General features: G+C 46.3%; 1 protein-coding gene across 2 annotated transcripts; it reads right to left on the bottom strand.

Moving 5' to 3' along the window:
• Positions 1 to 17,175: 17,175 nt before the first annotated feature.
• Positions 17,176 to 53,730, bottom strand: AQP1 (aquaporin 1 (Colton blood group)). Of its 2 annotated transcripts, XM_081163923.1 has the most exons (5): positions 53,676 to 53,694; positions 53,126 to 53,578; positions 21,327 to 21,491; positions 19,473 to 19,553; positions 17,176 to 18,624 (listed from the first exon to the last, which is right to left on the bottom strand). In XM_081163923.1, the coding sequence occupies exons 2-5, from the start codon at positions 53,516 to 53,518 to the stop codon at positions 18,451 to 18,453; spliced, it is 813 nt and encodes a 270-aa protein (XP_081020049.1). In that variant the 5' UTR covers positions 53,519 to 53,578; positions 53,676 to 53,694; the 3' UTR covers positions 17,176 to 18,450. The 2 variants fall into 2 exon arrangements, with proteins under 2 accessions (XP_081020049.1, XP_081020048.1); XM_081163922.1 differs by having other exon boundaries at positions 53,126 to 53,730.
• Between the last annotated feature and the right edge of the window lie 18,019 nt (positions 53,731 to 71,749).

Raw genomic sequence — 71,749 nt, 5'->3', positions numbered from 1 at the left:
CCTTTGTTCTTTTCCTCTTTGCTGTCTGATGCTAGAGAGAGAGGGAGCCATGTTGCAGTGCTCTGTGCGTGTTTATATGTAAATAAAGTAGATTAGCCAAAATGCTGAGTTGCTGAGGTGTGTTACACAAGTTGCGCAAACTCTGTGGATCCCCAAGTGTGCCGGTGTCTGTTGGCATCAGTCGCTGTGATGTTCGGGCTGAAGAAAGCTTTAGAAGCCCCCAAACGATTGACCAGGAGGTAGGGAACATCCCAGTCGGACATTTGTCTCTACCAGGTCCTACTCGAGTGTAGGCTGAGCTCCTGACAGTATTGCCTACTAATCGTACAGTTAAAGAATTGCTCAATAAATTACAAGTGTAAATAATGTTGTCAGAGAGGCGTGCCACAGACCTGTACTGCTGAGAGAAGCCTGCTTTTGCATTCGGATATGAACTCTGTGTGGGATGCAGGTGGCGCTGTGGGTTAAACCACAGAGCCTAGGACTTGCTGATCAGAAGGTCGGTGGTTCGAATCCCCACGACGGGGTGAGCTCCCGTTGCTTGGTCCCTGCTCCTGCCAACCTAGCAGTTCGAAAGCACGTCAAAGTGCAAGTGGATAAATAGGTACAGCTGCAGCAGGAAGGTAAACGGTGTTTTCGTGTGCTGCTCTGGTTCACCAGCAGCGGCTTAGTCATGCTGGCCACATGACCTGGAAGCTGTCTGCAGACAAATGCCAGCTTCCTTGGCCAGTAAAGCGAGATGAGCGCCGCAACCCCAGAGTCGGTCACGACTGGACCTAATGGTCAGGGGTCCCTTTACCTTTACCTTTATGAACTCTGCAAGACAAGCTTTTGAAAGCTTCTGGAACACTGACTCCATTCATATCCTCCTTGTTGGTTCGTGCTATGAAAGTACAGCTTGGTGTTCCGGCTAATTTGTCCCTAACTGGAGAAGCATGAATATTGCTCTTCCTAGAAAATAGAAGCCTGTGGCCAGGCAATTTATTTTATTAAGCCTTAATTAACCAGACTCAAACTACGTTGGAAACTCGGTGCATGAAATCTCCAGCTGACCATCGAGTTCCATTTCTGTTTTTCAAAAGAAAAGAAAAATGGGGGAGAGAGGAAGGAGAAAAACAAAAGGCTAACGCTACCTCCAGGAAATCCTAATATGGCTTGAATCATTTCGTTATTCCTAATGATACTTGGGAGTGATGACTTGGCGCTTAGCGGAAATGTACAGATCTTGTTTTCAGCTTGGGAGATGAACAACAATATCAAAGGTCCAGGCATTTCTGGTTGGGGACTGAAAAGCCCTAAGTCAAGAGACACTGCCTACTTTCCCCCTCAAATCTGGAGCAAGTACGCAAGACAAGGTTGTGGAGTAAATAAAAGCCAGTTTTATTTATTATAATACTTAGAGGGCTGGTGCCAGCCCTGGATTCCCCTCTATTCATACCCTCCAGGTCTCCCCGTTTTCCAGGGACAGTCCTGGAATTATAGAAGCTGTCCTGATTTCTCATTTGATCCTGGAATGTCCCGGTTTTCCTTTTTCCTCCCTTCCACGTCTCGGAGCACAATTCAAAGTGGTGAGTGGGTGTAGGTGCAAAAACGGAGTCCTGTTTCTCCTGAAAAATAACATTCCTGCACCAAATGAAAGAAACGGTGAAACTGGAATATGAATCCCTTCCTATAATTTTGAAGGAAATTGTCACTAATCCACTTTGTATTCTTTAACTGCAATGCTTCAACAGCCAGTCGTTTTTAGGAAACACGTGGAGTGTCTATTCCTTTCTTGTAAATGGAGCCTTACACTGACTACTGAGAAGTTCAATGGAGCTTACTCCCAGGTAACTGGGTAAAGAATGAGCAGCCTTACACCACAATCCTAAACATCTTTACTCGGAACTGAGTCCCACTGAGTTCAATAGGATTTACTCTCTGGTACAGCCACCCCCAAACTTGGCCCTCCAGATGTTTTGAGACTACAATTCCCATCATCCCTGACCACTGGTCCTGTTAGCTAGGGATGATGGGAGTTGTAGTCCCAAAACAGCTGGAGGGCTGAGTTTGGGGATGCCTGCTCTGGTATGTTCCTGATCTCACAGTTTCTGTTGTTGTTGTTGTATCCCACCTTTTCCCCTGACAGGGACTCAAGGCATCTTACTGCTCAATTCACTCCCCCTTCCATTTATCTGTTGAAGGTATTGCACATGATCCCCTCCGTCACACATTTTTTCTTTACAACAACCCTGTGAGGTAGGTACGGTGGAGAGGTTGCAGTTGGCTCAAGGGGACCGATGTCAATGTGTATATGACGTCCATGTGAGATCAAACACGTGAGAAGCTTCCCAATGGAAGAACAGGATGTCCCTATTTTCATTGGAGAAATGTTAGAGTGTAATCTGCACTGTTTGCAAGCCATCCACCAGTTTAATTACAGTCGTACCTTGGTTGCCGAATGCCTTGGAATCTGTACGCTTCGGCTCCTAAACAATTGAAAACCGGAAGTGAGTGTTCCGGTTTTCAAACTATTTCCTGAAGCCGAATGTCCGGTGCGGCTTCTAATTGGCTGAAGGAGCTTCCTGCAGCCAATCAGAAGCCGCGCTTTGGTTTCTGAAGGTTTTGGAAGTCGAACGGACTTCCAGAACAGATTCCATTCAACTTGTAAGGTATGGCTGTACCTGCAATTCCTCCAACATAACACTGCTGTGAGTGAGTAGTCAACACCTCAAAAGATTCCATCAACGGTGTCTCTGGGAATTTTTACACATCACTTGGGAAGACAGGGGAACTAATACCAGTGTACTGGAAGAAGCAAAGATTGGCAGTGTTGAAACAATGGTTCTTCAACATCAACTTCGTTGGACTGGTCATGTTGTGCAGATGCCTGATGATCATTTTCCAAAGCAACTACTCTATTCCAAACTTAAAAATGGAAAGCGTAATGCTGGTGGTCAACAAAAGAGGTTTAAAGACTTTCTCAAGGCAAATCTAAAAAAATGTAGTATAAACACCAACAATTGGGAAACACTGGCCTGCCTGCAAGCGCTCCAATTGGAGAAGAGCCTTTACCAAAGGTTTCATGGGCTTTGAAGACACTTGAACTCAGGGCGCAAGGGAGAAAGGTGCTAAGAGGAAGCAAATCCACACCATGATCAACTCCCACCCGGAAACCAATGTCCCCACTGTGGAAGGACGTGTGGATCCAGAATTGGCCTCCTCAGTCACTTACGGACTCACTGTTAAAACCATGTTTATGGAAGACAATCTTACTCGGCTATGAGGGATCGCCAAAGAAGAAGAAAGAGGAGCTGTGGGTGAGAAATTATAATGACCTGGTCTCGTGTCCCCTGCCACTGCCACCAACGCTGCCATTAGCACTTTGGAGGGGGCACTTTGACAAGGAGGATCCCCTTGCAGGAGAGCTGTAGCTCAGAGGTAGAGCCTCTGCCTTGCATGGAGAAGTTTCCAGGTTCAATCCCCAGGAAGGACTGGTGATTTTCCCTGCCTGAGATCGTAGGAGCACCTCTGCCAGTTAGTGCTGGCAGTGCCTCTATTCCAACCATGGAAGGCTTAAAAATGGTATTCCATTTTCAAATGCTGCCTTCACCCGCCGCTGCCACATAGAAATCATCTGCAAGAAGAAATCTAGTTCCTCAGGAACAAAGATTCGATTGTGGCTCTCAAGGAATTGCCGCACTCCTTCCTTGTGCTACACCAGAGGCAGGAGGCATCGTTCTTGTTTTCTAGCGTAGCAGGGCTTTCAGAACTGCATTTCCACACCTTTCTAAGAAGCCCTACCATTTGGGTGTATGGGTTGTCCCTCACCAAGCTGCATGCAAAGGTAAAGGGACCCCTGACCATTAGGTCCAGTTGTGACCGACTCTGGGGTTGCAGCGCTCATCTTGCTTTATTGGCTGAGGGAGCCGGCATGCAGCTTCCGGGTCATGTGGCCAGCATGACTAAGCCGCTTCTGGCGAACCAGAGCAGCGCACGGAAACACCGTTTACCTTCCCACTGGAGTGGTACCTATTTATCTACTTGCACTTTGACGTGCTTTCGAACTGCTAGGTTGGCAGGAGCAGAGACCAAGCAACCGGAGCTCACCCCGTCGCGGGGATTTGAACCGCCAACCTTCTGATTGGCAAGTCCTAGGCTCTGTGGTTTAACCCACAGCACCACCCGCATCCCTCTAGCTGCATGCAAAGGACTGGCCTATTTCTTCTCTCTGTGGCCCAGCTCTATTGCATGGAGTGGTTCCTTGCCAGGTGTTGTTTCCCCAGAAAAACTGGGGTTCTTACCCAAGCACCTTGCAGGCTGCGCTGCTGAATCCGGCAGACACCATTTCTGCAGGCCTAGCCATGGCCCCGGTAATCTCTCAAGCAGCATTGTTTGGCTTAGACAAAACAACTGGTTCGTTTTCGCCTCTCTCTACTTTCACTGCAGCTGGAGCTGATCTGATTATTCCGTAACAGATGCCCGTCTAGCCTTGCATATTTTTGCTCTGGGACTGATTCATTTCCTTTCCTGGCAGGCTGGATCCATTGCTTAATGTGCTCAGTTCTTGCAGAATTATGATGGGCCTCTCTCTCTCTCTCAGACGTCTGCTCTGATTTCTCCCTGCTGCCTTGTAAAGCCGTTGCTCAGACTTCTCTTATCGACACCAGCGATTCATTGATTCCGTCCCTTCCTGGGTGCTCTTATATTAACTACTGGCGTCAGCACCGTGCCAGAAAAAAACATCTCCTGCCCTTTTCTTCTACTCATTACTTTTACAGAGAGCTGCCTTATACTGAATCAGACCCACTGGTCCTTCCAACTCAGTTTGGTCTACAAGGACTGGCAGTGTCTTTCTGGGTCACATGGAGCTCAAATGGAGGCGCTGTGGAAAGAGGAGCAACCAATTTTCAGGCCTAAAAGTGATGGATAAGGGGGATCATTGGTGCAGCTCAAATTAAGGAGGTGCATTTGAAGATGGGAAGCTCCTGAGGAACAACCTAGAAGCTCCTGAGCCGACTGCCTGGCTATTGTTGACTCCACCCCCTATTTATGCAACTGGCTTCACCTCCCAGCAGTGTAAATTGACTGAGGCTGGCCGTGAACCTTCAAAGAATAACACTGAGAGGCAGATCAGCCCATACAACCGGTAAGTTCCCTGGGATCTGGAGTGCCACACGTGACCCCGCAAAGGGCACCCACAGTGCAAAGTGTGAGTGCTCATTACTGGACTGCCTAGGTTATTGAATGGACCTCAGAGCAAGGTCTCCTACCTTTGTACAGAATAATAATAATAATAATAATAATAATAATTTTATTTATACCCCGCCCTTCCCAGTTCAGAAAACTGGGCTCAGGGTGGCTAACAACAGATTTAAAACACTTAATTGATGCAACAATAAACAGCATAAAATACAGTATAAAACGTGAATAATGAATTCAGAATTCAAAAATCTATTTAGGGGGGCTAGCTGGCTAAATTAGTCCTATTTGGGCTATTTGGGCTAGCGGGGAAACCAGGGAGAATTAGCTGTGGGATCCAGAGCAGGTAATCTTCATAAAAAGGGGGGGGGGGAGGAAGGGGGATAAAAGATCAGGCTTAGTTCAAATTGAAAGCCAGGCAGAATAGCTCTGTCTTACAGGCTGTATGGAAGGAAGTTAAATCCTGCAGGGCCCTGGTCTCATGGGAGAGAGCATTCCACCAGGTCAGAGCCACCACTGAGAAGGCCCTGGACCTGCTGGGGGATAATCTGACTTCCTTAGGGCCCGGGACCTCTAAACTATGATTATTCATGGACCTTAAGGTCCTCTGTAGGGCATACCAGGAGAAGTGGTCCTGTAAAGAAGGCAAGCTTCTGCCCACAATCACATAGCCATCTCTCTATCCTGATAAGCAAGGGACGTTATCAGAGTTCAAGGGCACCTTGCCAGTGAGGGGAGGGTTCTGAGGGCCAGATACAGAGATGTGGAGGGCCACAATGAGATCCTGGGCCAGAGGTTTCCCATTCATGGTCCAAAGGTAGGGTAGAATTGCTGCAATTGTTACAAGGCACAAGGAGGAGGTGTTTCACAGCTCCGGGAAGAGTCTGAAAAGCAATTTGCAGATAAGTTCTCTCCCGCCTGCTTGTTCACATGCTGAAGAATGCAGAGGATAGACTTGGACGGCTGAGAGAAACACGGTTAGCTCCATTTCTGGTAACAGAAGCATCCCAGCTCTGAGGAGGTGTTTTCCCATGTGAGTCATGGCCTGATGGATGAAGGCAAAATATTATTTATCTGCGTTAGCCTCTACCTTACAATGGCATCTTCCTCCTTCAATGAACCAAATACTGCAAAGTTTTCCAGTGCAGGGGCAGGAATCATCAAAGTGCAATACATTTTTCACAACAAGAGGATCCTTACAAACAAATTTCAGGCTCTCATTTGGCTAATCTTAAATAGCGCAAAGATTTTGCACGGTTGGTCTTTCTATTTAAATGCTTTGAAAGCTATGGACGGCATCCAACTAGGTTTTGCTCAGAGTAGAACCATTGGGCTAGGATCTCCATTACAAGGTGTCTACTTTGAATGAAACTTAGTTGAGGCACCACCCAACGTTTCTGAGTGAGCAACGTAGATATCAAAGAGCAGGGAAGAATCTCAGAACAACAACAATAACCCCCCTCTCTTTGGATATTGGCATCTAGAAAGGTGTATGGGCATAATATGGGCACACTTGAACTTCTGTTCCGTTGAGTCTTTGAAATGTCAAGTGACCGAGTCAAATTCTTCATCCGTTTGGCTTTCCCTTCTTGTGTCTGAGGTGATTTTTTCCCCCCTACGAAGAAGGAAAATAAGTTTTCTGTACAGATTAGGAACCAACCCCACAGACCGCCTCTCGAAACAGACGCCAAAGAAAGATTTCAGAAATGGCAGGGATTGGCAACAATTTCTGCCTGGAAGAGAAAAGGGAGCCAAAGGGATTGTTTTTGTCTTGTTTTGTTTCGAAGGTACCAAGATCTCCCTAGGAAGCGTTGAGCTTTTTCTACTCCAGAGGAAAGTCAAGGCTGCTTGGTTATTCACACTCTTAGGCCTCAAAAGGGACCTTTTGTGTGGTTTTGGGGGGTTTTTTGTTTGCTTTTTTAGAGACGTTTCTTTCCCAAAGAATTTCCCTTCCACAAAGTAACTGTACTGATTTCAGTTTGGGTAAGTCCCAGAGAAATCAGGCCACAGTCTGGCAGCCGGCCCATGGATTGGCACACACACTCTGCCATCCACTCTCCAGCGTTCAGTAAGAGAGGCAAATATTTGGTTGCTGGGGCTTCCTATTACCTTGTACCTGGTTAAAGTTTGTGTGCATTAACTTCAGAATAAGTTAATAAGAATAAGTTAATAAGTAAATAAATAAATAAATAAATAAATAAATAAATAAATAAATAAATAAATAAATAAATAAATAAATAAGCAAGCCAGTGTGGTGTAGTGGTTAAGAGCGGTGGACTTGTAATCTGGTGAACTGGGTTCGCGTCTCCGCTCCTCCACATGCAGCTGCTGGGTGACCTTGGGCTAGTCGCACTTCTCTGAAGTCTCTCAGCCTCACTCACCTCACAGAGTGTTTGTTGTGGAGGAGGAAGGGAAAGGAGATTGTTAGCCACTTTTAGACTCCTTCGGGTGGTGATAAAACGGGATATCAAATCCAAACTCTTCTTCAATAACACGCTGGCATGTCGGTCAGATTGCTACAGTTCATAATACAACAGGTACTGCTCTGTGAAAGGAACAACAAAAAAACAGGACAGGAGCACTAGCATTATAATTTGTTTGTTGATTATGAAAATATTGATATACCCCTGTATCATATATATATATATATATATATATATATATATATATATATATCACAGTGGTTTACAACAATATAAAAACGTAAAGCCAAGCAATGATATCATACAAAGTTAAAAACAAGTTAAAAGCAAAAATATATTTTTTTAATTACTTTTTTATTCAAAATTAAAACAAAACATATTATCCAGAAACATATCGTCCTTATTTCCCCCCATTTTTTTCCTCCCTCCCTCCCCCCCACAGAACCCACCCACCCCCCGACTTCCCTCAGTTCCAGTCTTTGATTTCTCTAAAAATGCTGTTTTCTGCATGTTACACAGTTGTATGGATCCTCAAACTATTTAGCTGATAATTATCAATAAAAAAGCTTGTGAATGTTTATTCAAAACCAGCCAAGGAGTCCAGTTCGCTTTGTTGCGTTTTCAAAGACTTTGTAAAGGGTTCCCATTCATCTTTAAAGTCACAGTTATCCTTGTCCCGTAGCTTGTATGTCAGTTTTGCCAGTTCTGGAAAAAGATATTTTAAAGTAAACATCAATAAGCCATGTTGGATGATGCACTCATAGGGCTGGCAGAATGGAAAAGTTTTCAGCAGGCATTTAACATTTGGCACAGAAGGCACCCGCTGAATCTCTAGTGGCAGAGAGTTCCACAGGACTGGGCCAATGACGCTAAAGGCGCCATTTCTCATTGTTGTCTAGCAAGCCTACCCAACCTGGGGAATGACCAAAGACACTCCTGCAGATGATCTCAGAGACTTGAGCTGAGGTGTAAGGGTTCAGGTGGTCCCTGAGGCACCCTGGACCTAAGTTGTTTGGTTTGTTAATTAATGCAATTAATACCTTGAGCCTGGCTCAATAGTAAACGGGCAGCCGGTTCAGCTGTTTTAACAAAGGGGTCCCACGTTCTCAACCCGAAGCAGTCTGGCTGCAGAATTCTGTGCCCGTTGGACTCAAGGGCAGTCCTACAAACTAGACTCAAGGGCAGCCCTACAAATAGTGCATTACAGTAATCTAGCATCAAGGTTCGATCAGGAAAACTAATGCAGTATTCCTCACATCTGAATGTACCTGAAAACATCATTAGTCAGCCTGGGAGGGATGCTTTAAGAGAAACAAACCCTGAGCTTCCTCCCGATACTCCATTTGAGCCAAATTTTCACTACCGCCTCAGTCCTTCATTCTACACCCTTCCCAACTGTAGGTGGCTAAAAGATGCATTTTCGGCAGACAGCAGTCAGTGTTCTGCAGCAGTCAGTTCTAAGCAGAGAGTTGCAAACACTTCCCAGAAATAGCCTTGAAAAACTCCACATCTCTGCCAAGCATGTTTTCCTCCATTTTCCCTGTGCCATGAGGGAGCTTTTTGTCTTCCAAATGGCAAAGAGAATGAATAAATCCTTCCTTGTTCCATCTGCATGCATTATAGAAGCTGGTCAGCAAGTATTAAAAAGCCTATGTGTGTGTGTGTGTGTGTATCAAGTTAGCAACAAACAGGAATGGAGCAAGAATTCTCTTTGGTCCACGTGTTAATGTGAACTTGCCTAATTCATGCTGCATGAAACATATACAGTGGTACCTCGGGTTAAGTACTTAATTCGTTCCGGAGGTCCGTATTTAACCTGAAACTCTTCTTAACCTGAAGCACCACTTCAGCTAATGGGGCCTCCTGCTGCGCCACCGGAACACGATTTCTGTTCTCATCCTGAAGCAAAGTTCTTAACCTGAAGCACTATTTCTGGGTTAGCGGAGTCTGCAACCTGAAGCGTATGTAACCCAAGGTACCACTGTATGTGAATTCAAAAATATTGAGGGTTTGGCTTGTGCCTGACCTCTAGTGGGTGTTATACGAACCCACCCCCCATCTCTGCTTAATGTGAAACATGGGGCAGGATGCAAAATATTATGATTTGAAGGGTTTTGGGAGGAGAGCCAGAGTTTTGTTGATTATAGTTAATAATTGCCAAAAGGTTAGAAAAATAAAAAGGGGAAAGAAAGGAAATGGGAGAGAATGAATCGATGACAAGGACATGCGGGGAACAGAAGAGAACAAAAATAGGCAGATCCATCTATTCCCTGCTGAGAACTTGTTTTTTTTAAGGTTTTTAAGATCCTGTCTTTAAAATGGCTTCATTTTAAAGTACAGTGGTACCTCAGTTTTCGAGAGCCTCTCTAGTTGAACATTTCGGAACTCGAACGCCAAAAACCGGGAAGTAAATGCCTTGGTTTTCGAACACGCCCTGGAAATTGAAAAGGAAACGCAGCTTCTGTTTTGAGTTTTCCATATTGAGGCTTCAATTTTGAGGCTTCCGCTTTCAGTTTTTGGTTTTCAAACATTTTGGAAATCGAACGGACTTCCGGAATGGATTACATTTGAAAACCAAGGTACCACTGTAGCCCTAATTAAACAAAGTCCTGCCTGCATAATCTCCTTCTCTCTATTCGTTGCTGTGCTGGTCCTGGGAGTAACCCATGAAACGCAGTCCAGGACTGGTCCAGAATCTGAAGGTTCTGCTGGGAGTCAGTCCGACAGGGCCAAGGCAGGATACAAGGCAGGAAACCAGGCAAGGACAGGTACAGGATCTAGCAGACAGCAGTGTTGCTCCTGCAACCTGGGGCGGGGTCCGACAGCCTTTTATCTTTGTCGGGGTAGCAGCCAGTCCTGATCTCCCAGCGACTCACCTCCCTGTCTCGCCCGAAGGTGAGCACTTCTCCTGCGAGTACTCAGGTCTCTCAGACCTTAGTCTATGCAACTTGGGAGACGTCGGTGGGTTACTTGACCCAGAGGCCGCCTCAGCCTCCCCTGACCCAACAGTGGAGCAGCTGTGAGTGATGGCCCAGCTGAAGGCAGCGAGGTAATCCCCGCATCTGGAGCCAGGGCAGGCTCAGGCCTCTGACTTGGCCCAGCTGGTGCTTGTGGCAGGGGAACCTGTGCAGGCTGGGACTCTTCAGGATCAGGCCCCAGACTTGGTTCAGATGATGCCTGAGGCAGAGGATTCGATGCAGACTGAGTCTCCTCTGGTTCAGAGTCCGAGCCCAAGTCCCAGGCCATCACAGTTGCTGACCTATCCTAGGGCAATCCATGGCCCCTGACTCGGTTCAGGGCACAGGTTGGGCTAGGTCCAGAGTAATCCAGCCTGAACCAGGTTCCAACCAGTGACACATGTCTTCCCAGTCGTGCAGCCACACCAGTCACGTGATGTGTGCAAGATCACGGAGTCCCAAAGACACTATTTTTTTCAGGGCGAGCATGGTGCCCCAAAACACACATTTTGGGGCACCTCATGAGATCACAGCCTCGAAGAAACAGCTTTTTCAAGGCGAGATCTCGTTGTGAAATTCCACGAGATCACAGTGCCCAAAATGGCCACCATGCTTTCGCTCGATAAAAACAAGCTGTCCTGGTTTTCCCGGGATGCTTGCGGGGTATGGAGGTCACTTTGCCCTTTGCCATTGTTGGGTCCCATCTGCCCTGTAAACTGGAAGCGCTGTGATGGTTCGAGCCCAAATCAGCTACGATTCTTTGTCCAAAATTCTGCGCTAACATCGGCATGTATTGTGGGGCTCTGGCCTGTCACAAAATCCATCAGTTGTTTGGAGTTCCACAATATCCTCTGTAGCTTGCCAGAGATGTGTCTCTGTGTGTGTTCCCCATGGAGGGCCAATTTGGAGATCAGAAGAGCAAGCTGAAATTGGAACTGTGCTGGCCTTTCCCTTCCCATGTTTATAGACTGGAAATTTATCAGAAATACATTTTTCAGACACCATTTCCTGCTTTTCATCTATTCTGGCTGGCAACCGCGTTTATTCGTTGCAATTGCGGAAAGCACGGCTTTGTTTTGTCCTTAGCTGGAAATGATATCAGAAACAAGAATGATAGCAGGTCAAACCAGTACGAAATTTGCAAGACAATCTTCCCAAGAATATAAGGAACTGCTTTATATATTCTCAGACTAGCTACTAGCTTCTCCAGCTGCATAAGCAGGAACTCTCCAAGGTCTTAGCCAGCCAGAGGCGCTGTCCCAAAGGCCTTCAATATAAGCCAGATCCAGCCATTCCTTTTTGCAGCATCAAGCAAGCTGGGGGAAAAACATATTTTTTTCCAGCTCCACCTGGGAGCAATACATTACCCACAGATTGCATTTGTCTTGGTGGGTCATGAATAAGTATCTGTCCATTTTGGTTTCCCTCCATTGCACCTTTATCCTCATCTTAAATTCAGTTTTTCACCTTTCCACATCTGTTGGTGCATTTTTTTTCGTAAGGGTCTCCCCATTTGCAGAATGCTTTCGCCTACCTTAGGACGAAAATATTTTCGTGAATTTTTTGCGTGTTCTTATTTTCTAATTTCCCCCTTCATGGATCACTGCCTTGTCGTGGTGAAGGGGCTTGAATAACTCAGAGAAGCTCTAAGCTATGCCATGCAGGGCCACCCAAGATGGACAGGTCATAGCCGAGAGTTTAGACTAAATGTGATCCACCTGGAGAAGGAACTGGCAAACCACTCCAGCATTTTGCCAAGAAAACTCCATGGACATAAAAAAAGGAGAAGCTTTGAGAAGAAAAGTGAGAGTTTCCAAGGCATGCTCTGTTCATGGGGTCACAGAGAGTCGAACATGACTAAGAGGACTAAACAACAAAATTTTGTAACTTTATCCTGTGAACTGCCCTGGGATTTTTGGATGAAGGATTGGAGGAGGAGGAGGAGGAGGAGGAGGAGGAACTTGCCCATGTGAAGACCACCTGGTGGAAACCCCTACACATATGGTTCTTAATTGTAAACTATATGCTGATCTCCGTCAGCAATTTCTAGATCAACTCTATATCCCCAAATGGAAACCAGAGTTGGAGGTCATACATTTTCTATTACTGGGGAATGATCAGGAGCTCACCAAGTTAGTGGCTAAATATCTCTATTTGGTTTTTTGTCATCGAAATACACTGCAGACATCTGATCTCCCTGGAGACCTAGAGATGTGACAATAGACTGCCTTGCCTCCTTTCTTTTAGCAAATGTTTTGTACCACTGGGAAGTGGTAATTCTGTATTGATTTGTTTTGGATGTGTGTATGTGATGCCAATAAAAGGTTTGATGCTGATGATGCTGATGATAGTCCACACTGTCTACTCTGACTGGAAGTGGATCTCCAAGGTCTCTGGAAGAGGACTTGTCATATCTGCCAACTGATCATTTTAGCTGGAGTTATCAGGGACTGAAAACTGTGACCCTCTGCATGCACAGCATGTGTTCTGCCAACGTACCCCATAGAATCATAGAACTTCAGGAATCTCAGTTAAAACATCCATGACAGATTGCCACCCAACCTCTACTTCAAAACCTCCAAGGAGGTCTACAATGTCCCAAGAGAGTCCAATCCAACAGCTCTTACTGTCAGAAAGTTCTTCTTGATATTTAGTCAGAATCTCCTTTTTTGTAACTTGGATCCAAATAGACTGGAAAGAGAAGCTGCTGAATTGCAACTCATTACCAAACTTAAAACCATGGAGAGACCTGGTTTGAACAAAGACATTGGATTCTTATCTCATTATACATGACTTAGCCATTTTTCACCTTCTCACCCCTTGCCTTTTCCTGTTAAGACCTATTGCAGTCGTTAAGAGTCGTCAACAGGCTCATCTCGGCTACCTGCCAATCTCCCATTCCCACCACCCTTCTGAGTAATACCCCTCCCCACCTTCTCACTATATAGAAGGATCTGGCAACTTCTGTTTCAGTGTATCTGAAGAAGTGTGCATGCACACGAAAGCTCATACCAAGAACTAACTTAGTTGGTCTTTAAGGTGCTACTGGAAGGAATTTTTTTATTTTGACTATGGCAGACCAACACGGCTACCTATCTGCAATTGGATCCATGGGTTAGAGTCCTACCCTCCAGAGCACAAGACAATAAGCTTGCTCTGTCTTCCATGAGTTCCTCCCTAAACCTCCTACTTCGATTCTTCATGTGTTTAATGAATTCTTAATTTGGTTCTGTTCTGATGAGACCCACACTGGAATTTATATGCAAATCTTGGAGAACCAAACCAAAGGCCATTCTCTCCCCCCCCCCCTTTTCTTTTCAGTGTCACAATTGTCTTTGTTTCCTCACTTCCTGGTTTTATCTGAGTCCAACATGCAAGGCTGCCAGAGGACAAAGAGAAACATAAGCCCCTTTCCCCCAAGCGGCAGTGTTATGAAAGATGGTGTTTCATTTCAACAAAAGAACCGGTGGGCAGCTGTTGCGTATCAGGAAGACAATGGGAACTTCCTGCCTACTGGGATTCATTAACACTGTTGTTTTCAGGGCACGCAAGGCTATTATTAGCGCTGTCAAGCCACCATGAAGCCACCTGTGCCATCTTACCTACAAAATCGAGCTGAATTCTGCTGCGTTTCCAGCAAAAGCCACCTGCGCACAGCTCTGATTGGCTAGCCTCTGTGACATCATAGAGCCATTCCCCCACTCCCCTGAGTAAGTTGTAAAAAAAAACCTCTTTGAAAAGTTGTAGCTGCGCAACAAACTTTACTTGGACTTTTCAATGGTGCCCCCCCTCCGTGTGTGGAATGCTGTCCCTAGGGAAATGTGCCCCCCCCCCCCACGACAACGTTGAGACATCTTAGTACACTAAGGCCTTTGGTAGTTAAGGTACCCAATTCTGTGTTGCCCATCTTTTGGTGGGGTTGGGTTAGAGCTAGCTGTTGCCTGTCTTATTGTGGCGTTGAACTTTTTAGGAATCTTAATAATAATAATAAATTTTATTTATACCCCGCCCTCCCCAGCCAGAACTGGGCTCAGGGCGGCTAACACCAATAAAATCACAGTAAAATCATAAATTAAAATACAGGTTAAAATGCAATTTAAAATGCAGCCTCATTTTAAAGTAGCCAATAAATCAAGGCCATAAGGGGTGGGAAACATAAGGGTCAGACCGAGTCAAAACCAAAGGCCAGGCAGAACAGCTCTGTCTTGCAGGCCCTGCAGAAAGATGTCAAGTCCCGCAGGGCCCTAGTGTCTTGTGACAGAGCGTTCCATCACGTCGGGGCCAGTGCTGAAAAGGCCCTGGCCCTAGTAGAAACCAATCTAACCTCCTTGAGGCTCGGGACCTCCAAAGTGTTGTTATTTGTGGACCTCAAGGTCCTCCGCGGGGCATACCAGGAGAGGTGGTCCCGTAGGTACGTGGGTCCTAGGTCTTGTATTGTACTTTCCGATTTTTGTAAAAAAAGGCTTTGTATTTTATAAGTTGCTCTGTGACAGGTCTGGTTCAGCTGCAGGTCAGCACGGAGACTGAGAGACGATCAGTAAAGTTGATTCTTTATTCAAGGAAACAGAATACAAACAGAGAAACTTATGGGCAAGACTGGCAGGTGCCAAAACCTGCTTCCCCCTATCTCTTCTTGGTAGACGTCCCCACTTTGTATGCAATCCTGCCTGTGTGTGCTGATTCCTGGATGTTAAGAAGACTGCTTTATGGGGATGCAAGACAGCAATTGGAATGAAGCCCTACTTAAAAAACAGTTTGACTCCTGAGGGCTTCCGTACATCGCAACAACGCGGTTCAGCGTCTGGTCCAGCATATTGTTCTCAACGTGGCCTACCAGATGTCTGTGGGAAACTAAGAAACTGGACATGAATGCAAGGATGCTCTGACCACCTGCGATTCCCAGAAACTGATACTCAGAGGCATATTGTCTCTGACAGTGGAGGTAATATATATATATATATATATAGAGAGAGAGAGAGAGAGAGAGAGAGAGAGAGAGAGAGAGAGAGAGAGAGAACTATTAACAGCCTTGTCCTCCATACATTTGTTGAATCCTCTTTTCAAGTCTCTTTCAAAGATGGCCAGAGTACGGCATCCTGTGGCAGCGAGTTCCAAAGTTTAATTATATTCTGCATGAAGACGTACTTCCCTTTATCTGTACTGAATCTACCAACATTCAGTTTCATTGCATGTCTGAGAGTTCTAGTGTTGTGTGTGTGAGAGAGAAATATATCTATCCATTTTCTCCATGCGTAATTTTATTAAATTCTACCATGGTTGGCAATCCATCTGTCTTGGGAGACAGTGGAAGTGTGGGGCTTCAGAGATGAAGTCAAGCCATTGGAGAGTTAGCATGTTGGAGAGTTAATAATAATAATAATTTATTAATTATACCCCCCCCCCATCTGACTGGGTCTCCCCAGCCACTCTGGGCAGCTTCCAACCAAATATCAAAAACAATACAGCATCAGACATTAAAAACTTCCCTAAACAGGGTCGTCTTCAGGTGTCTTTTAAAAGTAAAATAGTTGTTTATTGCCTTGACATCTGGTGAGAGGGCGTTCCACAGGGCAGGTGCCAGTACCGAGAAGGCCCTCTGCCTGGTTCCCTGTAACCTCATTTCTCGCAGGGAGGGAACCGCCAGAAGGCCCTCTGAGCTGGACCTCAGTGTCCGGGCTGAACGATGGGGGTGGAGACGCTCCTTCAGGTACACTGGACCGAGGCTGTTTAGGGCTTGAAAGGTCAGCACCAGCACTTGGAATTGTGCTCAGAAACATACTGGGAGCCAATATATATGTGTTGTCTTCTACTATCCCATCTCTTAGTCACCTTTTCTCTGAACTAAAAAAAATCCCCAAGGCCACCATCTTTCCTCCTAGGGGAGCGACTTTGTGATGGTTATGAAGATATGAGTGTGATGGTTATGAAGATTTGAGTGTTTGCTAAACTGAGCCAGAAAGGTCAAGTAAAATAGTGCCAGAGTTAAACTACAGAGAGTTTGAATCAAATTCCCGCTTTGCCATATAGCTCAGCTCACTGGGTGACCTCGGAACAGTCCCTGTCACTCCATCTCGCCTATCTAACAGGGCTGTTGTGAGAACTGAACTACTCCAGAATACCTTGGGAAATGGATGTTGCTCTTGAAAGAGAGATAAAGGAAAAATTATTTTCCTTTATTTATTATTTATATGATGTTAGCTGCTCTGAGCCCAGCTCCAGCCAGGGAGGGTGGGGTACAAATAAAAATTTATTATTATTATTAAATAAACTTGCAAATCTAATGAGTTCAAGCTAATGCACAACATCGTTACTATAAAATCCGTCCACAAAATTTTGATACTTTACGTTAAGTATCCCTCAAAGCAAACTTTTGAACAATAAAAGAATTTGGAACTTTTTCCTGATTTGAAATTTGTGAAAATATTTGATTTATTCTTTAGACGTGTGTTCTCTGGCCCCATTCTGATGTTTTGGACTACAAATCCCATCATCCGCTGCCATGTTGATTGGAGTTGATGACTGATGTCATCCCAAAGCAGGTTGGTGGGGACAGGACAGGGAGCTGATTTATAATACGGGTATGTACAGATACAGTTTACATACATGCAAAACTATAAGGTGTAAACATTTATTGGGAGTCGGTAGCGTTTTTACATGCGGCAGAATTAATGGTGTGTCGTGAAGAGGAATGCGTGTTAACAGACATGAATAAACCTGGGCTGACGTTAATTACATACAATAATGTTTACTGGCACAACCCACTGGGCAATTATCCTGCACAAACCTCATTGGGAATATAGGGGAGCTTTGAAAAACCAATTGCGTTAACCCCCACTAATTTCATTGATGCTTGACTTGGGAATTTCCTGGTAGCTGGTATGCTAGCCTTTGATCTCCAGGGCTATCGGTGGGCCAGGTGACAAAAATTATACCTGGCCCTTGCCAACTTTTCATCAAGGTGTGGCTTTGAAAATAAATAAATTGCCAACAGATGTCTACAAAGGGGAAGAGAAGTCCTTTCAAGTTGTAAGAAATAAGAGATATTCCATACTTTAGCCTTATGCCTCTCTTTTGGATTTTGTATGCAGCAACATGCATATAATATATAAACGCATATTATTTGTAAGTAAGATTATTCACCTAAGTAACACCAGGGCTTTTTTTCAGCTGGAACTCACCAGAACTCAGGTGGGTGCCATTGCCATTATAAGAAAAGAAGGGAGCTGTTCATGGTGAGTTCCAGCACCTCTTTTTCTGGAAAAATAGCACTAAATAACACCAACTTCCTTCTGGAGCCTGTTCTTAAATGGGTCTGCATGGGATTTTTTAGAAAACAACAAACCACTTCTGGTGCCTCAGACGCTTTCTAGAGATAGGCACAATCTGCAGCATAAAAAAATTGGCCCTCCGTATTCAAAATCTTCTTACCAGGCACTTCCATTTACTTTTTTTTTTCATTTCTAGAATTTGGCAGGTGAAATCTCTTCAGATATCCCTTTCTGACTGCCTGTAGGCTGTTCGTGTGGGCTTCATTGCAATATGCCCATCAAACTGCAGGAGAAGCCAGTCCCTTTGGATTAAGAAATCTAAACCTGGGCTTCCAGAATCATTACTTGCAAATCTTCTCCCTAGCTCTTTCACACATATATAGTACAAAATATAGTCATCTCCTTCCCACCCACCCCACCAATTTTGTTTTGTCTCACTGTGCAGCCACAGATCTAAAAGTCTGGAAAGAATAGGCACGAAATAAGAGAAGGAAAACTCTAATGACTTATAAAATTTTTGGGAAGAATCGCTTGTTGCTTTACAAAGAGTCTATAATACTGATAAAAATCTTCAGAGATTGGTTTTGTTTGTCTTCTTTTTCTTCCTGTCTCGGTTCGCCTCTATTTTGGTTTCATCTCCACCCTGGAGTCATCAGCATCGAGATCGTATTCTTCCACCTGGCCACTGGTCCAGACCTTCATGCGATCGGTTACATCGCTGCTCCTAGGAGCCAGGATGAAGTCATAGATGAGGGCGGCGCTGGCCCCTCCAATCAGCGGGCCAACCCAGAAAATCTGAAATGCAAGGCCAACGGAAGACGCATTTGACAGAGCAGTTCACAAAGAAACATTGCCATTTTGCCAGCAGTTATTTCAGAGGCGTAAGCAATTGTCACATTTCCACCCCCTCCCAGTTCATCATTTCCTAGCAGTGAAGAGAGGTCCTCAAACTGTCTCCACCCAAGTGAAGATTTTTAGAGAAGAAGATGAATAGTGCTGTAGTCAATAGGCGGTGTAATGTGAGCAGGAACTAAAGTGATTTAGAACTGGTTGTATACAGGTGATTAGTTCTGGGTGACACTAGCAGGGTAAAGAAGCTAAGAAGATCTGATTAGTTTTAGTTTTGCCCATAGCTTGGTAACAGCACCCTGCTAAATTATTTGCTTCCCTTTTTAATCCAGTCTCTGTGTTGTTGTTGTAATATTGCAAACGAACAAACAGGTGTGTCTATTGCAACCCTCCTCAAATGCAGAAATCACAGATAAATAATCCCTGAGAGGTGGCCTTCTAACCTCTCTTTTAAACTGCAATGAAGCTTTGCAAGGCGGTCCGTTCTACTGTCTAACAGCCAGAACGTTCTTCCTAATGTTTAGCCAGAATCTCCTTGCAATTTGAATCCCCTGGTTCTGGTCTCACCCTCTGGAGAAGCAGAGAGTAAGTCTGCTCCACCTTCAGTGTGAAAGCTCTTCAGATATTTGAAGATGGCTATCATATCTCCTATATGGGCAACCCACAAACAGCAGGCGGAAATGGCAACTGACAGTCATAGCAGAACTCTCCTCTGCTTGCAGCACATACCACAAGTAGCATATACGGTACCTCTGCAAACGGGCACCATTTCAGTGTTAAGACCTGAAACTTACCCAGTGATTGGTGAAGTTAGTGGTAATCAAAGCGGACCCGAAAGATCTTGCAGGGTTGATTCCACAACCAGTATAGTCAATCTAAGGTGAGTGAAGAGAGAGCGACAATCACAAGAAGGCAGGTTTTCTATCAGGTATTGGCAGTCTGTTGAGGGACCCTGTCTACCTCCCAAATGCAAGTGGGTAGCTAATTCATATCCAGTTGCACGTTGAAACTACTTTTCCACATTTCCAGTGAAAAAGATCTCAGGAAGCATCCCTCGAAGAGAGCATCTGTCAGGCTTCGGGGAATCGACTTCCTCCCCCGTGGCCGTAAATGAGCAGATCAAACAAAAGGGACTTCTTACCAGTTAATTTCTTTAATAAACAAAGCGAAGGACAAAGGAAAGCATCTAACCAGAATGGCGGTGCTCCCAGTTAAGGTCACTCCTCCCTCCGTCCCTATTAATCTGCGTCACTCCTACATCTTGTAATCTGAGTTTGTAGCCTCTGTGCTTTCTGTTCTGACACTTGCTGAGCTCTCTGGGAGTTTGGGGAAGGGGGGTGGATACTACCCAGAGACTGTGAATCTGTTAACTCTCTCTCTCTTCCAGTGTTTCTTCTGCTAGCTGTTCCCCATCCAGTATTTCCCAGCTTCTGCCTTCTGAACTATGCCCCTCTGCAAACCACTTTTCCAAATCTATACTGTCCTCCTGCTCCTGGGAAGATTCAGGATCAGGATCAGAAGGAGGGGGGTGGCTCCCACCATTCTTCCTCAGTGCAGCCCTCCTCAGCACGGTTCCTGACAGCATCCATTGCAGAGGCAGTATACCTCTCTACACCCAATTCTAGGAATCACAGGTGGGGAGAACACTGTTGTACTCAAGTCCTGCTTATCAACTTCCATGGGCATCTGACTGGCGGCTGTGAGAAGAGGATAGTGGTCTAAGTGGGCTCCTCTTATGTGTTTATGTTTGTCAGGACTTGAATATGGATCAGGAAGAGGTGGGCATCACAGTGTTCTTCAGACCAATAGGTACCTTCTATGCCATTTTATAACTAAACCCAGAGCAGAAGAGTTGTGTGTAGGTGGCAGCACCCATGAGCAAAAGGCCATCCTGGGGAAAGAGACCTTTGGATCACCACCTCCATCCCTGCTGATCCTGGTTCTCTATTCTTTACTGCATCCTTTTTTGAATATAGCTCAAGATGAAGCAGTGTCCTGCTTTGAAGAGCACCTTTCATTTGTTAAGTATGATTGTTTAACTGCACACTGAAGTGGAAAACAACTCTGTATAACTCTGTATTTTGTGCTGCTAAATAAACAGCATGGAAACTTCCACTGTAGCTGAACAAAGGAGAATCTAACAGGTAAATGATGAACTGTTGATGTATCTCTTCTACTCGCTCACGTGGTGTTTAACTTAGATCACACACGAGGGGTATTCAGTTGCAAATCTCCATTTTGTGTGAGTTAGTCTTGGTTCTCTCTCAAGCCACCAAAGAGGATGGTGTGCTAAATATCTCTCTTCAGGAGGAAACAGGCTTGAATGCAGGCTGTGTGTGGAGAGACCTAGTTTTGTTTTCAGCTCTGTTTGAAGTAACTGAAGTCATCTATCCAAAGCACCTGGAAGCAGACTAAGTTGGCACAGAAGTCCCTGGCAACTTCCCCTATAGCAAGATGCAGTTCATTTCTAAAATCGTGTCTATATGCACAACTTAGCATATGCAGGCTTTATGCAAATGGGCAGCTTCTTCTGCCTGTGTGTGTGTGTTATGCATTTGCTAATCCTCGGCAGTTCACAAGCAGATACCCTAATGTGCTTTGCAGTCCCGGAGACTGCAACGCGTTCCCTGCTTCAAGTTTATACTCACAGCAAGAAGATGCCCCAGGGCCACTGAGAGGCCAATGGCCAAGGGTGCCGATCCAGTGACGTCGGTCCTCCTCCTATCTGTCGTGGCAAGCACACAGAGCACCAACTGCAAGGTAGCAATGATCTCGATGCCAAGGCCTTGTCCTGGATTGATTCCATTTGCCAGCTGTGAAAGGGCAAAGCCAAGAGAAGGAGAAGTTATTTCTTACATGCTGAAGGAGGCAATATTCTACCTGCGAATCCTGTATCTGAGATGGAGAATTTCACACAAACAACAGTTCAGTATTAGGGTCTCCTCCACATAAGCATTTTGCCACTTGATGACTCAGAACCCAGAACTCCTCTGTGTGAGCAGGGCCAGTCCAAAGTTTAGGAGAAATATAATAGATCTTACGGACAATGGATATTATAGGTTAGAACCTAACAAGGAGAACCTGAAACAAACAAACAAAGTTTCTATGCAGGCTGTCCAAGCCAACATAACTAAATAAGTCTGCTACCAACATTTCCAAATTGTCTGTCCTTGACTGAAGAATCTATCAGCTACCCAGCCATGGCTGTTTGTGTAGGAAATGCAAGGATATGCAAACAGACCTGGGCAGATAAACAGTGGACAGACTAAATTAAAATGATGTAATTTAAAACTCGCAGCACATCATTGTGCCCTTATTTTAATGGCAGTCACTGGAAACGTTAGTGTGCTTCTGAACCAATGACTGCATTTAGAAATCTGAAGAAGTACAGAATCCGAAGGACAGTCTGAGTTCGAAACTCAAGAAAGCATTCCTCTCAACTCCCTACTTAGGTTTCTCACTCCCTTACTCTATAAGACCAGACCAACAATTGGGGATGGGAAAATCTGTTTTGGCTTCTATTGGTTTCTCGTTTTCCCTCTCTTAATTTCAGTTTTCCACATTAGTTTGCTTTAAAGAGAGAGAGAAAACCCTCACGAAAATTCCTCAGTATTTTACGGTGAATTTTTCCTACCGTGCACTTTTTTTGCGTGAGATACACATATATTTTTTTGCAATACAACATCCCCTAATGCAATGCCATTTATGTACACTAGTTTCACAAACAGGTGCACACTTCAGCTCAGTGTATGCACGTTTGTAAACCTTACTTGGCTGGAGGACTGCATTGCAAAATTCAGAGAAGCGTTTTACTTTGTGTGTTGCTTCCAGAACTGTGAATTAGGTAGGGTCACATTTAAATGAAAACCAAAACAAATTTCCCATCTCTACTTGCAACAAGTGGTGTGGATTGGCATGAGCCTACAGTTTGCACTGTCCAAAGAGGAAAGGTAACAGGTTCACAGTCCCAGTTGTTGAGAACAGCATCCTGATCAAAACAGAATTGGGTGATACAAGATAGAAGCATGAACCCAGCCAACCAGATATGAATTGCTGCTGTTCTGGCTTGTACCAACATGTCCAAGTGGTACCTTTTCCTAGGGAATGTGTTAATTGGAACTAGACATCTGCTCTCTGATATAAAAGGTCATCTGTATCTGAGAGGATAAAAGTCAGCAGCAAACATCTAGCCTTCATTTTTCTACATCCCCAAAGGGAGGGAATGCCTCCAATGTTCTGGATACACTAAAGCTATTTCTTGGAAATTGGAAATTTTCAGACTATGCAAACTTATATTCAATGCACTTTTCTAGATAAATGAGCCCCCACTTTGTTAGTACATTAATGTCAATTTTCCCCGCATCTGAGGATAAACACCCTGCTTCTGGTACTCCTTGGTTTACTTCCGGAATGATCTCAAACACAACAAATCAACTATGGAAAATGCAATGTGGCAAAGCTTGAGAATGCACAGCTGTGAATGTGTGCATTTCACTTCGAGAAGTGAGGACAGCAGATGTTCACTGTGTTACGAAGCAATTCTACACATGCAGATTCTTGGAAACAGCAGCAACCCTGTTCTCATGCATCCAGTGTGAAAAATGGCATTGTGTGAATCTGAGAAGCTGTATAGGAGCTTCCTAGGAGATTTGGAGGAGACGCCGTAAAGTTATTATTAGGAAACCGCCCATTTCGTTCCCCTCTTTCTTCTCCAAATTTTCATGGCACAGCAAAGGCCACCACCAGTTACAAAATAAGACAATAAGAAGTGGGAAACGGCTCAAGATATTATTGAAACAAGCTGATAGCACAGTCTATCGCTACATCCAGGATTTTATTTTACAAAGCCATACATTACAACAACATGTTGAACTCATCTTGTGCCCAGTCTGGGATAGGAAAAGCACAGGAAATCATGCTCAGAAAAACTTGAAAGTAATCTGTTCTCCAAAATTTGAAGCGCAATTTCCTGGAGATAAGTATTTGCTGTGGCTTCAGAGAAGACTTTAATGCATGGCTTTTGGGTAGAATGCTTTGCCTTTCAACATTTGCTGGTTTCTTTCATGTTTTCGGATCCACTCATATCTAGAGCCATCATCGTCTCCCACTGCCTCGCTAACGATACCCATACACGCGCTTAACGGAGCCAACACATTTGGCCATCATTTGCAGTCTGCTCACAGAAAGCTAGCCTCTCAGAGAAAACACTAAGGTAGAATCTCTCTCCTGAACATCTAGTTTTTGGTTGTTTTAATACGGAGAAGCACCCCGAGATGTCAGCCTCCAATATGGTATAGAACAGACCCAGGTTTACCACATCATAGAAAACTAGGTCATAAAGTCCTGGACAGAGGATATTATCTCCTAATGAAAACTTTGAAATGGCACCCTTTATCTGTCTGTCTGTCTGTCTGTCTCCCAAAACAACTTACAAAAACGGTCTAAACATTAAAGTCAATTAGAACGGACAAAATCAATAAACACCTAAAACCCAATTTATACAGGTTCTACAGATCCTGCAGCCTGGTTCCCTTCAAATTAAGGACAAAGGGCCTGGATAAAAGGGAAAGCTTTTAACCTGTCACCTAAAAATAGTTGAGGATGGTGTCAGGTGTGCCTCCCTGGAAGGAGAGCGTTCCACAAGTGGGGAGCCACCACAGAAAAGGCCCGTTCTCATGTTGCCACTCTCAGGACCTGCCATGGAAGGGGCATATGGAGAAGAGCCTGGAGAAGAGGAGGTTAAGGGGTGAAATGATAGCCATGTTCAAATATATAAAAGGATGTCACATAGAGGAGGGAGAAAGGTTGTTTTCTGCTGCTCCAGAGAAGCGGACACGGAGCAATGGATCCAAACTACAAGAAAGAAGATTCCACCTAAACATTAGGAAGAACTTCCTGACAGTAAGAGCTGTTCGACAGTAGAATTTGCTGCCAAGGAGTGTGGTGGAGTCTCCTACTTTGGAGGTCTTTAAGCAGAGGCTTGACAACCATATGTCAGGAGTGCTCTGATGGTGTTTCCTGCTTGGCAGGGGGTTGGACTCGATGGTCCTTGTGGTCTCTTCCAACTCTATGATTCTATGATTCTATGATCATCTCAGGGTCGCATTCAATTCATGTGTAGTGAGGTGGTCCTGGAGTTATTGGGGTCCTGAGCCACCTAAGGCTTTATAGGCCAAAGCCAGGAGTTTGAATGCTGCTCAGAAACTAACCTGACCTTTGTGTTATGGTTGCATAAACAAGCTCTGGCACATGTTGCTTCCATAACAGGAGACCCACTTCCAGAATTTTAAGGAAGCGTGAGAGTAATGAAGAGAGAATGTTTCATATCCATTGCTATCTCGCTTATATAAAAAGAAAGAAACAGGAAATTGAACTGGATCAAGGTAAAGCAGCCTACATTCTTTCCCAGCAGCTAGATATCCTCTGCCCCTGTTAGATTATCATTGTTATTTTTACAAAGGGTAGCAAATGGGACGGGGAAGATTGTTGAACACGGCAGGAAAAATGATGCTATTTGTTTGTTATGCAAGAGGATGCCATAGTGTGCAAAGCACGATCCCTTACGATCAAAACAGCCTTTCATTAGGTAACAGGATATCTGCGATTAAATTCGTTTTTGTATAAACTGGGATTGGCTGGTTCATCACACGCACACAACTGATGGAGAAAACACTATGAAAATCTGCATCAAGAATCTATAACAGAAAGCCCACCCCGGCAATAATTTCAATTGCATGCAAAATATGGCCATGGTGCATTAAAAACTTTGAGTGTACTCATAAAACTTCAGTAAACCAGAATGCAAAAGGTCGCAAAAGGAAATGTTTGGACAGGGATATTAAACGTCTATAAAACTGAGCTCTAGCAGATGTTAAACTCTCCCTCGGCTTGCAAAGCTAGCACGCCATGGAGAAGCTTCTTCTTCCTTTGATGGGTTGCACGTACAGGAAGGATTTAAGGAGGGACAAGGCTGGCCTAAGACATTTTGGCGTCCGAGGTGGGCCCTAAAATGGCATCCCCACCCTTCCTCACCAGGGAAGAAGGGGTCGTGGAAGATCTACATCAGGAACAGGGGCAGGGGAGAAGGTTTGACACCAGGATCTGCTGTCCTATTGAATCCTGTTGCCTGAAGCAGCCACCTCACCTTGCCTTATGGCTCTGGCCTTACGAATTTGCAATTCCCACATGCAAATCAGAGGTCAAACCACCCCACTAGGACAGTACTACCAACCTTACTGTATGCTTGTGAAAGATGGATCACTTATGAACACCCTCTCCAACTCTTCAAAAGATTCCATCAACGGTGTCTCCAAAAAAACACTTGGGAAGACAGGCGAACTAATATCAATGTACTAAAAGAAGCAAAGATCACCAGTGTCAAAGCAATGGTTCTTCAACGTCAACTTCGTTGGACTGGCCATGTTGTGTGGATGCCTGATTATTGTCTTCCAAAGCAACTACCGTATTTTTTGCTCTATAAGACTCACTTTTTCCCTCCTAAAAACTAAGGGGAAATGTGTGTGCGTCTTATGGAGCAAATGCAGGCTGCGCAGCTATCACAGAAGCCAGAACAGCAAGAGGGATTGCTGCTTTCACTGTGCAGTGATCCCTCTTGATGTTCTGGCTTCTGAGATTCAGAATATTTTTTTTCTTGTTTTCCTCCTCCAAAAACTAGGTGCGTCTTGTGGTCTGGTGTGTCTTATGGAGCGAAAAATATGGTACTCTATTCCAAACTTAAAAATGGAAAGTGTAATGCTGGTGGTCAACAAAAGAGGTATAAAGACTCTCTCAAGGCAAATCTTAAAAAATGTAGTATAAACACCAACAATTGGGAAAAACTTGCCTGTGAGCCCTCCAGCTGGAGAACAGCCTTTACCAAAGGTGTCATGAGCTTTGAAGACACTCGAACTCAGGACGCAAGGGAGAAACGTGCTAAGAGGAAGGCATGCTTGACAAATCCACACCATGGTCAACTCCTGCCCAGAAACCAATGTCCCCACTGTGGAAGGATGCGTGGTTCCAGAATTGGCCTCCACAGTCACTTATGGACTCACTGTTAAAACAGTGTTTATGGAAGACAATTTTACTTGGCTATGAATGATCACCAAAGAAAGAAGAAGGGGAAAGAAGAAGAGGAACAGGTTCATCTGGGCACCATGAATTCCATACCATCGGTTGGCCCTTTCTTACATACCATTTTGCGAGGACCAATCATCAGAATCAAGGAATTGAACATTTCATGGACTGTACCACTCCAGGCTTGAGGTGGGTGGGACTGGGTGACAGTCCGCATGGAATCTATTGCTCTGTTTCTGAAGTTGAGCTGTGATTCCCACATTGCAGGGGGCAATCTGGAGTAGATAACCCTTTGGGTCCCTCCCAAATCTGCAATTCTATGATTCTACAAATGCCACAGTTTCTGCAGCAGAAACAGCAGATGTGTCAGCAGACTCAAGCAAACTCTAAAGTTTGCAGAAGTTCAAAATACCTTTGGGAGGGGAACTGGGGGAGGGGTGTCTAAAAACAGCCTAATGAGAACGGAGCATGTTCAGGACATACCGAGTGCTGATCGTTTAGGGACGGGGTGGAGAAAAGTATCTTGAACTGGAGACTACCCCAAAATCCATCAGAGCAGGTGCCCCCTTGTTTTGCCCCCAGGGAAATTTTGAAATGCGTTTTGACATTCTTCCAAACCCAGAACTAGCGACATTTCTAATTGGGGTTCTGTAAAAGCTTGGAAGGACTTCTCTATTTCAAACTGACACTCCTAACTGAATTCCCCAGTAGAGCCCAGTTCGTGCAATCAGCAACAGCAGGAGGCAGAGCTTTCTCTCCAAGTTTGCACCACTTCTGGGACTTCTTTGCCTATGCCCCGCAGAGGACCTTAAAGTCCAGAAATAACAACACTTTGGAGGTCCCGAGCTGCAAGGTGGTTAGATTGGTCTCAGCTAGGGCCTTATCAGCACTGGCCCTGACTTGGTGGAACGCTCTGTCACAAGAGACTAGGGCCCTGCGGGACTTGATATCTTTCCGCAGGGCCTGCAAGACAGAGCTGTTCCACCTGGCCTTTGGTTTGGACTCAGTCTGACCCTTATGTTTCCCTCCCCTTATGGTTTTAATCTATGGGCTATTATTAAAATGAGGCTGCATTTTAAATTGCATTTTAACCTGTATTTTAAATTGGGGGTTTTTCCTATTATGTTTTTACTGTAATTTTACTGGTGTTAGCTGCCCTGAGCCCGGCTCTGGCCGGGGAGGGTGGGGTATAAATAAAATGTATTATTATTATTATTATTATTATTATTATTATTATTATTAAGCAACTAGCATGTCCGGGGGGGGGGTTTCTTCGGGGGGGGGACAAGCAAGCAGCCCCTCACTTTCAGCCTAAGGTGGTCCAGCCCTTGTCAGAAGAGAGAGCATGGCTCATTCCTTACCCAACCTCAACTAACAACAAACCGGCAGATCCCCCATAATTCTAGAGCATGGCAAGAAACCAGGAATCATTTTTGTGTGCCTTAGTTGCAGGTGGGGGTAACAGACTGTAAAGAGAAGAATTATGGTCCCCTTTAGCTCCAAGGTATATAAAAAGAAGAGTATTATGAGCCTAGCAGACAGACAGTAACTATCTGTATTTCTTTGGGTCTCTCATTCATGGTTGCCAGCGCAGAACCATTCCGTTTGCTGAGTTGTCTCGTTTAGAGGATGCCATTGTCTCATCCCTGTGGGAATGCTTTTCATGGAGGGAGGCGAAAGACAGATGGGAATAAATCAGAAAGGCTTTGGACATGGCAAACTAAAGGGTGTGAGCGGGTAGGTTTAGCAAGACAGTTTTCAATAGGATGGGTTACAATAAATAAACCATAGTTTAGAAGTTTACAGTGGAAAAACACAACCACAAAAGGAAAAGTGTTCAAGAAACCAGCTGAACTGCATCTCGGGAGAACAATGCAAGGAGTTTGATTCTTGAGAGAAGCTGTAAGACGAAGGAAACTTAAAGTGGTCCGTGAATTTTGTGGGCTAGCAGTTCCAGCTCGATCCTCCTTAAATTTTATCTGCAAGGCAGATGTTACACTGACAACTCGCCCTGCACAAACACAGGAAACAGCAGCAAAGTTTACCGCAAGCGGTTCATTGTTTAGATCATGGGTAGGCAAACTAAGGCCCGGGGGCCGGATCCAGCCCAATCGCCTTCTAAATCCAGCCTGCAGACGGTCCGGGTATCAGCATGTTTTTACATGAGTAGAATGTATCCTTTTATTTAAAGTGCATCTCTGGGTTATTTGTGGGGAATAGGAATTTGTTTATTTCTTTCCCCTGAAATATAGTCCGGCCCCCCACAAGGTCTGAGAGACAGTGGACCGGCCCCCTCCTGAAAACGTTTGCTGACCCCTGGTTTATATGTACCAAGAGGTGATGCACCATCTGTGTGGCAAGCTGAGTTGGGGATCATTATGGATCCCAGAATGCTATTGGGGAAAGCAAATGTGTTGCACGGGGTTTTGCCTCAACTGAATTAATAGCTGGATCATGGAACAAGCTTCTGTCAAGAAACAGGGCCCTGTGTGACTGTTATTGGAGAGGATGTTCAAACCACTTGCAGACACCCTGGAGGGGGTCATGCAAATGAAGTCGTTTGCAATGACTTCAGATCGTTGTGAGCAAGTTTAGCCCTCTGCCCAAAAGGATCCAATTGACGTCTCCCAAATAAACAAATGGTTGCCATGGGCAACGCTATGTTGGAGAAATAGAGGAGGAGGGAGGGAAGGAAGGAACACAAGAAGAGTCTTGCTGTAATGGGCTGAAAAGAGATTGAGTCTGACATCTTTAGGGCCATAAGAAAACTGCCTTAAACTGGGTCAAGACATTTGTCTATCTAGCTCAGGGACACCGGTGGCGCCGTGGTCTAAACCACCGAGCCTCTTGGGCTTGCCGATCAGAAGGTCGGCAGTTCAAATCCCCACGACGGTGGGGTGAGCTCCTGTTGCTTTGTCCCAGCTTCTGCCAACTTAGCAGTTTGAAAGCACACCAGCACGAGTAGATAAACAGGTACCACTGCGGCAGGAAGGTAAACGGCGTTTCCGTGTGCTCTGGTTTCTGTCACAGTGTCCTGTTGTGCCAGAAGCGGTTTAGTCATGCTGGCCACATGACCCAGAAAGCTGTCTGTGAACAAATTCTGGCTCCCTTGGTCTGAAAGCAGAGATGAGTGCCACACCCCATAGTCAAATTTGACTGGACTTAACCGTCCAGGGGTCCTTTACCTTTACCTTTTACCTTACAGCAGCCTTTCTCAACCTGTGGTTCCCCAGATGTTGTTGGACTACAACTCCCATGACTCCTAGCTAGCAAGGCCAGAGCCCAGGGATAATGGGAGTTGTAGTCCAACAACATCTGGGGACCCACAGGTTGAGAACTGCTGCCTTACAGAGACCTAGCTGTCTGTGGACAAACACCGGCTCCCTCAACCTGAAAGCAGAGATGAGCGCCGCACCCCATGGTCAAATTTGACTGGACTTAACCATCCAGGGGTCCTTTTACCTTGCCTATCTAGTTCACTATTCTCTATGCAGACAAGCAACAGCTTTCTCCCCAGGGTTTTAGAGAGATGCTGAAGATTGAAACTGGGATCTCATGCATGCAAGGCAGAGATGCTCCACCAGTGCCAGAGCGTGTCCTCATGGCGCCCAGGGTGTTCGTGCACCAGCATACCAGTGGGGTGGGGTACAGGGGCGATATGAGGAGGGGGCAGTGGGGCAAGCACTTGCCCTTTCAATCTGTCCAGATCAGACAGAATCAGTCCAGATCACGCTGCTTTGTGAGGCTGAGATGTGGTGTTGGATTTGCAAGGCAGTGTGGGGCTGGCATGTGGAGCAAAATGCTTCCTTGAAGAAATTTCACCTGGGGCAATGGCCCCCCCTAGTTTTTGCAGCAGGAAAACAAGGAAAAAAAATATTCTGAATCTCAGAAGCCAGAACAGCAAGAGATATTGCTGTGCAGTGAAAGCAGCAATCCCTCTTGCTGTTCTGGCTTCTGAGATAGCTGCACAGCCTGCATTCGCTCCATAAGACGCACACACATTTCCCCTTACTTTTTAGGAGGGAAAAAATGAGTCTTATAGAGCAAAAAATACGGTAAGTATTTCTATTGGCCCAGCCTGAATCTCCTGGCAGTGTGTGTGTGTGTTTGGGTGACCCAAAGTTTTACTATTATGAAAGAGGGGAAAGGGGGAAAGTAGTAGCTGATGAAGCTGGAAGCCGAAGCGTTTTGCCACGGGGAGAAATAAATTAAAACTCCGCTGATCTCAGCAAGATAGGTAAAGATGCAAATACTAAAATAGGCACTTACTCAGAAAGCGATTTAAGAACAGCAAAGGGGGAATATGAACCGCTCTCCACCCCCAACTTTTCCTTTTTTGAAACAGAACCACAATGGATTGCTACCAAACCAATGTTAGGAGAATAAATGTCATCACCAAGGACACGGGTGTGGCAAGCGAAGAAACGAAGGGGAATGTATCCAGGGAACCTGCAGATGGAGAAGCCCCATCAATCAGGCTGAACACCCTTGTTTGTCCCAAATTTGCCATGGCACCCTAAGTGACCACAACTGTGTGTGTCATCCAAACGATGGATTTCAGCTTGCTGCATAAACAATCTTCCTAACATAGCAACGCTTGCCGGGGTTTCCTGTGGATCTGTGCTGCATTCAAGTCGCTACATCAGTGGCTCATGCTTATCAACAGGGGGGCTTGTCCATTCTTCTGTCTGCCCTGCTGTTTGCCCTGGGAAAACCCACAGCTCAGTGCTGAACCAGAACAAACAGCAATCAGGTTTTCCGCGAATTGCTGTTTCTTCCAATTTAGCGCTAAAGAGTGGGTTCTCCGGGGGAAAGTGGTGAGGCAAAGGCAAAACACTCAGCCCCGTGCTTTCATACCCTCCAACATTTCTCCAATGAAAATAGGGGTGTCCTATTCAATAATAATAACGTTGATAATAATAATAATACAGTGGTACTTCAGGATAAGTACTTAATTCGTTCCAGAGGTCCATATTTAACCTGAAACTGTTCTTAACCTGAAGCACCACTTTAGCTAATGGGGCCTCCTGCTGCTGCCACGCCGCTGGAGCACGATTTCTGTTCTCATCCTGAAGCAAAGTTCTGAACCCAAGGTACTATTTCTGGGTTAGCGGAGTCTGTAACCTGAAGCGTATGTAACCTGAAGCGTATGTAACTCGAGGTACCACCAATCTTTATACCCCATCCATCTGACTGGGTTGCCTCAGCCATGCTGGGCGGCTTCCGACATATATAAAAACATAATTAAACATTCAAAAGCTTCCCTATACAGGCCTGCCTTCAGATGTCTTCTAAAGGTTGTCTAGTTACACATGTCATTGGCTCAGGGGTTGCATAACTCCATATACGCCAATATTTCTCCGATGAAAATAGGGATGTCCTAAGGAAAAGCCAGACATTCCTGGATCAAGTGAGAAACCAGGGCAGCTTCTGTAAATCTGGGACTGTCCCTAGAAAATAGGGACACTTGGAGGGTCTGTGTTTTCTAGGCACGGTCCAATTGTGCCCTTAGCCTGCTTTTCCCCACCCCAAACAACAACAAAATCCCTCATACTATTAGCGTTTCCTAATAGTTGAAGGAGTTCCCCAAGCCTGTCAGGGCATCCTCAGGGCTGCAAATACACACCATACATTTACATAGCTGTCAACTGTCCCTTATTTGGAAGGAAAGTCCCTTATCCCAGCGCTGTGTCCCGCTGCTGTCCCTTATTGATGATGTCCCTTAAATTTCCCAGGTTTCAAAGGAAGCAGCTCCTTTCCCTCCCTCCCTGCCGGCCAGGGAGGAGGGAGGCTCCAACTGTGCTACTTGGCTGTGTTGCTCACCCAATAAGGAGTCTAAGAACGATTGGGGGGGTAGAGCTTCCATGCCTTGTGCCGATCAAATCGGCCGCGTTGCCTGGGGACTCGCCTTTGCTCAGCGCTTCCCAGCGGAGAGGTGACGGTGGTTTTCCTTGCTGCATCCCCTTTGCCGGGTTGCTGCGCTGTGGGAACCACTGCTTGAGGCTTCGTTTGGCTGCTGGTTGGGCTTTCTGCCTTTGGCTTGGAGGGGCTCAGAAGTTGAACATACCCGTGCTTGGAAAATCCCTTATTTTGGCTGCTGATCCCTTATTTTCGAGGCTGCTGGTCCCTTATTTTCAAATCTGTAAGTTGACAGCTATGTACATTTAAAGCACATGACTTCCCACAAAGAATCCTGGGAACTGTAGTTTTTTTAAGAGAGCTGGGAATGTTGCAAACTACACTTCCCAGGCTTCTCCTCCATGTGTTTTAAATGGGCTTTAAGTGTTGGGTGTGCACTTTTCCCTACCTCTTGGCACCTCCCGCTGTGACCTTTTCTCACAAAAGCATTTGAAGTGGGGTGGATGGGTGGGAGACCCAACTCTAAGAGGCCAGTTGGAAGAGAGACTTAGCTGGAAGAGGAAACAAGTAGTTTTACTCCATTAACCGTGTTTGCCAGCTTAGGCATCTCAAGGAGCCAAGCCTTTTAAGTGTTGACACATTCCCCGACTTTTAGCTGCTGGCTGAGAACCAGACGCTTTTGCCACTCAGTTCGTTGAGATCTGGATCAAGGCATTTTTAAAAATGCAGTCATTCCAGTAGTAATCCTGCCTTGATATCAAACACTTAGGGAAACACTTAGGGACGGATCCGTTCACCTTTCCCTTGGCCTCTCCATCATCCCTGGCCCAGATTGCTAAGTTAAAACCCTTCCGCTGGCACTTTCAAAGGCTTCCTCTCCTGTTTCAGTCTGGAAGGCAAAGTTTCGTTTGGCAAGCAAGAGTCTCAAGAAGCTTGCCCAGTCCTCCATCACCGTCCCTGACAAATCTTTAGCCTGGATCCCAGCTGGGCACGGTTACCTGTTTGGTGGGAGAAAGGTGCTCCTGATCTGTTTAAAATTATAGAATTGTAGCATTGGAAGGGACTCCAACGGTCATCTAGTCCAGCCCCCTGTAATGCTGGAATCTCAGGTCAAGCATCCATGACAGATGGCCACCCAACCTCTGCTTAAAGACCTCCAAGGAATGACAGTCCCCCCTAAAGGTAAAAAAGATAAAGGACCCCTGGACGGTTAAGTCCACTCAAAGGCGACTATGGGGTTGTTGTACTCATCTTGCCTTCAGGTCGAGGGAGCCAGAATTTGTCCACAGACAGCTTTCTGGGTAGCCAGAATGACTAAAACGCTTCTGGCACAATGGAATATCGTGATGGAAAACAGAGCTCACGGAAATGCCATTTACCTTCCCGCTACAGCGATACTTATTTAGCTACTTGCACTGGTGTGCTTTCGAACGGCTAGGTTGGCAGGAGCTGGGACAGAGCAACGGGAGCTCACCCCATCGTGGGGATTCGAACCGCCGACCTTCTGATCACCATGGGTGACTCTGGGTCATCTCTCTGCGGTAGCTTATCTTTAAGTTTTAACTGTCTATATGCTTATCGCATTTATAAATTTTAAATTTATTGTTGTACATTGTTTTAAATGTTTGTTTTCCTTTTGGGGTTGTACCCACAATTGTGTTTTATAAGCTGTTCTCCGACCGTAATAAATTATCTATCTATCAGGGCGTTGTCACCATGACATAGAGAATTGAACAGAATGGAAGGTAGGAGGTAGGGGCACCAAATTTTAACCTTGCACAGGGTGTTGCTGGAATTTGAAAGCCCAAAGACTGCCATTGCCCTCTCTCCGGGATCCTTTAGCTGTGATTCCTGCACAGACCCACTGGGTTCCTTTCAACTCTTCTCCAATTCCATGATTCTACAACCTTAAAGACAGTTTCCCTTCCTAAAACCCAGCCCTCTTCATCTCCAGCTCCAAGGAAACCCTGAAGCAATCACCTTGAAATGAATTTTGTGTTTTAATTAATATACAGGTGGGATGCGCAACAAAGTGTTGCAGTGTGGAATGGTCCTTTCTGGGGGATTCTGGCCCCTCCATTCTGTCCCCTTTCCTCCCACTTTTCCATCCTTGCACCCCAATATTCAATCAACATTGCCACAGCCACTAAGCAATCACTTCTCATTAGGCTGTTGGGGGTTTCTTCCTTCCTCTTTCTTTTATGTTTTCTATTCTTCTATTCTTTCCCCTTTTTATTTTTTCAAACCTTTGGGTTCCGCTGAGCCTGTTGGCACCTGTCATTTGTATGTGGGCAGTTCTGTTCCTGTTCCTAACCAACAGCACTCACCACCTGAGCATCACAAATAAAAGGGAATTGCTTCACTTTCTTTTTAGGAAACCAAAAACTTCCAACATTCCTCCAGACCATTAAGAAATTGGTAATTGTATATGATCAATCACAATAAAAAAAAAGGCCAAAAGCAGCAGCTACATCTGTGATTGGGCATAAAAGCAAACAACAACAACAACCAAAAGTAATAAAATAAAAACCCATTGACTTGCAATTGTTAGGCAAAAAGCACTCATAACTCAGTCGGCTATGCATATATGTTTGCCATAAAGAAAGTCCCAGGTTTAGGAAGGAATAAGATAGTACAGTGGTATCTTGGGTTACATATGCTTCAGGTTACAGACTCCGCTAACCCAGAAATAGTACCTCGGGTTAAGAACTTTGCTTCAGGATGAGAACAGAAATTGTGCTCCAGCGGCGTGGCGGCAGTGGGAGGCCCCATTAGCTAAAGCGGTGGTTCAGGTTAAGAACAGTTTCAGGTTAAGAACAGATCTCCAGAATGAATTAAGTTCTTAACCCGAGGTACCACTGTATATGGAATAAGATTGGGAGGAGGGAATAAAATAGTCTAAACCACAGAGCCTAGGGCTTGCTGATTGGAAGGTCGGCAGTTCGAATCCCCACAACAGGGTGAGCTCCCGTTGCTCGGTTCCTGCTTCTGCCAACCTAGCAGTTCGAAAGCACGTCAAAGTGCAAGTAGATAAATAGGTGCCACTCTGGCGGGAAGGTAAACGACGTTTCTGTGCACTGCTCTGGTTCGCCAGAAGCGGCTTAGTCATGCTGGCCACATGACCCGGAAGCTGTACACCGGCTCCCTCGACCAATAAAGCGAGATGAGTGCCGCAACCCCAGAGTCGTCCGCGACTGGACTTACCCTTTTTAAGATAGTATATGGAACAAGATTGGGATGGGGGAATAAAATACATGATAAGAATTTTAAAGTGTGTCCTATAATGGAAGATGGAGAGAAAGTAGAGTCCCAGGATGCAAGCAAATGAGGAGTGCAAAAGTTACCTCCTTGGGTGGTGATACTTGTCTTTATGTAGCACCCCCGATATGCATGCCCTTTGCAGAGTAAAAGAGAAAAAGTCTCTGCCCCAAGGATCCTACAATCAAATATTTAGCACAGAGGAAGCAACAGATGAAGAGAAGAGAATCAGAGGCTGGGCTGCAGAGGGGGAGAATTTATATATTTGTTTGTTTCCTTGCATTTACATTCCACCATTTCTTCCAAAGGTGCATACATGGTTTTTCCTCCTCATTTTTAATTCTCACAAAAACCCTGTGAGGTTGGTCAGGCTGAGAGGCAGTGGCTGGCCCAAGCATCACGGCCAAGCGGGGATTTGAACCCTTGCCTCCCAGGTCTTAGTCCGACTCTCTAACCACTACACCACCACTGCCTCTCATGTGTGGTTATTTCAGCTAAATGCCCTTAGGCTTGGTTACAAGTACGGATGCTTGAGGGATTTGATCCTTGCTGAGTCCGTTCTGAGTGACATGATCAGCACCTCCCAGACTCCGAACTGAGACTCTTCCAGCCTTTAGTTCTCCAGACTTCTACATCAGATAGTGATTGTTCTTTTTGAAAGTCGTCTTGAGAATTCACCAACAAATCTTTCCTAATATACACACTTTTTTCTATGCAATTTCACCTGAGGTACACGCTTCTACAAACCAATTCCCCCTAATATACCGTATTTTTCGCTCTATAAGATGCACCAGACGGCAAGACGCACCTAGTTTTTGGAGGAGGAAAACAAGAAAAAAAATATTCTGAATTTCAGAAGCCAGAACAGCAAGAGGGATCACTGCGCAGTGAAAGCAGCAATCCCTCTTGCTGTTCTGGCTTCTGGGATAGCTGCGCAGCCTGCATTCGCTCCATAAGACGCACACAGATTTCCCCTTACCTTTTAGGAGGGAAAAAGTGAGTCTTATAGAGCAAAAAATACGGTAATGCATTTCTATATGTTGCTTTTGCTATGATATGCATATCTATGGACAATTTGCCCCACTTTTTGGGTACACGTTATTTGGGTGGGGAACTGATCACAACATTTGCAGAAGTGCAAATTCCCAAGGCAAGCTGCTTTGCCAGTCAAATACTGCTTCGGAAAGGCAGAATTAGTAGGCTGGCACTGAAATGCAAACATAGCAGATTTATCTCCCTTCCCTAGCTGGGATGTATCAAAGCAGGAGAGCCGAGATAAAAAGCCTTGGGTGTAAGAATGGAGAGTCTATAGTAGATCCAGGACTGAACTGGAAGTCAAGGCCCATGTGGTGCATGCAATGAGAGGGGATGAGGGAGATTTTGCCAGCACAGTCCTGGATAGATGTGTGGGAAGACAATGGAAGACCACAGCGGAGAAGATTTCAGTGGCCCATGTGCCAGACAGGAGGAGAGAAAACTGCTGGGTTTTGCATCGGCATGCACCGCAGACCAAGGTGGGTGAGGATTTATAGGAAAGAGATCCCACAGTGCCATAATCCGCTGCTGAGATCTCACGATGCCACCTTCCTTTGCAGTTTTGGCAGAGATTGGGCATGGCAGGCGTTTCCCATCACTGTACCTCCCTGCCAGGAAAAACTTCAGTTATTGCGTTCCTGCCCATCATGCATCAATTAAAGGTGCAATGGTTAGAGCAGAAGGGAACTACGGGCCAGCCTGCTGAAAATGAACTAGGCTTCTCCTTCTGCACTAAGAGCATACTGTTGGGTGGGGTATAAATAATAAAATTACTATTATTATTATACAGTGGTACCTCGGGTTAAGTACTTAATTCATTCCAGAGGTCCGTACTTAACCTGAAACTGTTCTTAACCTGAAGCACCACTTTAGCTAATGGGGTCTCCTCCTGCTGTCGCTGCGCCGCTGGAGCACGATTTCTGTTCTCATCCTGAAGCAAAGTTCTTAACCCGAGGTACTATTTCTGGGTTAGCGGAGTCTGTAACCTGAAGCGTATGTAACCTGAAGCGTATGTAACCTGAAGCGTATGTAACCTGAGGTACCACTGTATTCTTACTGAGTCACCCTGCAAGGCCAAGATTTCTATTACATGCCTACCAATGAACTGACAGGATCCTGGCACTTGGCATCAACCTCACAGAACTTCACAAAGCTCGATCTGTTCCTAGATCCTGTGTGAGGCTCCCTTGCCTATTATAAGCATCAGATCTCAACACTCGCTGCGTCTCCCTCCAACCTGAGCACTTGAAATGTTTGTGAAGATTCCGTAGCATCGCAGCTGCTTAGGCAATGGCTACACGAGACACCTTTGGGTTTTTAAATCACACGCCCTTTCTACTTCTCTCTCTCTCTCTCTCTCTCTCTCTCTCTCTCTCTCTCTCTCTGTGTGTGTGTGTGTGTGTGTGTGTGTTTCTCTTTCTCTCTTGGTGCTGCCTTCAAGCAGAGTTCCGGAAAATCTACTTCCAGCCTGCTCTGCTATTGTTGCATTTCTTTCCCATGCGGACATTCACTTCCTCCTATCCCTCCCTTTCCTACAGCACCAGTTCTAGGCTTCATAAACTTCCTCCCCTTTTGCTCTTGCTGAAAAACAACAGCTGCCGCCCTACAAATTTCCATGGAGACCCCTTCCATTTTCCCACCTCTAATGCAAAGCATATGTCAGAGGCAAAGGGAGTATCTCTCTGTGTGTGTGTGTTCATTAGACAGTGCATTTATTTTCCCAACCTGGCTGCTGAGAATAGAGGTATATTGCCATTCTAGAAAAAGTGGCTTCATTTTATCTGAGACCTGCTGCATCCACTTAGTGCTGCGTCAAACAGCTCAGCCGTGCATAATGAGCATGTACCATGGTAAAAAGGTAAAGGTAAAGGGCCCCTGGAGTGGGATGCGGGTGGCTCTGTGGGTTAAACCACAGAGCCTAGGGCTTGCCAATCGGAACGTTGGCGGTTCGAATCCCTGTGATGGGGTGAGCTCCCGTTGCTCGGTCCCTGCTCCTGCCAACCTAGCAGTTCAAAAACACGTCAAAGTGCAAGTAGATAAATAGGTACCGCTCTGGCGGGAAGGTAAACAGCGTTTCCATGCGCTGCTCTGGTTAGCCAGAAGCGGCTTAGTCATGCTGGCCACATAGCCGGAAGCTGTATGCCGGCTCCCTTGGCCAATAAAACAAGATGAGTGCCGCAACCCCAGAGTCGGTTGCGACTGGACCTAATGGTCAGGGGTCGCTTTACCTTTAAAGGGCTCCTGGACAGTTAAGTCCAGTCAAAGGCAACTATGGGGTTGCAGTGCTCATCTCAATTTCAGGTCAAGGGAGCCAGCGTTTGTCCACAGACAGCTTTCCGGGTCATGTGGCCAGCAGGACTAAACCGCTTCTGGTACAACAGAACACCGTGACAGAAACCAGAGCACATGGAAACGCTGTTTACCTTCCCGCCGCAGTGGTACCTATTTATCTACTTGTGCTGATGTGCTTTCAAACTGCTAGGTTGGCAGGAGCTGGGACAGAGCAACGGGTGCTCACACCATTGCGGGGATTCGAACCGCCGACCTTCCAATCGGCAAGCCCAAGAGACTCAGTGGTTTAGACCACAGCGCCCCCCACGTCCTACCATGCACCAAGAACCTCGTTGGGTCCTCTTTTCCAGGACACGTCCTTTTTTTCATGGGTAGAGTCACCACAGTTAAAAAGCAGAAGATGGCAAATGTGTCCTCTTTTTTCCCTCTTCAAAATATGGCAACCCTAACTTATGGAACTCACTGGCATCGGATGCTGTAAAGGCCTGCAGCTGCTGAAACGCTAATTCGTGAAAAATACATCTGTGCCCCCTGGACGATTGCCCAGGAGCGAAGGCAACTGCTGGCGGCTGGTGATAATTGAGGCATCCGCCCCACTGAGCTAGTTGTAACTAAGATGGGAGGCCGATGGAGGCTAGCTGAGAGCACACTGATTAGTAGGGCAGCACCCCATTTTCCCTAATAAGGTTTTCTTCATTGCCTGCAATGGAGACAATATAATAATAATAATAATAATAATAATAATAATAATAATAATAATAATAATAATAATATACCTTGCCCATATCAAAGTATTTGCACTCCCTGGGAAGAGCAGTTGGTTTTCGAACCGCTCTGGGAACTGTAACTCCCTGAGGAGAATTTGGGGTCTTCTAACAGATCTCAGAGGGATGCGGGTGGCGCTGTGGGTTAAACCACAGAGCCTAGGACTTGCCAATCAGAAGGTTGGCGGTTCGAATCCCCGTGATGGGGTGAGCTCCCGTTGCTTGGTCCCTGCTCCTGCCCACCTAGCAGTTCGAAAGCAACTCAAAGTGCAAGTAGATAAATAGGTACCGCTCTGGCGGGAAGGTAAACGTTGTTTCCGTGCACTGCTCTGATTCGCCAGAAGTGGCTTAGTCATGCTAGCCACATGACCCGGAAGCTGTACGCCTCGGCCAATAAAGTGAGATGAGTGCCGCAACCCCAGAGTCAGTCACGACTGTACCTAATGGTCAGGGGTCCCTTTACCTTTATGCTTCTCCCAGAAGACCACTCCCCACCGAAGATGGTGATCCCTAGGAAAGATCCTATCCTGTATACGGCCTCCCAATGAGGCAAGATCTGTTGGATCTGTTGGATGGTGGCATCCTTGGTTTTGAAATGTCTTCCTTTGAATGATCAACGGAAACCCTCATTTAGCTGTTTCTCAAAGGCATGTCAAAACTCATTGGTTCCAAGCCAGTGTTGACGTGAGTTCATGGATGAATGGATGCATTTATGCTTTAAGATGCCCTAGATAAGCCATCACAGATACTAATACTAAGCTCTGTTCTCTGAGTGTGAATCCTTATGCAGCAAAAAGAGGTCCCTTGCGTGCACAAGGCGAAGGGATCAGAAAATTTAAGGGATCCTAAGCTTTGCAGGAAAAACAAAGAAACACGCCAATGAAATATGAGTGGCTCAGTGGCTACAGAATGGTGAGTGTCTGTTGGGTGGAGCTGCAAGAATAGAAAACCAGGGAAGCATGGAATAGGGTGGCTTGAACCCGGAACAGAAGCACTTCAGGCTGCAACATTTTGTTGCAGCGGGTTATACAGATTCAAAGGCTTTACTGCTTGTGTTCATTAGTTGCTAAGGCTTTTAGAGAAGCATCCCTCTGTGAGGTGGAGGAGGTGGGAAGAAAAGTATAATTCAAAGTACATTATATTACATAATCTATAACATTTTTAAAAAAGTTGAAAGAGCTAAAACATAGAAATTCCATTTCAGAGACACTGTAACTCCACACTGTAACTCCACACTGAGAGCCAGTGTGGTGTAGTGGTTAAGAGCGGTAGTCACGTAATCTGGGTAACCGGGTTCGCGTCTCCGCTCCTCCACATGCAGCTGCTGGGTGACCTTGGGCTAGTCACACTTCTGTGAAGTCTCTCAGCCCCACTCACCTCACAGAGTGTTTGTTGTGGGGGAGGAAGGGAAAGGAGAATGTTAGCCGCTTTGAGACTCCTGAAGGGGAGTGAAAGGCGGGATATCAAATCCAAACTCTTCTTCTTCTTCTTCTTCTGTGCCTGAATGCTTGCAGATTCTACAAACTTGGGAATATCTACATCTTCCCCCGCCTTGGATTTTTCTCGAGACATCTGGCTGGCTCATTTTGGCCAGATCCACTCCAGCAGTTCTTATATTTTTAAGTTCTTGCAAGTCTGTGGAAACTTTAAGGCTCCGGGGACAGTTAATAATATAGTTCGAAACCGTATAAATATAGAGTGGGTTGCAGGATTGCAGGCGGAGGTCTGTAGAGACCTAGGAGGGCGGGAGAGGATGGAGATGGGGAACTGAGCTGGGCGACTGGGGGATGGGGGAAGCTGGACCTTTCATATTCAGGTAAGGAGCTGACAGCTTGATGCCGCGAGATAATTGGGCAGGTATTTTCTCTCGCCGGAGAACCACTTTTAGCACTTCTGTCTGTCCCTTCATGCGGGGATAATGCAGTTGGAGAGATTCCTTTTCCCTTCCCCTAATGCAAATGCGCAGGGTAATTTTTGTTGAGACCCAGCAGAGTTTCAGCTCCTACAGTCGTTTTAACATGTCACATTTGCAATTTTTATGATGTTCTTTCTAAACCATTTGAAGCCGTAGCCATAGCTACCATTCCCTGAGGTCCCTGGGAAGAACGGTTGGTTTTCGAACTGTTCTGGGAACTGTAGCTCCCTGAGGAGAAATTGGGGTCTCCTGACAGATCTCAGCACCCTTAATAAACTACAGTTCCCAGAAGACTTTGTGGGGGAGCCAGGCCTGCTTAACGTGGTGTGAGACTGTCATAAATATTTGGTGCCGATGGGACCTGGAAAGGGAGGGGTTTATCCTACAGCCCCCTAGGTTTTCACCTCGTGTGACATTTGGAGCTAAGATGGCCGCTCCTCCTGAGGGAAAACATCTGGGAAATGATGGGTCTCGACAAAGTTATCCAGGGACAGCCTCGCCCACACGGGCCATGTTCACATGTTACATTTAAAGCACTGTGACCCCATTTTAAACAGTCATGGCTTCCCCCAAAAATTCTGATAGCTGTGGTTTAAGGGTGCTGAGAACTGTTAGAAGATCTCCCATTCCCCTCACAAGGCTACAATTCCCAGAGCGACTTAACAATAAATCGCTCTTCACGGGGAACTCTGGGAAATGAAGTTTTCTGAGGGGAATAAGCAGCCTCTTAACAGCTCCAACACCTGTAACAAACTGTAGCTTACAGAATTATTCGTCGGGACCCATGAGTGGTTTAAGCGCTTGTTGTGAATTTGCCTTTCTCGCTCCCTGAGTTGGCTTCAGCCCTGTCTCCCATGGGCGGCCGTGACTCCCAGTTTACATCGCTCAAGAAGAAGAAGATCAAACCAAAATGATAAAGGAGCAGAAAATTCAGGAGAAACGAACCCTCTTCACACAACCGCTTGTTTTTCCGGAGCTTTCTCCATGCCGGGTCTACAGAAGCTGTTCAATCAAATTCCTAAGGAAACCATTTTCCTGTTCCATCCTGTGTTCATTGCTCTCGGAGGCTAATGTCCCCTCAGTTGAATTACAGATTTGGCGTAGGACATTTAATTATTGGCGTTGGCTAAATTTAAACCCCACCGGTCTATGACCCTTAGTATCACAAGATTGTCCTGAGAGTGCTTGGACTAAAACTGTCAGCCAAAAGCTTTACTTTTCTGGTTTATCACCACAACCATTATTAGCACTGGCCTTCAGTAAAGCAAATAATTTAATTAGACAGCGCCTATATGATACTGAGTGACAGAATAATTTGGCCACGATAAGGACATTTTGTCCAAGGCTGATCGCTGAAGAATTGATGGTTTTGAATTATGGTGCTGGAGGAGACTCTTGAGAGTCCCATGGACTGCAAGAAGATCAAACCTATCCATTCTTAAAGAAATCAGCCCTGAGTGCTCACTGGAAGGGCAGATCCTGAAGCTGAGGCTCCAAGACTTTGGCCACCTCATGAGAAGAGAAGACTCCCTGGGAAAGACCCTGATGTTGGGAAAGATGGAGGGCACAAGGAGAAGGGGACGACAGAGGACGAGATGGTGGGACAGTGTTCTTGAAGCTACCAGCATGAGTTTGACCAAACTGCAGGAGGCAGTGGAAGACAGGAGGGCCTGGCGTGCTCTCTGGTCCAGGGGGTCACGAAGAGTCGGACACAACTAAACAACAACAAAGTCATTTTGACACGTTGGCACCCTATTTGCAGAATTTGACCATTCCATACTACAGACGTGCTCTCACTTATGCGAGAGAAGAGTGACTAGTGGGGTGCCACAGGGGTCTGTCTTGGGCCCGGTCTTATTCAACATCTTTATCAACGACTTGGATGATGGACTCAAGGGCATCCTGATCAAATTTGCAGATGACACCAAACTGGGAGGGGTGGCTAACACCCCAGAGGACAGGATCACACTTCAAAACAACCTTGACAGATTAGAGAACTGGGCAAAAACAAACCAGATGAATTTTAACAGGGAGAAATGTAAAGTATTGCACTTGGGCGAAAAAAATGAGAGGCACAAATACAAGATGGGGGACACCTGGCTTGAGAGCAGTACATGTGAAAAGGATCTAGGAGTCTTGGTTGACCACAAACTTGACATGAGCCAACAGTGTGACGTGGCAGCTAAAAAAGCCAATGCAATTCTGGGCTGCATCAATAGGAGTATAGCATCTAGATCAAGGGAAGTAATAGTGCCACTGTATTCTGCTCTGGTCAGACCTCACCTAGAGTACTGTGTCCAGTTCTGGGCACCACAATTCAAGAAGGACACTGACAAACTGGAACGTGTCCAGAGGAGGGCAACCAAAATGGTCAAAGGCCTGGAAACGATGCCTTATGAGGAACGGCTAAGGGAGCTGGGCATGTTTAGCCTGGAGAAGAGGAGGTTAAGGGGTGATATGATAGCCATGTTCAAATATATAAAAGGATGTCACATAGAGGAGGGAGAAAGGTTGTTTTCTGCTGCTCCAGAGAAGCGGACACGGAGCAATGGATCCAAACTACAAGAAAGAAGATTCCACCTAAACATTAGGAAGAACTTCCTGACAGTAAGAGCTGTTTGACAGTGGGATTTGCTGCCAAGGAGTGTGGTGGAGTCTCCTTCTTTGGAGGTCTTTAAGCAGAGGCTTGACAACCATATGTCAGGAGTGCTCTGATGGTGTTTCCTGCTTGGCAGGGGGTTGGACTCGATGGCCCTTGTGGTCTCTTCCAACTCTATGATTCTATGATTCTATGAAATATACTGCCTTTAGGTGTACCTGAGGGTCGATTTCAAAAAATCCTGCTGGAAAAAAACGGTTATGACCATGTGGAGATAGCAGTATTGAATCAGTAGCTCATGGGCTTCTAGCTTGCATTCTTTATAAAGATTTGAGGAGTGGAGTTATTACCCCTCCATTAATACCCATATCTGGTCACTCAACCATTGCTGCTTACTTCTGGCAGATCAAGATAATCAGGTGACAGCAAAATCTGCAATTTTTTTAGCAGGGGCAATTAGAATAGTATCTATTATTTGATTATTGATGTAAACCTCTAGAGCAGGCATAGGCAAACTCGGCCCTCCATTTGTTTGGGACTACAACTCCCATCATCCCTAGCAAACAGGACCTGTGGTCAGGGATGATGGGAATTGTAGTCTCAAAACATCTGGAGGGCCGAGTTTGAGGAAGCCTGCTCCAGATGTTTTTGGTCTACAACTCCCATCATCCCTAGAGAACAGGACCTGTGGTCAGGGATGATGGGAATTGTAGTCTCAAAACATCTGGAGGGCCGAGTCTGCCTGTGCCTGCTCTAGAATGTTTTTTGTATTGCTAAGTTTTCACCTCTGTCTTCAGTACGTTGCATTTTATTTTATTGCTGTGGCTAGTGGCTGGTGTAAATAAAGATTCTTCTGAAAGGGAAAAGCTGTCTCTTAGCTGAGGAATCCCAGAACACCAGAGGTTTTTTTTTATGACGACTCTGGGGAAGCCGTGCTCCCTTGGAAACCAGACCACACATCTTTAATAGCTCTTGTCAGCTCCTCCAACTGTTTTCTGGAGGACACAGCATCCCTTGGCATCGCGACCAGCACGGTCTTTACCTTCTTTTTTGCTGCGTGGGCCAGTTCTACAGCGGTGGTTTCGGAGAGAATGAGCAAGCCTCCGTTTTAGAGACTGACTCTGAGCTGTTTCAGGTTAATGGGGGTGGCAGGAGGGAAGGGGAGGGGAGGGAAATTGATTTGAATCACATTTAAAGGCAAACCTACCTAAATTGTCACTTTTGGGGGGGGGATACACAAACCGAAACACAGCCATCCTTCGCAAATAATAATAATAATAATAATAATAATAATAATAATAATAATAATAATAATAATAATAATAAATTTTATTTATACCCCGCCCTTCCCAGCCAAGACTGGGCTCAGGGCAGCTAACACCAGGTATAAAAACAATTGATTGAAATACAACTTTAAAAACAAATACAACATTAAAATGCAGCCTCATTTCAGTAGAAACTCAAATCAAAAACTTCTTAGGGGATGAAAACGTCAAGCCTTCACCAGACTGGTCCTACGTGGGCTAGAAAAAGCCAGGGAAGGCCCCAAATAGGAGTTCCATCACAGAAGGAGAAAGGAAAAAAAAGAAAGAGGGGGAGGGAATCAATTCAGGCTTCACCGAATTTTTCAATGCAACCCCCACCCCCGGCAAGTAATATGTACAAAGGTGAATGTGCTGGGGGAGAGCAGGCATAACAAATGCACAGAACAGGGGAAATGTCAGGTGAAATTGCTTTGCAAAAAAATGAATTGCACACAGTAGATAATCAGGAAAGATCTGGACTAAAATGCTTGTGAATTTTCACAGGGACTTAAAACGGAATGTTGTAAATTGATGTGGGGCTATGGAGAACTGAAGACAGGGGAAAGGAGAAACCAAAGATTCGCCCGTCCCTAACTACAGTTCCCATCAGCCCCTGCCAGCATGGTCAATGGTCAAGGGTGATGGGAGTTGAAGTCCAGTTGACAGATTCACCCCACCCTACACGGCAGCTCAGAATGTCATTTCAGCGGGGTCTGCTTCAAAGTAAGCAGGCTTTCATATTTAGGGCAGCAGTGTAGTGTAGTGGTTAGAGCCTGGTCCTGAATGGGGTAACTGTGCCCCTGAAGGACCAGGCGCGCAGCCTGGGAGTCATTTTGGACTCACAGCTGTCCATGGAGGCACAGGTCAAATCTGTATCCAGGGCAGCTGTTTACCAGCTCCATCTGGTACGTAGGCTGAGACCCTACCTGCCTGCAGACTGACTCGCCAGAGTGGTGCATGCTCTGGTTATCTCCCGCTTGGACTATTGCAATGCGCTCTACGTGGGGCTACCTTTGAAGGTGACCCGGAAACTACAACTAATCCAGAATGCGGCAGATAGACTGGTGACTGGGGATGGCCGCCGAGACCACATAACACCGGTCTTGAAAGACCTACATTGGCTCCCAGTATGTTTCTGAGCACAATTCAAAGTGTTGGTGCTGACCTTTAAAGCCCTAAACGGCCTCGGTCCAGTATATCTGAAGGAGCATCTCCACCCCCATAGTTCTGCCCAGACACTGAGGTCCAGCTCCGAGGGCCTTCTGGTGGTTCCCTCACTGTGAGAGGCCAAGTTACAGGGAACCAAGCATAGGGCCTTCTCGGTAGTGGCACCCGCCCTGTGGAATGCCCTCCCATCACATGTCAAAGCGATAAACAACTACCTGACATTCAGAAGACATCTGAAGGCAGCCCTGTTCAGGGAAGTTTTTAATATGTGACATTTTAGTGTATTTTTCATCTTTGTTGGAAGCCGCCCAGAGTAGCTGGGGAAACCCAGCCAGATGGGCGGGGTACAAATAAATTATTATTATTATTATTATTATTATTATTATTATTATTATTAAGCGTTGGACTAGGACCTAGCCTACCTCACAAGGTGTTGTGGGGATTCAGCGAGGAGGGGGCTCAAGTGAGATGTAAACTGGATTGGGGCCCAGCGGGGATATGACGCTACAACTTTTTAACCTATATTGTGGTCCCAAGCTGTTGTTTGGGGGTTGAAAAGACTTGTAGGAGCCAACTCCTAGGGGCTGAGGTCCCTTCACCGCCGCCCCCCAAAAGATGGCCATTACCATTCAAATAGTGTGTGTGCATCACATCATGGGATCGATTATGTGGGGTGATGTTTACCTGGGCCCCCCCATATTTTAGTCAAGTTGACACCCCTGTAAAGTCTTTCACCAGCACCAGAGGTCTTGTTGAGAGTTTAGGGCTAATAATAAAAATAAAAATAAAAATTATTTATACCCCACTCTTCCCAGTTCAGGAAACCGGGCTCAGGGCGGCTAACAACAAATTTAAAACACTTAATTGATGCTACAAAAAAAAAAAAACCAGCATAAAATAGGGTATAAAGCTTAAATAACAATAAAATCAAAAATCAACTTAGGGGGGAAATCCATCCAATAAACATTAGATGATCACCAGGGCTAGCTGGCTAAATTAGTCCTATTTGGGCCAGCGAGGAGATCAGGGGAGAATTAGCTGTGAGATCCCAGAGCTGGTAATCTTCATAAAAAGGGGAGGGAGAGGGAAGGAAGGGGAATAAAAGATCAGGCCAGGTTCAAATTGAAAGCCAGGTGGAATTGCTCTGTTTTACAGGCCCTGCGGAAGGAAGTTAAATCCTGCAGGGCCCTGGTCTCATGGGACAGAGCGTTCCACCAAGTCGGAGCCATCACTGAGAAGGCCCTGGCCCTGGTGGAGGATAATCTAACTTCCTTAGGGCCCGGGACCTCTAAACTATGATTATTCATGGACTTCTCTGCGGGGCATACCAGGAAAGACATTCCCATAAGTACAAGGGCCCTAAGCCACAAAGAGCTTGATGAAGAAGATCTCTCAGCCACAGCTGATAAGGCCTTAGAGCTCACCCCTCATTGTGCCCAAAGCAAAAGAATTATCAGTGAAGATTAATTTCCTCCTGAGGATAAAAGCTTGTGCGATTCTGAGGAAAGCAAAACAAGTGTTGATAAGACCAGAAGCTTTTCTGATCTCACCAGTATGGCTCACTGCAGGCTGTGGCTCTGTGGTTTGCAAGTAGAAGGTTCTGGGTTCAGTTCCTGGTATTTCAAGGTAGGGGTGGGTGGGGGCTCCCCATCTTAAATCCCAGAGAGCTCCTGCCAGCCAGTGTAGACTCTACTGAGCTGACTCATTATAACATAGCTTCCTATGTTCCTGGGCGTTGGCTGAAACTCTTTCTGATTCATCATGGACATTTGTGGTTACCTTCTATTGAGTCAGGCGGTCGTTCCGCTAATTTATTTGCTGATTTACTTATACAATTTGCTGGCCGGCCCTTTGTTTTTCCAACTTGGCTTGCAAGAGAAAACTACTTTTAGAAAACTGACAATAAAGAATGAATAAAAGCAGCAGATGGATAAAAATTCTAGGTGTTGCCTGTTCTAACTGACAGGTGGGTGTTTTCCAGGGTCTCGGGGTCAAACTGCACTTCACATTAATTGTGTGGAAGCAATTAATGTGCCTTTTTATATTTTAAAAAAAGTAGACGAGGATGGGGAAGAAATTCAGTTTGGTATTTAAATTCGCACTTTCCAATAGCAATGCCCAAAATGAGACTCAGCTGTCCGGAATTTTCCCTTCTCTGAATTTTGCAATGCAATTCCCCCAACAACAAAAATACGTGCAAGAAAATGCATTTATTGGAGAGACACGTTCGTGAAGATGCGTGTATTTGGTGAAAATCACATACAAAAATGCATTAAATTTAGGGGGGGGTGCAAAAATGTGTAGATTAGGAGGAACGCTCACTAAAACGCTGGCAAATTTCCGTGAGCGCTTCGGTTTCGTTTTGAACAAAGGACAAAGCGATATAGAAAAGTGGTAAACTAGACTCAAGGCTAGGAACAACGAATGGAACTGAAATTAATATTATGATTGTCATTGTTGTCATTTGCATTTATATCCCGCCTTTCTCTCTAAGGACCTCAGGGGGGTGTCCATACTTAGTTGTAGCCCATCGACATCCCCTAGCCTTACTGTACGCCTCCTACGAGGGGCAGGCTCCTTCCACACACCCTCGCGGCCCCCCCCAATTTCTGACAGCCCTCCCTCGAAACCTATGAGCCCGTCTGCAGCAGCCGCGGAGAAGGAGGGGGCTTGTTTAAGGCACAGTAAATGTTTAAAAGGTCTGGAGCAGTAATAATAATAATAATAATATTTTTTATTTATACCCCGCCCTCCCCAGCCAAGGCTGGGCTCAGGGCAGCTAACAAGCAATAATAAAAACAAGTTGAATGAAGTACTGCTCCGTTGGTGCGCTGGATGGAAGCCAGCTGGTGGGAGGGAGGCGGCTGAGGCGACCAGACGCTGCAATTTTCTGGAGAGCTCTCTAAGGCTCCAAAGGGCATGTTTAAGTGGAGTTGGGCGATACTCTCTGTAGGTCTCTCTCTCTCTCTCTTTTAACACACAACATTCCAAGGCAAGTTGCAGCTTAGTGAAAGGTGGCTGAGTGACTAGGGAGAGGGTCTTTAACCCTCCCCCTTGTCCTTTTTCAGCTTAAGGTTCCCCCCTCCTCCAGCTGCTTTTTGGCCCACGGTGGAGATGCAGACAACATGCTATGACTCTAAAGGTAAAGGTAAAGGGACCGCTGACCGATAGGTCCAGTCATGGCTGACTCTGGGGTTGCGGCGCTCATCTCGCTTTATTGGCCGAGGGAGCCGGCGTACAGCTTCTGGGTCATGTGGCCAGCATGACTAAGCCGCTTCTGGCGAACCAGAGCAGCGCACAGAAATGCTGTTTACCTTCCCGCCGGAGTGGTACCTATTTATCTACTTGCACTTTGTGCTTTCAAACTGCTAGATTGGCAGGAGCAGGGACCAAGCAACGGGAGCTCACCCCGTCGCGGGGATTCGAACCGCCGACCTTCTGATCGGCAAGTTCTACACTCTGTGGTTTAGCCCACAGCGCCACCCACGTCCCAGTTACTATGACTCTGGGCCTCTGGAAAAAGCAGCTTCGGGACATGGGCGGGACCCTCTCCTTCTTTCAGCTGCTCCCCCCCCCCCGTGGTGGTTGAATGCTGCCTTCCACCCCACACCTCCCACAAGTATTAATGGAAGAAGCAGCTCATAACTGGGTTTCCGGTCCTAGAACAGTCTCTCCCCCAGCCTAGTGCACTCAGATCGACATTGGACTACAACTCCCATGGTCCTTGTCCATTGACCATGGGAGTTGTGGTCCAATATCGATCTGAGTGTGTCCATTGACCATGCTGGCTGGGAGGTTCCAACAACAGCGGAGGATGCCAAATTGGGGATGGCTGTCCCCGAATCCAGGGTGGATATAGGAACCTGTGACCCTACAGATATTGTTGGAGTGTAACTGCCAGCAGTCCCAGAAAACATGGTCAACGGTCAGGGATGATGGGAGTTGTAGTCCGGCAACATCTAGAGGGCGTTGGTTTCCCTGTTCTAGGAGATGAGCCCTATCTACTTCGAGAGATGGGTCAGCTCTCAAGAGACAACTGTAGCAGTTATCCCTTCTTACCATGCGCAAGGGGTAGAGCATGACCAGTTGGATTGCCTCCAACAAATGCCAGTGTTCCTGTGGTTCTCCTTCAGTCAGCAAAGAGCAGGATATACCTGGGCTCAGTGCTCAAATGCCTCTGCAGGTGTGGAGTACAGGTATTATGTAGGCATGTACCCCATGTACCCCAGGACCAAACCCACTGCTTCCTCCAATGTTGATCACCTGTTTTGAGTGCCAGCAAAACTGGAGCCAAACCAGAGAGAAGCATGCTCAGAGGAGCCTCAAGGTTTGCAAAAGGGCAGGTGATCTTTTAAAGAATAAAACGAAAACATGGAAAGAGGAAAGAACTCTCCCCCCACAACAAAAACAAGGCTAATGAAGATTTGGCACGCTCAGGGATCACCAAAAGTCAAGAACTGCTGAGTTGGAAAAGAGCGACGGGAAGCAAAGAAGGTAGAGTGAATTGGCTTTAGCCCCTAACAATGGAAAGGCATGACTGGGACTCTGATTAGGAGCAGTCCTGTTAGGGGTTAAGGATGCACTGCAACTTTCTGTTGCAGCTCCCACTTGTGGAAACTTGGCAGCATAGGACCGGAGGAACCAGCCACTGCTGTTACTGTTCTGGGTAAGGAAAAGGGTGCCTCTGGCAGAATTCTCCCTTCGGTGCCACTCTTAAAGATACTTCAGCCGACTCAAACTCAACACTGGACAGCCCTACAATGGCTTTGGTGACACTGAATACCTCCAACGTAGTAAGCAACCAGAGAAAAGGATAAGAAATACACAGTTGCTGATGATTACAAGATATGCATGTGGCGGCAAAGGTTAGGGTTGAATCCTTAGCTCTCCAGGAGTTAGTGTTTTTCACCAGTAAATCCATTCGGTCAAAGCCCACGCGAAGCAACGCCTAAGGGGTTTTAGCCAGACTGAAACGAGCAGGTGTCTCCCAGTTCCTGTGCTTTTCAGAATAGCAGCTGCCAGGCAGAAAATCAACAGGTGTGGTTTTTTCACCCTGGAATGAAATGCTGAGATGGGGAATTGGTTACCACCAGCAGCTGAAATTTCTACCTGCCAGGAAGCTATTTCCAAGAAAAACCATGGAAATCCTGAACACCTGTAACATGGTCTTCAAGGGGAACTCTCATTTTGCATCCATCCCATCTGACACTCCCATTACATTTGTCTCCATAGTGTGTGTGTGTGTGTGTGTGTGTGTGTGAGAGAGAGAGAGAGAGAGAGAGAGAGAGAGAGAGAAAGAAAGAAAGAAAGAAAGAAAGAAAGAAAGAAAGAAAGAAAGAAAGAAAGAAAGAAAGAAAGAAAGAATCTTAATGGGATTGTCAACGTTCTTCTGGCAGGGCTCTTTGGCCATTCACTGTTGTGTGTGGAAATTCCCACCCAGTGTGACCAGCCACAGAGACAGCCAGCAGAACTGCCAAGCTTGGAACCTTCCTAAAAAAGAGAGAATTTGTCAGCTGCTTCTCCCCAGATGCCTTCGTTCTGCAAAACCCATTCGCCTCCCTTTGCATCTAGCCAGAACGCACGGCACCTGCCAAACCCTGTCCTGTTGCAGAGAGGGTAGAAGCGAAAGGGCCCTGCTGGACCAATGAAAATAAAAGCTGGCCACCTTCTGGAACATCTGCTACCTTTGCCACCTTACGACTCCAACATCCCTGGAAAGAGACCCAGCAACCTCCACACCCTTTTAACAAGTGGCTCTGGAAACCAGTGGCCAAACATCTGGCATTTGAGGCTATTGGTTTTCTTGAGGGTTTTTTTTGCCAGTTTTAAAAATTGATTTCTCATCGTTTTTTAACAAACTGACCAAATTAGTACACATTTTATGCAATTTTAAAAGCTGACTTCCCACCCACCCCCCGGTTGATCCTTCTATTTTTCCTCCTTCCTTTGCTGTTCCTAAGTACAATAAGATCTCCAACTTTCATTTCAATACTCCATCCCTTCTCCCTATACATCATCTGTTCAGTTATCAATTTCTGCTATGTCTTTATAACCTGCCCCCCAAAGCAGCTGAGTAGAGCAAATCTCCTTTTGTGGTTTTCTGGAGCCTTAACCCGCAGACAGGTACAGGTACAGAGGAGGAGGAGCAGAGAAGGAAGTCTGGGATGGGTCGCCTTACCGCATTGAGCCCCAATGAGTTGTCCGACAGCCCGGACGTGATCCCGGAAAGGATGGCTGTGGCCACGACTGCCCCCAAGCACTGGGCGATAATGTACATGACGGCCCTCAAGATGCTGATCTGGCAGCTGAGCAGGAGGCCCAGAGTCACGGCCGGGTTCAGGTGACAGCCGCTGATGTGCCCCACGCTTTGGGCCATGGTGGCGATAGAGATCCCGAAAGCCAGGGAGACTTTCACGTTGTCTTGGACCCGCGGCACGGTGTCGTTGGCGCTAGGGATGGGGAAGTTGATGCCCAGCGCCGCGCCGATGCTGATGAAGATGAAGAGGCTCATGGCGAAGAATTCAGCCACCACCGCCCTCCAGAACTTCTTCTTCTTGAATTCGCTGGCCATCTCTGCCCTGTTCCCTCTTGCCTTCTAGCTCGCAGGCTTCCTTGCTGAAGAGAGAGGAGTCTGAGGGAGGAAGAGAGCGCTCCGGTTATTTATAGGGCTTTGGGTGGTCTGTAGGAGGGAAAGGGGTGTTGTACAAAGGGAGGAAAGGAACATTGACAATTGATGCTGCCTCTGGTACGGATGCAAGGCACCACGAGTTGCCTGCCAATTTGTTTCTTCCCCCCTCCCTCCTTCCTCCACCAGCTTCCTCCGCCCAGGCAACTTCTCTGCCTTCCTTCACAAACTCTGCTGCGCTCTTGTTCCCAAGTGCTTTTTAAAGGCATTCTCACTGCAAGAGCCGTGGGGAGGGTTTGTCTGCAGAGCTGCTAAGATCTTCGCTGCGCTCTCCAGATAGCGAGGGAGGCAGGAGGCAGACCTGAGCGAAAGCTCTTACCAGGCTTCTGAATCTCTCTCCCCTTCCATCCCTCTTTCCCTGCCTTTCTCTCTGAACTAACTGGGTCTCTTTACATGCTCAGGGGCTATTTATTCTCCCTTTTGGTGAACAAGGAGGGATAGCAAACTGAATACTAAGAAGAAAAGTTTAATTGCTGCAATAAAAGGGAGTGGAAAAATCAATTTCACATCCCCCACCTGTTATCAACCATAAGGGTTATAGGAGTCCATTGCGCTCTGTGGGGACTCAGGTCTTTCTAAAATTTGGGTTACGCAATTTCCAAGGTAAGTGGTTTTACTTATGCTAAAGAGCTGCAAACCGAATTGGCAGTGCCTGCTTCATTTATTCAAAAAAGGTTGTTACGATTAGCGTCCGATCCCAACTAGGGATGGAAGGATCTGCAAATTTTGGTCCCCTCCGTTTCTCATTTTCCCAGCCTTAAATTCAGTTCTGCCCCAAGTTTGGATATGTTGTTGCTCTTGTTGTTTGTCGCATATATATCCCACCGGTTTCTCCAAGGAGCTTGAGGGGGCATTCGTGGTTCTCTCCTGCCTCATTTAATCCCCACAACGACCCTTTAAGGTAGGTTAGACTGAAGGGCAGTGACTGAACGAAGGTCACTCAATGAGTTTTATGGTTGAGTCCTGGTCTCCCAGATACACACACACACACATTTCAAAATCCTCGTGAAAATTCACCATCATTTCTTGTGTTCCTTTCTCCTAATCAATACATGTTTGCATGCAGTAATGATTGACACAGATTTTTTAGGCAGCATTTCCCTCTAATATCAGACTTTTATGGTACATTGTTTCCCCAAATATGTTTGCTTTTCAAGCACACTTTCCCTTAATAAAATAAACACGACTTAGAGAATACACAAAGTGTCGAATTTTTTATTTATTTTTTGGCAACCATTCTTTGCTGAGAGAACTGCATTGCAAAATTCAGTCAAGTATGAATTCCGATGGATGGTGTTCTTCCTCACATTGTTTTAGAATGTACAAATTGGATAGAATTGCCTTCAGATGAGAACAGAATTGTATTTTTCCTCATGCCTCACTGTGTATGAAACTTTCTATGAAGCTGTGCTAGCTTTAGCCAAACTCATTCCTTCAAATTCCTCACATAGCTGGAGCAGAACCCTTCGAGATCATCTCAAAAATTATCTCAAGGAGAAAAGTTGATGACGACTCTAACCTTGTATATGTACATGTATATGTATGTTTCCGAGCACAATTCAAAGTGTTGGTGCTGACCTTTAAATCCCTAAACGGCCTCGGCCCAGTGTACCCGAAGGAGCGTCTCCACCCTCATCGTTCTGCCCGGACACTGAGGTCCAGCTCCGAGGGCCTTCTGGTGGTTCCCTCACTGTGAGAAGTGAGGTTACAGGAAACCAGGCAGTGGGCCTTCTGGGAAGTGGTGCCCGCCCTGTGGAATGCCCTCCCATTAGATGTCAAAGAAATAAACAACTATCGGACTTTTAGAAGACATCTGAAGGCAGCCCTGTGTAGGGAAGTTTTTAATGCTTGATGTTTTATCGTGTTTTTAGTATTCTGTTGGGAGCCGCCCAGAGTGGCTGGGGAAACCCAGCCAGATGGGCGGGGTATAATAAATAAATTGTTGTTGTTGTTGTTATTTCTCCTTACCTTTCTAATTATAGAATGGCTTAGGCTTGCAATCCTATACCTACCTGGGAGCAAGTCCCAGTGAACTCAATGAAGCTTACTTTGCAGTAGACACATACGGCCTTGCACCGTCAGGCTCCCAGGCACTTACCAAACCCATGTCTAACTCCACTTCTCAAAACTGATGCCCCATGTACCTTCAGGAAACCATTGCTAATGGGAGGATTAAGAGGTCTGCATTGAGGTTTTCTGGGCATTCACTAGCAAAGATGTATAGAATCCACACACACACCCTGTGAATCTTAAAAGTTCTTCCCTGAAAGTGTCCTCCCAACTTCCATTGAAATTTCAGCTTCGGCAGCGTTCAGTGACCATCCAGATTGCGCTGGATGAGATGAGAGAACATTGGGTTGCTTATTTATTTCATAGATGGAGAAGAGTTGAAATGGACTTTCCCCAGTTTAAACACCAGCTGATGGAGGAGATCCCCTGATACAAGAAGCACGCGGAGAAAGTCGATCGGGCGCCTGGGGCGGAGCCCATGCCCTGCGCCCAGGGGCGGGACCAGATATCCACGGGGGCGGGGCCAGCTGCCCGTGGGGTTGGGGCAAGTTGGGGCAGGATGCTACACGGGGCCTCCGAGGAGTCTGCCTGCCTCCTCCCCCTCATCCACCCTACAGCTGGGGGGAGGCAGCGGGCGGACCGTTTGGGGCAGCGCGGAGCCTGCGGGCACCCAAGCCACTGCGTCACTCCCAGGAGAGACGCGTGGCTCGGGCGTGGTGCAGGCCCCGCGTTGAGTGCCGCCGGCAGTTTGTCACCCCCTCATTGGCAACCCCCAGGGCAGCCCACACACCCTGCACCCCCTTCCTCTGCCTCTGGCTACAAGATCCCCAATAAAAAAGTACCACATTTTTTGCTCTATTAAACGCACTTTCCCCCTGCTAAAAAGTAAGGGGAAGTGTGTGTGCGTCTTATGGAGGCTCTGCTCAGCGCTCCCTTTAAAGAGCCACGTGGAGCATGCCCTTCTCCCTCCTCAGGGAAAAGCCCCCAAGAGCCACCCACACGCTCCACATGCTCTTTAAAGGGAGCGCGGCTCTTGGGTGAGCCGTTGCTGTGTGCAGCCTCTCCCAGGCAGGGGATGAAGGCTTAGTCGCGCACAGCCTCCCCTGCTCGGGGAGGCTGCTCATGGCTATCCCATAAACCAGGACAGGCAGCAGGATCGCTGCGCTGCGATCCCGCTGGCTGTCCTGGCTTCTGGGATTCATAATATTTTTCTTCTTGTTTTCCTCTGCCAAAAACTAGGTGTGTCTTATGGTCTGGTGTGTCTTATAGAGCAAAAAATACGGTACTTATCCGTGCGGTGTTTTGTCAAACTATGGAACTCACTGCTGGGGGAGGCAACTTGGACGGCTTTAAAAGAGTTACAAGAAAGGAGATTCCGGCTAAAGATCAAGAAGAAGTTTCTGACACGGAGAGCTGTCAGTCAGTGGAATAGACTCCCTCGGGAGATGGTGGGGTCTCTTTCATAGGAGCTTTTCCACCAGAGGTTGGGTGGTCCTCTGTCATGGATCCTTGAGATTCCTGCATTGAACAAGACTATCCAACTCTGCAAGTCTATGATTATACAGTCGTACCTTGGATTCTGAACGCCTTGGCTCCCAAACAAATAGGCTCCCGATCAATCGAAAACCAGAAGTGTGTGTTCCGGTTTTTGAACATTCTTTTGGAAGTCAGACATCCAACGGGGCTTCTGATTGGCTGCAGGAGCTTCCTGAAGCCAATCAGAAGCTGTGCTTTGATTTCTGAACGTTTTGGAACTGGAACGGACTTCTGGAATGGATTCCATTTGGCTTCCAAAGTACGACTGTATGATTTTACCTCCAAATCTGGGGTCAACACACTGGCTGCCTTTACCTGTGCCATTATAATATATTGCATTCCAGGGAATTTAGAAGGAAGATGGACATGGCGTGTTGAATAGCATCACTCAAGGCAGGAGGTATGGTGTGTGCTTCAGAGCAAGGTGATAAGGAAGCATCAACTTCAAGCCTTTCTCTCTTTTTTTTCAGTCTCACCAAGCTGGGGCCGTGGCCAGAGAAGTGGTCTGGAATGAAGTTGGGTCAGCCATGCTCAACGGAATGAACAAAGTGATATGTAAACATCTACCTTGACACTTGATGCTAAAGAGTATGCACACAGAGACCTAGGGACATGGGTGGTGCTGTGGTCTAAACCACTGAGCCTTTTGGGTTTGCTGATCAGAAGGTCGGCAGTTCAAATCCCCATGATGGAGTGAGCTCCTGTTGCTGTGTCCCAGCTCCTGCCAACCTAGCAGTCCGAAAGCACTTCAGTGCAAGTAAATAAATAGGTACCGCTACGGCGGGAAGGTAAACGGTGTTTCCGTGCGCTCTGGCTTCTGTCACGGTGTTCTGTTGCACCAGAAGTGGTTTAGTCCTGCTGGCCACATGACACGGAAAGTTGTCTGTGGACAAATGCCGGCTCCCTTGGCCTGAAAGCGAGATGAGCGCCAAAAACCCATAGTCGCCTTTGACTGGACTTAACCGTCCAGGGGTCTTTTACCTCTACCTTTTACCTTACTGCAGCCTTTCTCAACCTGTGGTTCCCCAGATGTTGTTGGACTACAACTCCCATCACCCCTAGCTAGGAAGGCCAGAGCCCAAGGATAATGGGAGTTGTAGTCCAACAACATCTGGAGACCCACAGGTTGAGAACTGCTGCCTTACAGAGACCTAGCTGCATTTTAAAAAGGGAAAACCCTAGCCCATTCCATCTTGTGTGAGGAGGAAACCTCCAAGAAACAGCATGATGAAATCTTAGCAAAATCTGGAACAGCAGGAACCAACCTGGGACTAGCATGATCCCAGCCAAAAGTGCCTCACTGCGATTGCAAGATCTCACAATGCTCCTGTACTTCTTTACACAGCACATAGTTGAACTGTGGAACTCACTTCCACAGGACACACCAATGGCCACCAACCTAGAGGGCTTTAAAAGAGGATTGGACAAAATCACAGAGGGCTATCTATGGCTCTTGGCCATGATGGTTATACTCTGCCCCAACAGTAAAGGTAAAGGTAAAGGGGCCCCTGACCATTAAGTCCAGTCGTGACCGACTCTGGGGTTGCGGCGCTCATCCTGCTTTATTGGCCGAGGGAGCCGGAGTTTGTCCGCAGACAGCTTCCGGGTCATGTGGCCAGCATGACTAAGCCACTTCTGGCGAACCAGAGCAGCACACGGAAACGCCGTTTACCTTCCCGCTGGAGCGGTACCTATTTATCTACTTGCATTTTGTGCTGTTGAACTGCTAGGTTGGCAGGAGCAGGGACCGAGCAACGGGAGCTCACCCTGTCGCAGGGATTCGAACCGCCGACCTTCTGATCAGCAAGTCCTAGGCTCTGTGGTTTAACCCACAGTGCCACCTGCTTCCCGCCCCAACAGTAGGAGGCAGTAAATGCTTCTGAAAAGCAGTTGCTGGAAACCACAGAAGGACTTTTGTGCTCGAATCCTGATTGCTGGTTTCCCACAGGCATGTAGTTGGCCACTGTGAGAACAGGATGCTGGACTAGACAACAACAACAACAACAATTTATTATTTATACTTTGCCCATCTGGCTGGGTTTCCCCAGCCACTCTGGGCGGCTTCCAACAAAATATTAAAATACAGCAATGCATCAAACATTAAAAGCTTTCCTAAACAGGGCTGCCTTCAGATGTCTTCTAAAAGTCCTGTAGTTGTTCTTTTCTTTGACATCTGGTGGGAGGGCGTTCCCCAGGGTGGGCGCCACTACCGAGAAGGCCCTCTGCCTGGTTCCCTGTAACTTGGCTCCTCCAGTGAGGGAACCACCAGAAGGCCCTCGGCGCTGGACCTCAGTGTCCGGGCAGAACGATGGAGGTGGAGACGCTCCTTCAGGAATACTGGACCGAGGCCGTTTAGGGCTTTAAAGGTCAGCACCAACACTTTGAATTGTGCTCAGAAACATACTGGGAGCCAATGTAGGTCTTTCAAGACCGGTGTTATGTGGCCTCGGCGGCCGCTCCCAGTCACCAGTCTAGCTGCTGCATTATGGATTAGTTGTAGTCTCTGGGTCACCTTCAAAGGCAGCCCCACATAGAGCGCATTGCAGTAGTCCAAGTGGGAGATGACCAGAGCATGCACCACTCTGGCGAGACAGTCTGCGGGCAGGTAGGGTCTGGTAGATAGCTGCCCTGGACGCAGAATTGACCTGCACCTCCATGGACAGCTGTGAGTCCAAAATGACTCCCAGGCTGCGCACCTGGTCCTTCAGGGACAGTGAAGATGTTCAGAATATATTGCCATACAGTTATTTGGATCAAGTCCTTCCTGAAACAAGAAAAGAAACCGCAACAGAACACCAGATAGAGCAAGAACCTAAGAACAGAAGAAGAAGCTGCTGGGTCAGACCAATGGCCCACGTAGTCCAGCATCCTCTTCTCACAGGGGCCGGCCAGATCCCTGTGGGAAACCAGCAAGGAGACCATGAGCACAAGAGACCTCTCTCATTCTGTGGTTTTCATCAACTGGCATTCGGATGCATTACTGCTTCCCTTCCATCTTTGGAGTGAGTCACTCTTAATGGCCATGGAGATTTAATCCAACCAGTCTGCTTTCCATTCGGGTCTTCACCTGTAGAATCATAGAATCATAGAGTTGGAAGAGACCACAAGGGCCATCGAGTCCAACCCCCTGCCAAGCAGGAAACACCATCAGAGCACTCCTGACATATGGTTGTCAAGCCTCTGCTTGAAGACCTCCAAAGAAGGAGACTCCACCACACTCCTTGGCAGCAAATTCCACTGCCGAACAGTTCTTATTGTCAGGAAGTTCTTCCTAATGTTTAGGTGGAATCTTCTTTCTTGTAGTTTGGATCCATTGCTCTGTGTCCGCTTCTCTGGAGCAGCAGAAAACAACCTTTCTCCCTCCTCTATGTGACATCCATTTATATATTTGAACATGGCTATCATATCACCCTTAACCTCCTCTTCTCCAGGCTAAACATGCCCAGCTCCCTTAGCCGTTCCTCATAAGGCATCGTTTCCAGGCCTTTGACCATTTTGGCTGCCCTCCTCTGGACACGTTCCAGTTTGTCAGTGTCCTTCTTGAACTGTGGTGCCCAGAACTGGACACAGTACTCCAGGTGAGGTCTGACCAGAGCAGAATACAGTGGCACTATTGCTTCCCTTGATCTAGATGCTATACTCCTATTGATGCAGCCCAGAATTGCATTGGCTTTGTGAACAATAGGAAACAGCTTTGTGAACAATAGGAAACAGCCTTAGGTTGAGCCTGACCAACTGCCCACTAGGGGTCAGCAACCTAAGGCCCATGCGCCGGAAGCGGCCTATGGAGGCCGTCTAACCGGCCCACGAGCCATTCCTGAACTGAGCCGCCCCCTCAACGAGTCCCTGCATGCTGCGCTAAACCGGCACAGAGCGGCACAGGGACTCTCTTCTGCGGCTCCGGAAATCTCTTCTGCGCATGCCCAGATGACGGAAATTGTGTCTGCGCATGTCGGCAGTCAAGGGACATGGGTGGTGCTGTGGGTTAAACCACGGAGCCTTGGGCTTGCCAATTGGAAGGTTGGTGGTTCGAATCCCCGCGACGGGGTAAGCTCCCATTGCTCGGTCCCTGCTCCTGCCAACCTAGCAGTTCGAAAGCACGTCAAACTGCAAGTAGATAAATAGGTACCGCTCCGGCGGGAAGGTAAACGGCGTTTCTGTGTGCTGCTCTGTTTCTCCAGAAGCGGCTTAGTCATGCTGGCCACATGACCCGGAAGCTGTGCGCCTGCTCCCTTGGCCAGTAAAGCGAGATGAGCGCTGCAACCCCAGAGTCGGCCACAACTGGACCTAATGGTCAGGGGTCCCTTTACCTATGTCGGCGGTGCTGGGAATCGCGTCTGCACATGCCCAGATGCCGAAAATCGCTTCTGCGCAGGCACAATTTTCAGCATCTGCGCATGCACAGAAGTTAATTCTGGCGCTGTGCTTCGCCGGTCTGGCCCACAGAGGATTTCCGCTGGAGTGATCTGGCCCATGCCCAGTAAGCCTTGCCAACCCCTGGTCTACACTGACTGACAGCGGCTCTCGACAGTTTCAGACATGGAGTCTCTCCCAGCCCTGTACCAGGAGATGTTGGGAATCAAACCTGGAACCTTTGGCGTGCAAGATAGAGGCTGTACCGCTGAGCCACGACCCCTACTGCTGAGCGGTGTGGAGCGGCAAAGGCTATACCACACCAATTCAGGATGCAGGCCAGCTCCACAGGCCTGTCCGCTTTTTCTCCCCTCCTCCTGTTTGTGTTTTTCAGGGAGCCTGTTCCAGATGAAACAAAGCCCTTCTTTGTATTTGGTGACCTTTCTGTTTCCTCTGTCAGTCCTTAGAACAGCTGTTCTCCCCATTTTTCTTCCTCTCCAGCTCCTTCCTCCGTAGAAATTGTTCCCTGCCACCCCACTCCTTGTTCTTTCTTCTCTGTCCCTGCCACACCCCATCGCCATAACCCTTTCCCCTCCTGATTTCGGCAGTCCCCCGTTTTCAAGCCTTCCCCTTTAATACTGGGGGTCTGGTTCTGGAGTGGACCGATCCCCCGCTATCCTAGAGGCCCACAAGGGAGGGACTCCTCCATCCCCCTTTAGCTCACGAGACACGGTGGCAACTTGAAGGTCCCGCGTTGTGGCAGCATCTCTGGTGGACCATAAGCACACATGTGAACACAGCAGAGACTAGAGATGCTGGGAGCCACGGGAAAAAGGAAGTTCCTGTGGTTCACAAAGTACTCTGTTGCCCAGGGATACCGAGAAGCATGAGAAATGATCCCCAGATTCCCTGCATGTTGACATCAACTCTCACAGCTTCATCTCCTTTGAGAGCCAGTGTGGTGTAGTGGTTAAGAGCGGTAGTCTCGTAATCTGGGGAACCGGGTTCGCGTCTCCGCTCCTCCACATGCAGCTGCTGGGTGACCTTGGGCCAGTCACACTTCTTTGAAGTCTCTCAGCCCCACTCACCTCACAGAGTGTTTGTTGTGGGGGAGGAAGGGAAAGGAGAATGTTAGCCGCTTTGAGACTCCTTCGGGTAGTGATAAAGCGGGATATCAAATCCAAACTCTTCTTCTTCTTCTTAAGTCTATGTTCCTGGCTGCCTAAATTGGATTTCATTCAACAGACATTGTACCATGGCATATACAGTGGTACCTTGGGTTAAGAACTTAATTCGTTCTGGAGGTCCTTTCTTAACCTGAAACTGTTCTTAATTTGAGGTACCACTTTAGCTAATGGGGCCTCCCGCTGCCGCTGCACCACCGGAGCACGATTTCTGTTCTCATCCTGAAGCAAAGTTCTTCAACCGAGGTAATATTTCTGGGTTAGTGGAGTCTGTAACCTGAAGTGTCTGTAATCTGAAGCATCTGTAACCCGAGGTACCACTGTATGCACAAGGGGCAAATGTCAATTAGATGGTAGGATGATCTACCATCAGGCAGCTAGTTGCCTCTGATGCAAAAGAAAACTAGTTTGGCTGGCCTTTGGGATGCTTTGCACCTGGAGTTGTTCTGTTGTTGTTGTTTAGTTGTTTAGTCGTGTCTGCCTCTTTGTGACCCCATGGACCAGAGCACACCAGGCACTCCTGTCTTCCACTGCCTCCCGCAGTTTGGTCAAACTCATGCTGGTAGCTTCAAGAACACTATCCAACTATCTCGCCCTCTGTCGTCCCCTTCTCCTTGTGCCCTCCATCTTTCCCACCATCAGGGTCTTTTCCAGGGAGTCTTCTCTTCTCATGAGGTGGCCAAAGTACTGGAGCCTCAGCTTCACGATCTGTTCTTCCAGTGAGCACGCAGGGCTGATTTCCTTCAGAATGGATAGGTTTGATCTTCTTGCAGTCCATGGGACTCTCAAGAGTCTCCTCCAGCACCATAATTCAAAAGCATTCATTCTTTGCCAATCAGCCTTCTTTATGGTCCAGCTCTCACTTCCATACATCACTACTGGGAAAACCATAGCTTTAACTATACGGACCTTTGTTGGCAAGGTGATGTCTCTGCTTTTTAAGATGCTGTCTAGGTTTGTCATTGCTTTTCTCCCAAGAAGTTGTTCACCTGTTTGTAAATCATAGCAGCTGCTTTCCACGGCCTTTGGAGTGTTGATGGCCTTGTGATCATGTGACTTGCCTTGCCCTCTTGCTGCTGGTCAGCTGACCTTGCCGGCACACCCCAACCGCAACCCCCAACCCCCAGTGTGCAGGAAATGTCAGCATTTTAAATGGAGGAGAAAGAGATTACAGGACATATAGTGTGTTGGGCATGGTTCAGAAAAAGATCTGGGTTCTAATCCCCACACAGCTGTGGAAGGAAAAGCCAGAGGCTGAGGTAAGGTTCTGGGGCTGAAATGTGACCTGGAAGAAAAAATGCTTGATTCCTGCTTGAATTTGAGGTTGCAGTTATGGGAAAAAACAAGAGCTTTTTGGGCGTGCTCTGGTCCATGGGGTCACGAAGAGTCGGACACGACTAAACGACTAAACAACAACAATGCCTCCACTATAGGCTCAGGTTTTATATATGGGTAAATAAACCATGTATCATAAGGACATCACAATCTCCACTGTCTCTCATTTCCTTACTCCTTAACTTAAAGAAAACAAAATTATTGTGGACTTTAGGAAATGTAAATTGAATATTCAGCCACTTATTATTGAGGGGAAGTGCGTGGACCAGGTCTCGGTGTCGGTGTTTTGATTTCTGGGAATGGAGTTGAGAGATGAACCTGGGGAGAAAACAGCAAAGACCTGATGAAGAGAGCACAGAAGAGGTTATATTTTCTGAGAATCCTCCGGAAAAAACAATCTCTCAAAGGACCTGTTGATGGCATTTTACCATTGCACTGTGGAGAGTGTATTAACTTATGGTCTCTGTGTGTGGTTTGGGAGCTGCAAGGTCAGGGGAAAAAACAATGCTGTCCAGGGTTGTAAAGACTGCGGAGAGAATAATTGGGTGCACTCTTCCCACCTTGGATCAAATCTATGCTGCCAGGTGCCATAAGAAAGCTGCAGAGATAGCGCGGGATAGTGCGCACCCCGGAAATGATCTCTTTCAGCTTCTGCCTTCTTGAAGAAGGTACAGGGTTACAAAGACCAGGACTAGCCACCTGAGAAACAGTTTCTACACAAATGCAATTCTGGTTCTAAATGCAGCATAAGGGGTCTCTATAGTATAGTGTATTTTAAAATGGGGTTTTAGAGTTTTTAGGAGTTTTTGAATGTTTTATGTAGATTTTCAATTTCATTGTTCTGTATGGGACAATGACAATAAAGATATCATATATCGTATATCTAAAAAGAAGCATGGTATATGCCTGGAGCCCTGGAATTTCACATCACTCAGAGACTGGAGTGGTGTTCAAACTGACTAGTATTGCCAAAAAGTAGAGAGCTGGGCAGGGAAATGGGCTGACTTGACTCAATTTACAAAATAAGTTTCCCAGGATGCCAAAGCTGAGATTTCATTTAAGAACAACTCCCCACCAACCCCAACCCACCCGCCTCCCAAAAGCATGCAAAATGTTTCCCTTTTGACATACTATGATCCAAGCAATTTGACTGCCACGGCTCTTCATGGGCCGCTTGAACACTTTTGCAAAACGTTTCGAAAGGGTTTTCCTTTCCTACTTTTTGAAATGCTGACATCTACTTTTTCAACAGAGTGGATCAAGGCAGAAACAAAAGCAAGCTCTTGGAACACAAAATCTATTCAAATTCAGCTGGCTTTGGGTTTTTTAAATAATAGTTGCATATCCTGTTTAGCTTCCATAATGTCTGCTTTTTTAAAAAAGCACATAAGATGCAGCTGGATCCACATTCCACTTCAGCAGAAGAAACTTTTAAGGCTGGGGTGTTGCTGTTCAGGGGGAGACTTCAACACAGAGTTAATCTGCCTTTGGACTATGCAGGAACTAAAAGAAGCAACACGTACTTTGTCTGCTAAGGCAAAGGTCCTTAGCATTTATGAGAACAAGATTTTAAACAGTCCCAGTTTCATAAAAGACAAATAGGAATGGAAAGCAGCTGAGATGGGTATTAAAGGTAAAGGGACCCCTGACCGTTAGGTCCAGCCATGGACGACTCTGTGGTTGCATGCTCATCTTGCTCTATAGGCCGAGGGAGCCGGCATTTGTCCACAGACAGCTTCCGGGTCATGTGGGCAGCATGACTAAGCTGCTTCTGGCAAACCAGAAACGCCGTTTACCTTCCGCCAGAGTGTTACCTATTTATCTACTTGCACTTTGACGTGCTTTTGAACTGCTAGGTGGGCAGGAGCAGGGACCGAGCAACGGGAGCTCACCCCATCATGGGGATTCAAACCACCAACCTTCTGATCGGCAAGCCCTAGGCTCTGTGGTGTAGACCACAGCACCACCCGCGTCCACTGAGATGGGTGTTAGGGTGCCCAAAAAGAGGAGTGCGCCTTTGGGGAGGAAGTCAAACTTTTAGAAGGTTGCAGCACCTGCTGTGGCTGTAGAGACCAATACGGGAGGAACATGTTTTGTTGCAGCCGGGGCAGATGAAGGCATCCAGTTGTGCTGCTGCATATGCACCATGGCATTTCTTCTCTGTGGGCTCCTCCCAGCAGTCATTCCTCCTCTGGTCACTGCAGAGCTGGGACAGGGAGGGAAATGGGGCAAAGGGGAAATGGAATAATGGATGAGGGCATTTCTGGTCAACAAGAACAGTGGATATTTTGTTGTGGGTCCTTCTTCTGCTCTTACAACTTAAGAAAACAAAACAACCCACGTCCCATAACAGGCTCCCACAAGCTGCTTGTAGCAGCTCAGGAATCAAACGCACCACAACAGCATTTCCCTGAATTCAGATGGGCAACACTGGGAGTGAGTTTAACCCAAAATGAAAATCACTGCATTATTGGTAATTTCAGATCGCAGTGAATGCTCAATGGGTTTTCTGGTGATTTCTGTTGCTCTTGCAAATTCCTCAAGCTCCTCTCCACCTTCAGAGCAAAGAGATCTGTATTCCTAAGCAGGATGGGAGTGAAATTGGATGCAGTTCACTTTTAAAGGTGAACCGACCTGATTTACACTTTCTGAAGCAATGCATGAACCAGAAAGACAGCCGACCTTCAAAACTGGCGCTTTCCCAAATTTGTCAACGCAGTCATTGAATCAAATAAGGTACACAAAAAGGCACATATTGGGATTAAACATGCACATGAATGCATCTGACAAGGTTTCAATGAAAAATGCTCTGTGACAAGGTGTATGCTAGGCAAAATTGCATAAAGCAGGTGTATTAGAAGTTTGCACTAACATGCTGATGGATTTTCGAGAGGACCTTTTAAAGAAGCGAAGTGATGTGGAGAGAAGAATTTAGGCTTAGAAAAGGGAGGATCCAACATTGGCATATTTGCCCTTCCCTGGCTCCTGATGCCCTGCAGCTTTAAGAATGACCTAAAAAGGAGTCAAGGCTGTTCAGGCGACACGAACGGAAACCTGAAAATTCTTTCCTATATGTCTCACTTGGGACGGTTCACACACACAGAACCACATTCCAAATGTTGGATTTCCTACAGCTAGTTTTGGAATGGTGTTTGTTTGCATTGAAGTCAGTCACAAAGTCCTTGGTCATCTTCAGAGGTAAAAGGGTCAGGCCCCCTTTTTATAACTTTTTTTTAAAAAAAACCATTTACAATGTCCACGTACAAGCAATTACTACTGCAAAAACCTGGGAGCGGGTGGTGCTGAGGTCTAAACCACTGAACCTCTTGGGCTTGCTGATCAGAAGGTTGGCGGTTCGAATCCCCGCAACGGGGTGAGCTCCCGTTGCTTGGTCCCTGTTCCTGCCAGCCTAGCAGTTCGAAAGCACAACAGTGCAAGTAGATAAACAGGTACCAATGTGGCGGGAAGGTAAACAGCGTTTCCATGTGCTCTGGTTTCCGTCACAGTGTTCCATTGCGCCAGAAGCGGTTTAGTCCTGCTGGCCACATGACCCGGAAAGCTGTCTGTGGACAAATGCCAGCTCCTTCAGCCTGAAAGTGAGATGAGCTCCACCACCCTATAGTTGCCTTTGACTGGACTTAACCGTCCAGGGGTCCTTTACCTTTTACCTTTACTACTGCAAAATCACTGAGAGCAATAATGTCAACTAATGTCACCTAAGACTGCCATTTTGAAAGTGTTGAATCCTGTCAAATCTTACTGCTGCATCTCAGATAAATGCATATTCTTGCTTGTATCATATCTTAACAACAACAACAAACAAACCTATGGTCACGTAAAGCATACTCAATAAACACATGAGACGTAACAGGCTGTGTTCTTAGCTAAATAAGATATACTACTCATAGTATCGAATTGTAAAGTTCAGCAGAAGTAACTCATAAAGTTCAACAAAGGTTGTTACAGTTCTACTACTATGCCATAAGATCCACTGTCCTGTAATATTACATATGAGCTTCAACTACTGATGAAGCCCAGGACAGCGAAACAAGGCCAATACAGTGGTACCTCGGGTTACATATGCTTCAGGTTGCATACGCTTCAGGTTACAGACTTGGCTAACCCAGAAATATTACCTCGGGTTAAGAACTTTGCTCCAGGATGAGAACAGAAATCGTGCAGCGGCGGCGCCATGGCAGCAGGAGGTCCCATTAGCTAAAGTGGTGCTTCAGGTTAAGAACAGTTTCATGTTAAGAACGGACCTCCAGAACGAATTAAGTTCTTAACCCGAGGTACCACTGTATTCTGGAAATCCTTGTCTTAGACTTTGTGAAAGGATTTTGTGGAACTGTAACAACCTTTCATGTGGATGGTTTGGACTTTATGAACAGACAGGTGGAACAGACACCATTCCATGGATGGACCTGACTATAGAATGATCTGATCCACCGGGTCTTCTGCTATGTTTGTTTGTTGAACTTTATGAGTTGCTTCTGTTGAAATTTACAGTTTGATACTATGAATAGTATATCTTATTTATCAAAGAACACAGCCGGTTACGTCTCATGTGTTTATTTTGTATCATACCTTAGTCTGTACATTCCTTGGGATAAACACCTGTCCTCTTGAACTTTATAAAGTGCTTGTGTTGCAAGGAGTTTAATTAGATGGCCTTTGGGGTCCCTTCCGATTCTATGAGATGCTTCGATATCAGTTCATCATCAGCATCATTTCCAGAAGCCTATGTCTTGTTTGGCGAGAGGGTTCCACCTTTTCCCATTTGTAACTGACACATCCCGCAAGCTATTCCTCTTGGAAGACCATTGTACTTCCTTGCCTTCACTGCCCTGGCCTTCATTTGCTTGCATGGCCCTCCAATCCTGCAGTGCTGATCCATGCAATTTGGTCCCCAAGGCCACAGTTCTACTTTGGACTTGGGCATGTATGTCATGGATGCTTGCCAAGAAAATCACCACAGCTGATTGGATTTCAAGGCTGGGTAGGCAAATGAAGGCAAGGACAATGAAGGCGGGGGGGGGGGAGAACATGGTGCCAAGATAAAACATCAGAGACATGTGTGGGGTGTTTTGTGGTTGCTTTGCGCAGCTTGTTTTTAAGCAGACATTGACATGATGAACAGGCCACTCCTGATGGCTTTACATTGACTGACAGCTGAACCAGCATGCATTTTTCCACTAGTGTAGGTGACCCCAATTAGCTGTGGAGACTTCCTTACGCATTTCAATCTTCTCCCCATCTCCATTGACCTGACTTTTCTCTTCTTCCCTTAATCTCCTTCATTTCTTGGGATTCCTCTTTGCTGTAATCCAGTTACGCATTCCTGGAGTTATAGATACAGGCTGTGCAATATTGTTTCCACTGTCTCCACTAATGAGAAACTGATGACACCAGCAAAGGCTCTAACCAGAGCACCAATCCATGAAATATGGGACTGATACAGTAGCTGACTCCTGCCAAAAAAAGCAACATTGGCCAATGGGAGGGCTCCACAGCAGTGTTCCATCTTCCATGTTGACTCACCGGATATTTTTAGATTACAACTCCCATCATTCCTAAGTGTTGGCCATACTGACTGGGGCTGATAGGAATTGGAGCTGAAAAACATCTAGACCAGGGTCCTACAACCTTGGGCCCCCATGTGTTGTCAGACTAAAACTCTTAGCCAGTGGTCTGTGATGATAGGAGCTGTGATTAAACAACATCCAAGGTTGAAGAACAACCTTGCATTAGATTAGATGTTAAGATGATCAGATGTTTGGAAGCTGTGGCTGGATGGTTACGTGGGAGCCGGTTGAAGTTAAATCCTTCGAAGACAGATTTGGGTTGGGATTGGGGGGGCAACTCCCATCTCTTGCGGGGGCGCAATTAGTGCCAGCACCGTCCGTTAAGAGTTTGGGTGTAATCTTCGACACCTCCCTTTCCATGGAGGAGCAGATTGCAGCTATAACAAAGGCGGCATTTTTTCATCTCCGCCAAGCTAAGCAGTTGGCTCCTTACCTCTCTCGCCCTGACCTAGCCACTGTGATCCACGTGACGGTCACTTCCAGGGCTTTCTCGGCTGTGTCTCCGATCTGGTGGAACGCTCTGTCACAAGAGACTAGGGCCCTGTGGGACTTGACACCAGGCCTTTGGCCAAGGCACAGCCTGACCCCCTCCTTTGGTAATTCTTCACAGAACTCTAGCCCAATGGTTGCCATCAATTTGATTTGAACTGATTTTATAATGAATTGATTTTAGAATGCTGTATTATTTTACTGTTGTTAGCCGCTCTGAGCCCGGCTTCGGCTGGGGAGGACAGGATATAAATTAAATTATTATTATTATTATTATTATTATTATTATTATTATTATTATTATTATTATTATTATTATTCACATGCAGCGCTGTTGCTGTTCCCCTGCAGTTTCTCTTCCACCAAAACTTATGCCATTTGTCTCACCATCCATTGTGGCAAAATTAAGTAACTCGAGTAAATTATGTAACTGATTGTGCAAATTACATAGTCCTTCTGTTATTCTACCACATTCATTTCAGTGCAAAAGAAACAGGATGCAAATTTGGTGGGGTTGGGCACAATCAATTATGAATTATTTCCCTGTTGAAGCCCTGGCTGACCTCTGGAATATCCAAATGGCTAGGTTTGTTGACACTATTGTCCCAATAATATTCACTGCAATCAATTTTATATTTTGGACAAGGCCAGAACATTGGCAATTTCAACTCCCATTTCCAATCTTGCTGGACTTTTCTTTAAAAAAATATATTAATTCTCTTTTTTTCCATCACAAATATAATAACATATTCCCCTCCCTCTCTTTTGACTTCCCTCAACTTCCATTTCTGATTTGTTATCCTCTCCATTGTATTCTGCTGTTTTTACAATATATCCTATTTTCCCTTTGTTACGTTATTTGTTCCCTAGCCATAAAATTGTGAATGTTTATTTAAATCCTGCCATCGAGTCAATATCCTTTCCTTGTTTCTGCAAATATAATATAAAAGGTTCCCACTCTTTTTCAAAATCACTATTGTCCTTTTCCCGAAGTCTGTCTGTCTGCTTTGCCAACTCCGCATAGTTCATCAGTTTTTCTTGCCATTTTTCTTTTGTTAGAATTTCTCCAGTCCTTGCTGGACTTTTCTGACATCCCTGTTGCAGGAGAAAGACAAGAGGGAGCTGATTTGCTCCCTTGCTAACAAGGGGCATCAAAATGATTTTGTTAAAAGAAGAAAGGTTCGGTACCATATACCCAGCGGCTTTCTTGGAATGCTTGACCATATCTGACGACAGTCAAATAATAGGCAGTCGATTGTCAATAGCTGAGTTGTCAATTAACTGGTGTGCCCAGCCTACTTTGATGTCTTGCCAGTTCCTGAGATCCGGAGTCTTGAGAGGCACATGCAACCCGAGGTTAAATGGCCTTTTATGAACACACAAAGCAATCCGCTCTAACTCCATAATTGATGTCCCTCTGCATATAATGGGAAGACTGTCCGCGGGAAATTGCAATGAAATGATCTCACTGTCTTCTGAAAGGCAACACGCTTAAGAGGATTGAGGGGCCTTGCGTTAACTCCATCAGAGACCACGGACGAGACGTGCGCTGGAGAGAGGTTGAGCGCCCCGGGGGAATATTATCTCAGGAAGGGCTTCTTTTTAAATTAAATGCTGGTATACGA

This window comes from Podarcis bocagei, assembly GCF_964188305.1.
Source record: "Podarcis bocagei genome assembly, chromosome: 12".
Classification (NCBI taxonomy): domain Eukaryota; kingdom Metazoa; phylum Chordata; class Lepidosauria; order Squamata; family Lacertidae; genus Podarcis; species Podarcis bocagei.
This window is presented reverse-complemented; position numbering and strand designations above follow the sequence as displayed.

Bases quoted from the DNA above. Each gene is read 5' to 3' on its own strand.
- AQP1 (XM_081163922.1), bottom strand. From the start codon at position 53,518: ATGGCCAGCGAATTCAAGAAGAAGAAGTTCTGGAGGGCGGTGGTGGCT. The intron at 19,554-21,326 runs GTGAGTATAAAC...CACTCACCTTAG, and splicing joins CCCTGGGGCATCTTCTTGCT to ATTGACTATACTGGTTGTGG. The intron at 18,625-19,472 runs GTAAGTTTCAGG...CTTGCATTTCAG, and splicing joins CTAACTTCACCAATCACTGG to ATTTTCTGGGTTGGCCCGCT.